This window comes from Alosa pseudoharengus, unplaced genomic scaffold (genome assembly GCF_046254945.1).
Source record: "Alosa pseudoharengus isolate Yale_2024_CS ecotype anadromous, Long Island Sound unplaced genomic scaffold, YU_APseudo_1.1 YU_APseudo_1.1_scf_1, whole genome shotgun sequence".
Taxonomy (NCBI): Eukaryota; Metazoa; Chordata; class Actinopteri; order Clupeiformes; family Clupeidae; genus Alosa; species Alosa pseudoharengus.
Genome location: NW_027468564.1, coordinates 44,667,015 through 44,739,103, shown reverse-complemented (window position 1 = coordinate 44,739,103; position 72,089 = coordinate 44,667,015). Strand labels below are relative to the sequence as shown.

The 72,089-nt window shown below is 42.8% G+C and overlaps 1 protein-coding gene and 1 long non-coding RNA gene across 4 annotated transcripts; both read right to left on the bottom strand.

The window, feature by feature from the left end:
• Positions 1-3,241: 3,241 nt before the first annotated feature.
• On the bottom strand, positions 3,242-15,922 carry LOC143104230 (uncharacterized). Of its 3 annotated transcripts, none has more exons than XR_012983053.1 (5): positions 15,752-15,922; positions 8,929-9,061; positions 8,744-8,824; positions 7,942-8,081; positions 3,242-3,564 (listed from the first exon to the last, which is right to left on the bottom strand). It is a non-coding gene; the product is annotated as an uncharacterized LOC143104230 (long non-coding RNA). The 3 variants fall into 3 exon arrangements; XR_012983032.1 differs by lacking the exon at positions 3,242-3,564 and adding an exon at positions 7,381-7,582; XR_012983037.1 differs by lacking the exon at positions 3,242-3,564 and adding an exon at positions 7,593-7,679.
• Positions 15,923-59,562: 43,640 nt separating this feature from the next.
• On the bottom strand, positions 59,563-62,264 carry cxcl18b (chemokine (C-X-C motif) ligand 18b). Its single transcript, XM_076289956.1, has 4 exons — positions 62,113-62,264; positions 61,591-61,711; positions 61,304-61,387; positions 59,563-60,716 (listed from the first exon to the last, which is right to left on the bottom strand). The coding sequence occupies exons 1-4, from the start codon at positions 62,180-62,182 to the stop codon at positions 60,641-60,643; spliced, it is 351 nt and encodes a 116-aa protein (XP_076146071.1). The 5' UTR covers positions 62,183-62,264; the 3' UTR covers positions 59,563-60,640.
• Between the last annotated feature and the right edge of the window lie 9,825 nt (positions 62,265-72,089).

Here is a 72,089-nt window from a genome sequence, read left to right as displayed (position 1 = left end):
GCTTTTCTTCCTCCTCCTCCTCCTCCTCTCTCTCTCTCTCTGTCTCTCTATCTGTGTTTTCCCCTTGTTACAAATGATACAAAAGATGTTTCTGTAAAAAAAAAAGCTACTTCTTTCCAAGCTTCTGACGACCAGCGTGGTTTCATTTGACTGTGCAGGAGGCAGTGGCAGTACTCAAACAACTTTGATTCTACCCACAAGCCTGTGCGGGAGAACATTATTCTGAGGAAGACAGCTCTTCTGTCTCTCTTTTCCATCGTCTATATATAAACTTCAAAGCACAGCCAACCACCCATAAACTCCAGGAAAATAAAATGGAAAAAGAACAGTCCCCTCTCTATCTATCTATCCCTCGTCCTCTCTCGCTCCGCCTCTTTCTCCATGGGTTGTTCGGTTCGCTGACAGTTAAATGGGTCTTGAAAAACTGGAAAACGAACTCATTAATGCCTTCAGGCGTACCTAAAATGGACATGAACTTCTTGTTGTTTATCGGATAATAAAGGGTGACTTATACTCTGTGTGTCTTGTGGCTACTGCGCCAAACAAGCCCAAGCATGATCTACTAACTGCTTTGTACAGCTGAAGTGCCTCTGAAGGTAGAAGACTAGGAGTTTTTTTTTTTTTTCGATGAGAGGGGAATACAGGTGTTACAGAGTGCTTGGCTGTATCTTACACAATAAATCGCATGGCAAAATAGACATTGTGTTATTAATGACTAAAGGGACCAACTGTCCCAGTTAAGGCTTTTTTTCCACTCAGACCTGTTTGTTCTGTTGAAGGGGACTGAAGTGCTTCAGCTCAATGGTCCATTGTGTAATGGTCCACAATCAATCAACAGCTGGACTGTTTAACAAAGTACATGACAACTAGACCTAACAGTCTGTCTCTGGAGATCTGGAAACTGCTTCAGATTGTAACTTGATCCTACTGTAACTCCAAATCCTAATTTAAACCCAAAGCCTAATTTGAATTCCTCACTTAGATCTGATGGACAATCAGCTGTGCTTGACAGTCCTTTTCTCTTATGACTGCATGTCTTTAGGTTTGAGCTAATATTAAAATGTCACTTGCTGATTAAGAAAGAACGACATGGCTTTGCAATTCATTATATGGTCTTAGCTTGCAATGCATTCTTGTGTGTGTGTATATGTGTGCATGTTCTTGAATTTCCCCTTGGGGATCAATAAAGTATCTATCTATCTATCTATCTATCTATCTATCTATCTATCTATCTATCTATCTATCTATCTATCTGTCTGTGTGTGTGTGTGTGTGTGTGTGTGTGTGTGTGTGTGTGTGTGTGTGTGTGGTGCGTGCATTTACGCAGGTTCAAACGTGCATGTGTGTGTTTATAAATGTATGACACAGAGGGAAAAGGAGAGACAGAAAAAGTGTGCGACCATACTGGCTATGACTTGTCGCACAGCAAAACAGCACTCCAGCTTGACTTCAAACACGACTAGCAGGCTTTTGATCAATAACATCACAGTAAGCTTTTGTACATGGCGCCACAGGGTGCTCTTCCCATACACATGTGGATTGCCCACACTAGCTACACACACACACACACACACACAGACACACACACACACACACCAACTCAGGAACAGAAGTGTCAAAAAGAGGAAAACGCGTCAACTCTCATTCTCATTCACTCTTTTTCTTTATTTTCATCTTTATCACTCACTATCCCCCTTGTTTTCAATTTGTCTGTCTTGTCTGTTTTCCCCCAACTTTTTCCCCACTCCCTTCATTCATCTTCATCCCTGGCTGTCCACCTCTCACCTATCTTATTCCCCCTGCTCTCTCCATCTCTCTCTCTCTCTCTCTCTCTCTCTCTCTCTCTCTATATATATATATATATATATATATATATATATATATATAATTCTCCATGTTCTCTCTCTATATCTCTTATTCTGCCTGTTCTCTCTTCTTCCATCTGACATCTCTCTTTTCTCTTTACCGTCTGCTCTCTCTCTCTCTTATTCCACCTGTTCTCTTTCCTCTTCTCCTTATTCCTCTGGCCACTCTTTCCTCACCTCTACCTTCCCTCTATTTCCCATCCCACCCTCCCTCTTTTCCAAACTGCTTCACTTTCTATTACCTTGTCCCATGCTTCTCCTCCTCATCCCTTATCCTCCCTTTATCCTCTCTCTTGCCCTCCCTCTGTCCTCCCCATCCCCCCTCCACTCTTTCATTCCTCATCTTCCTACTCTCATCTCTTTTCTCTCCTTTTCTTCATCTCATGTGAAGCATGAGATGGAATCCACTGACAGCGGCCGATCTACTTCCTCCTTGCCTGTCAGATCAATCACATCACCCGGGTTTCTCTGAGCATCAGCTGCCTCAAATCAAAGTCACAAGGCTCCTTCAGATGGAATGAGATTATCCTGGAGGAATTTGTACAAAATAAATAAAGAAATAAAGAAAAAAAAGAAAAGAAAGGAGAAGACAAAATACTAGTAGCCAATCCAATGTTATCGTTTTGTCAAGGGACAGTGGATATGTAATTGCGTGTGATTACCAATCAAACTGTTTGTGTGAGCATGCGTGTGTGTGTGCATGTGAAGAGTGTGTGTACAGTTGTGTGTGAAGAGTGTGTACAGTCAGTCATTTGGTTTTCCAACAATCAAAAAATGCTTCTTTACATTAATAGTCAATGACATTTGTACTCCTAGTGGGTAAGTGGTAGGCTATTTGCTCCATGTTGATGGTGACATTACTGTTGAACACCAGCAGGTGGAGCTGTAGCCTAATGATACATTCCAGGCTTACACTTGAACATATTTCTTTCCCTCATTCCTTCCCCATTGCTATCACCAGATATTATGCATAATGTGTATACACAATTGAAAATAAAATGTAGACAACAGACATCCTATCACATGTGTTTCATATTCTACGTGTGTTCGATGCCTGTACTCTGTCACATGTTATTGACACATCTTGACACATCACACATCTTTAACCTGAGATTATGAATGAACAATCAGTTTAAAACACCTGTATAGGATGTTCAACTTGTATAATTATAATTACTAAACTCAGTAACTGCAAGTCTCTGACTATGCTATTGCAAGTTATGAAGTCCTGAAAATATATAATAATAATAATAATAATAACTTGGACTTATATAGCGACTTTCATGGTACCCAAGGTCGCTTTACAATGGGGGGGGGGGGGGGGGGTTAGGGGTCAAAGTACTTGGTGAAAAGAAATGTTTTGAGGTGCTTTTTGAACATGGGCAGGGACGGGGCAGAGCGGACATGGAGTGGTAGACTGTTCCAGAGTGTGGGAGGAGCGTTGACAGAGAAAGCCCTGTCCCCAAAAGTCCGCAACCTGGTGCGGGGGGTGGCCAGCAGGTCCTTGTCAGAGGACCGCAGGGAGCGTGACAGAGTGTAGGGGTGGAGGAGATCTGTGAGGTATTGTGGTGAGAGTCCATGGAGAGATTTGTAGGTGAGCAGGAGGATCTTGTAGGCGATGCGTGACTTAACTGGCAACCAGTGGAGCTGTTGTAGAATGGGAGTGATATGTATATGACTGTTTTGTTTTGTTTTTTTTCTGTGAATAAGAAAACAGCATCAGTAGTGTAAAACACCTGTATAGGATATTCAACTTGTATAATTACAATTACTAATGAATACTAGTTTAGTTGAATACTTGGGTTTAGTGACAAAAATGAATAAGTCAGACAGGAGCACTAAGGAGCCTATATATAATGGCCACAGGAGCACTATAGCCTATAAATAATGGCCACAGGGGCCATTAAGGGGCTGTACTGTAACTTCTCTGGGTTAGCCATTGCATGGAATTCTGCCTTGGTGCAGAATGTGGCGTCATACCCAACTTGTGCCAGAAATGAGTTCTGACACATCTAACAGCTGCTATAGCTTATCGCATAACTTAGCGTGAGGAGCATTCCGCTGGTCACACAGAGCACGAGAGAGAGAGAGAGAGGCAGAGGGAGAGAGAGAGAGAGAGACAGAGGGAGAGAGAGAGAGAGAGAGAGAGAGAAAGAAAGAGAGAGAGGATTGAAGGTGGGGTTAGATGAGCTACCAGGGCTGGGGTAAGTTGAAACAGCTAACAAGTACTTGTATTGCATCTGAAAGATTTGTAAGTTTGCCTTGATTCTGTGACCTCATTCTCTATTCTCTAAGTTAAACAGTTGACAAAACAGCCCCGGCCGTGGTGAAACTGGCTGGGGCACCTGCACCGTATACGCTGGTGACCCGGGGTTCAATTTCTGCCCCGTGGTCTTTTCCGGATCCCACCCCCACTCGCTCTCCCCTAAGTGCTACTGCATCAGGAGGGGAGAATTACTGGTAGAGATTGATCCTGAGCTAGGAGTAGAGAACTGTGAACTCATGGATGGACAACTTCCAAAAGTCTTAACGTAAAAGGAAGAGTTTGTACTTGCAGACTGTTTATTTTGCAGATGTTGATCATGGAACAATTTCCAAGACTGTTTGCGCAAGGAAGTGCAATGAATTTTTATTTAGCAGAGGATGTTTATGCTAGTATAGTATGCTACCCAAAACTATGGCAATTGTTTATTCTTTCACTGATTTATAATGGATATGGATTTGTTTTGGAAAGGCCCACTGTCTACGATCAGGTTGCTAATTGAACACATGGCCTCTTGCCTGTTCCAAAGAGCTGTGGTCCACTCTAGCACCCTTCCTGTGAGACGACTGTTGATAAAAGCCACTTTGGCCTGTTCTGAAGCAAATTTGGAGGGTTGAAATTGAAAGACCAAATAACATTGTGTAACAAATCCTCTGCAAGTATGTCAAATAAAGTGTAAACAAAGACAGTTTTACTCTGAAAGCTCATTAGAAATCAGGAGAAGGAGAGTGTGGAGTCCATGGAGCTAACCGAAACTATCACGAAACCATCATCAATGACATCAGCATTTGAAACTTACACCCATATCAATGTTGTGTTTTGCAACATAAATAGCAAGAAATGTGAAGGTAAATAAATGTGTATTCACCGGGGGGCGCATTTCCCAAAACCATAGTTGCTAACTAAGTTAGCCTGGTAGGCTGTTGAGTAGGCTATGGCCTTGATGACATTAACATGCATTGATAGGTAGCCTATTTGGTAGGCTAACTTCTGTGGGCCTCAGTGGCGGTCTTAAAATAGTGGGATAGGTAGGCGGCTGCTTGGGGCCCCTACCGTCAGTCGTAGTAGGAGGAGCCCCCAACCAACCGCAACAAAAAAAAAAGAAAAGAAAAACCCCTTATCATCATGAACGCTTCAAAAGCATGGTCAATTTTATTAATATTGTTAAGAAATACGTTGAAACGTTGAAGTAGTAGTTAAAAAGTCCAGTTCATGGTTATCTGTCTCTACACATATACCCTGTACTTTCACAACGAAAGGGACTAGTCTGTAACGGTGCGCGGCACGAAAGATAAACACAGTGACAGGAGGCAGTACACAAACAGAGACGAAGCAGGACAAGTCTTAACACGAAAAAATGTACCCAAGTTTTTACCCAAAAACTTACCCAAGCGGCTCAAATAAAAGAAAAAAGTGAAAAGATGCCGATTTGGCAACGTTGCCAAAGATGACAAACTTTGTTACGGCTACAGTTGGGGATAAAGACAGGAACAACAATGTCCAAAACTTTGAACATGCCACTGCAGCAGCAGCAGCTATAGTGGCGCTAGGTGAGGATAAAGTTAACCAAGACACATACACACACACCATCTATCATGTAGGTTTGTTTGTGGAATGTATAAAATGTTCAATTTCAAATGTAATGCCAATTCACTTACAATATCCTGTATCACATGGGTTTGTTTGTAGAATGTTTGAAATGTCAATCTCAAGTGCAATGCCAATTGCAACCTCACTCACTCACTCACACATACGTCAATTATTCATCTTGGCAATATTTGCTATATGGTTGTCTGTAAAGTTTTGCTGTATGACTGTTTGTGGGGGTTTACCCTAACTACCTGTCTTGCTGGTTATACTGATATTGATTTGATGTTAAAAAAGAATAAACAGTGCTGGTTTTCCTGGCATCACAGTTATCTGAAACCTTATTCTCTGTTGGGTTCCATTGTGACTATTAGTTTGTGTAGTGCTACACTTTGTGTGTTCTCTGCTTTCCATCTTCATTTTGGAGTAAAGTTTTTTTTCCCCTCTCCAACCTTTACTTCCCCTTAGATTAGCTTTACCTGCCTATCCACCATTCAGTCGGTACTTTTTTTCCCGTTGTCTTTATATCGGATAATATCGGATGGGGGAGCCATACATTAACCTGACCCTAGCCAGATGAATTTCGCTCCGCCTAGCTCCACTCATCCATCTGGAACCGATCCATTGAAGTGTTGCTTCAGAAGGCTGGGCCAAATCAAAAAATGCTTGCATATGATTGAATAAGCCACTTGTTCGTCATCTATTGACGTGCTACTTCAACAACTCACATCGAAGCCAACCCGTGACGCTAATAACAGTCTCACAGTCGCTTCTACGCTATGTCACATCTATGAAACTCCCACCCTGCGTCCTGATTGGCTGTACCATAAAATCGGTTGCAGAAATCACTCTCAATGGAAGAGGTCCCAGATGGATGTGAGTGAAGCTAGGCGGAGCTTAGCGGAACGAAATTCATCTGGCTAGGGTCAGGTTAGCCATACATACCTTGGGCCCCCAATTTACCAAATCCGCCACTGGGTGTGCGGGTCTGTGGGACCTGTTATTCAATGTATGCTAACAGATAACAAAATATGCTATTTATTATTTCTTCTAAGTCAGACACAATGGCCATGGCTCATTTTCTGTAAAGAACATAAAAAAATAACTTATTTTCAATGACTGCACACGGTACACCCTCCCTACATGTTGTCTTTTTGCACCTGCTATTCCCACACAAAGTTACAAAATTGTTACATTTCAATCACTTTGGATGAAATTAACATTGTAATAGTAATACTGCACTAAATAGGTACAATATCATGACAGACAACAATAAATTATGTTTCATATAAGCATTTAGCCCCCCCCCGACACTTCTTTGAATTACAAAAATAATTTAATATGATAATAGTTGCTAAATTGTCGAGCTTGTGCAACAGTAGGTGTAACAAACTGTCAGAGGTGGGCGAAGTACTCAATTTCAGTACTTAAGTCAAAGTACAGATACTACTGGTCAAATGTTACTCCGATACAAGTAAAAGTTGCATATTCAAAATTGTACTTAAGTGAAAGTACTGAAGTACTTGATTTTAAAAATACTTAGGTATTAAAGTACAATTTGAAATTACATGTGTAAGGTTTAACACTTAAATGCATGCCCCTGACTAGCTTGTATAAGCTGCAGAATAAGGGATTATAGAATGTTACAGAATGAAGAAACCCAACTGACAGAAAGAAAATATTTATTTTATTTTAATTTTTGTATGCAGTGATGTGGTTTACTTTCGGCAAACAAAGCACGCATTTAAAACGATAGGAATCGTTCATCCGTTCAGTAAACTTATACATTTTGTCGAGATATGGCCATGGGTGCGAGTACTCGACAGGGCATCCGCCTTCATCTCCGTCTCCGTCTACCTCCATCTTGCTATCGATTTAGGAATAGAGAACGGTTAGACGTTGAACTTGGTTTTATAGCCTAGCACACAGATGTGACGCAACCCTGATTAGTGATAGGCTGTCACCTGCGAACAAACCATCACATTTTAGAAGAGAGGGGAGAGGGGGACAGAGTTTCGATATAGGCTAGACCTAGTTTATTGAAAGTTAAAAGTAACGAGAGCCTTAACAGAAATGTAGTGAAGTTAAAAGTACGATTTTTGTCATTCAGATGTAGTGAAGTGAAAGTGAAAGTATTTTTTAAAAAATGAACTCAAGTGAAGTACAAATACTCAAAATCTGTACTTAAGTACAGTACTTAAGTAAATGTACTTCGTTACTGCCCACCTCTGCAAACTGTTAAATATCATTTCTTGTGTGATGTTTTTTTCTTCTTCTGTAGTTTCTTCCCAACTTTCCCATTCTTCAGATCTTTCCTTGTGTGGTTGAAAAGACACCTGGGTTTCAAACTCTCCACTCGTCTGATCCTGGAGGAGGAAAATTAAACATTAAACACTTGATGTTCATTTTGAGTTTCTACTGTTTATAAGACAATACCAGTAGTTTTTACGGTAACACTTTACTTGACAGTGTCGACATAACAGTGACATGACACTGTCATGAACACATGAAACCTAACCCTAAGGCGGGGATCACATTAGCCAGCGGCAAGTGTAACGCAACGCTCAGACATAATAAGTTCTACCTCGTTCCTTTGGTAACACAAACGGTTTGCCTTACTGACAATTGAATACGCTCGCGTTGCGCTTCGAAAGTTGAACCAAGTTCAACGCTCAGCTTGCTCAACATAACGTTGTGCCAGTGTTGCCACCGCTCCGCTGCCGAACCATAGAAAACAATAGGAAACCTGCCGCTTGCCACTGGCTAAAGTTATCCCCGCCTAACCCTAATCCTAACCCTAACTCTAAACCTAACCCTAAACCTCACCCTAATCCTAACCCTAACTTGTTATGACAAAAACCGAATGTCACTTAATAACAGAAGTTTTTGATTTATGATTTATGTCTTGCTTATGACACGTTCATGACAATGTCATGTCACTTATGTCAACACTGTCAAGTAAAGTGTAACCATTTTTACTTCACTGTGTCTAAATAATATGAAGTTCAGGTCAATAAACACCACTTACTTTTTCCAGCAGGTTTGAAAGTGTTTACCCAAGGGTTGATCAGGATCAACACAAAGTATATCTCCAGATGCCATTCGAACTCTGAAATGGTTGATCATTAAGTAATGACCGTAGTAATGTAATAGGCATGGTCAATGCACACCTGATCATGTAAGCTTTGTGAGTCTGCAGTGAATAAAACTTACGTAATCTCAGTATTGCATACATCATTCTTGTCGGTAAGGTTGAATTCTCTTATATTCGCCCGGGGTAAGTTTGGGGCACTCTTCACACAGCTGCAATAGCTGTGTCCAACTCCGGAGGCCGAAAAGCCCAATACTTGAGAGAGAGAGAGAGAGAGAGAGAGAGAGAGAGAGAGAGAGGAGAAAAGGTCAGCGGAGCTATGAACTTAGGAATTTGGAGAGTGATGGCCAAATGGAGAGGGAGTCTTCTGAGTTATTACCAGAAGGGCTATTTGATATTGTGAGATGTGATCCAAAAATATTTTTATATATAATACGGGGAGTGTTTTATTAAATGGCACACACACTGGACATGCTGGTCTCCGCCTGAGTTCCTTCATAGTAATAACACATGGTGTCAGAAGTTAAGAAGAGTTTGTGTAATCTTAAAAGACAAAGATTTTAACTCCGGAGCCTTGCGACAGGATAGAGGAAGATAAATCAGTAACAGGACTTACCTTCACGAACGTGAACGTCATTCAGGCTGGCGTGTTCATAACTACCCGAACCAAGGCTGGCTAGCATCCTGTGAACATCAGTTAGGAAGGAGAAAGATTGGACTCATTTCTCGAAGCTGCGCAGAGCGTGAGTAGAGGAGAGAGATCAAATAATCCATCAGAGGGAGCACCAGTAAAAGGAATGGACATTCCGTAAACAGTAGTAGGCATCTACAGTAGTAGCGATCTAGCTCCAGTCCAGGGCATGCTAAATAGACGTGAAAGAGACACGGAAAGTGAAAGTTTATCGGAGGATTCGCTCACGCTAGAAGATAACCAGCAATAGGAAAGTGTAAGCCTACCAGAACGAGTAGAAAAACACACAATGGCCACCACAGCAGTACAAATATCTCCACCAGATAGTTTTGATTTTTCAAACTCAGCTAACTGGCCTAAATGGATAAGGAGATTTGAACACTTTCGTATGGCATCAGGCCTCATTGATAAACCTGAGGAGTACCAAGTGAACTCTCTGCTGTATACTTTAGGAGATACAGCTGATGATATTTTGAGCGTTTTGCCATTGTCAGAAGAAGATAAAAAGAAATATGACAAGGTGAGGAAGGCCTTCGAAGCCCGTTGCGTAGGAAAACATAATGTAATTTATGAAAGAGCAAAATTTAACATGAGGCACCAGGAACAGGGAGAAAGTGTAGAATCCTTTATAACATCAGTACACACTCCAGTTTGGTGCACTCCGAGAAGAACTAAGAGACAGGATAGTATCCTGGACAGAAAGCTATCTGAACGCTTGCAGCTAGATCCAAATTTAGATCTGGCCAAAGCAATCACATGCGCACGTCAAAATGAGACTGTGAAAAAACAGCAGTCGGTGCTGCATGGCGAAAACACAGAACACAATGTGGACAGTATCAGGTACAAAGGAAAGGGGCCGAGACCTCAAGGAGGCAAGGGAAAATGTTCAAAAGGAGAGAAGCCACCTCAGTACAAGTGGGACAGCCCCTGTGTTAAGGGTAAGTGTGTCGAGGCGGACTGAGCAAAAGGTGGAACACTCTCAGGAAGGACTCAAGGTGGTTTTTGTGGAAGATGGAAATTTTATTTTTCCCAAAATAAAGCCCGTAGGCAATTAATTCATCATTAAATAATAACAAAGCAAAAAAATAAAAAAATATGGAAAACAAAAACTTTTTCAATAAAGAAAATAAACTGACATGATAGTCAAAAAAATGTCTAGACAATAATCAACACAGACTTTGCATCAGTCAACAATACCTTAGATAGGAGAGCTACAAGACTCACGTCTGTCCATGACCTGCCCTCCCTACCAACTCACTGGGGAGGCTTAAATTAGGCCCAAGTGCCCCTCGAAATTGGATCATACCAACACTGTCAAAAATACAGGGGGTAACGCCAGTGAGCTAACAATAAATGTGCTAAAACTACTAGAAAACACTCTCCAAATATCTGGACAATTGTAATAACATATTTGTAAACATCTTACTCCAAGTCGGCATAGCCAACATTCTTTTAACAGCCTATACAAATTAATTTATTAAAACACGGGTTCACTTCCGGTGAACCCGGAAGTCACTGCGTTAATAAAACCCGGAACTAGGCACAAGGAAAATCTTACCAAAACAAACAGAAGACGAGACGCTGAACGCTGGTGAGACAAACATTTTGCAATATGACTTTTCTGCTGTATGGTTTTAACTTAAAATAAACACAACATTGGTGTGACAAGACAAGTTTGACGAGTGCTTATTTTAACGTAAATGACAATGAGTGGAAATGTATGATTTTAAACTGTACAGAGTTGTAATGGATAAAAGTAGCCCAGGCAAATTCACCGTTGTGTTGAATGTTATAAGACGTCTAATTAACAGCAACGGGAATTACTGAAATTGTATGATGAATGACGTGGTTAACAGATATGAAACACATAAGCAGATGAATGGCATGGAAGACAGACATAACAAACACGTAAGCTGACGTTCGCGCTCAGTCTCAGTTAATGTAAGCAGCGTGTCGCTGCGGTGGCGGTAGCTATGCGCCCCGTCACACCCTGTGAGAGAGAGTGCAAGTGGTGTGGCGGAACACAGCACCACCAATGGAAGGACTGTCCAGCAAAGGACGCAAACTGCAGGAAATGTGAAAAAAAGGGCCACTATGCTGCGGTTTGCCGGTCCGCGAGAGCAGTCCACACCGTCACACAGCAGAGATGGCAGGAAGAAAACGAGGAGGAGTATGAGTTCCTTGGGTCAGTGACAGTCAGCACACGCTCATTGACAGAGTGGACAGAACACTGATCTTTAATGGAGAACCTGTCACATTCAAACAGGACACTGGCGCGGCAGTGACCGCCATTCCAACAGAGGTGTTCAAGGTGGAGCGCGACGGACCTCTCACAAAACCCAGCAAAGTCCTATATGGTCCGGGAAACAACATTCTGGAGGCATCCAAGGCTGCTTTAAGAGCAAGCTGTCAGCGAAAGGTCACAGTGCAACACAGGAGGTGTTTGTGATGACAGGAATTTCAAAACCTTTACTTGGCTTACCTGCTATCGAAGCCCTGCACCTGATACAAAGAATCGAGGAGGTGAGAGACGCCCAAGAGAACTTTAAGGCTGCATACCCGACAGTGTTCAGCGGATTGGGACGTCTCAAGGAGAACTACACAATCAAGTTTGGAGAGAGACGCCACTCCATATGCCCCTCTGTACGCCTCGACGAGTTCCAATCCCCCTACGAGGTGAGGTCCGCGAGGAGCTTGACCGCATGGAAGCGATGGGAGTCATCTCAAAAGTCACACAGCCTACAGACTGGTGTGCGGGAATGGTCGTCGTTCCGAAAAGCAAACGGGAAAATTTGTGGATCTGTGTTGATCTCACCCACCTCAACAAACGGGTGAAACGAGAGCGACACATTCTACCGTCCGTCGATCTGACTCTGGCACAACTGTCTGGAGCAAAGGTCTTTTCAAAGCTTGACGCACGATCCGGGTTCTGGCAGATACCTCTGGCCAGGGAGTCAGCGCTATTGACAACCTTCATAACTCCCTACGGCAGGTACTGTTTTAACAGGCTCCCTTTCGGAATCTCGTCGGCTCCCGAGCATTTCCAGCGCCGGATGTCTCAGATGTTGGAGTCACAGGACGGCGTGCTCTGCCATGCTGACGACATCCTGGTTTTTGGAAGAAACAAAGAAGAACACAACACACGCTTACATCAGGTACTACAAAAACTACAAGAGGAAGGGCTGACACTCAACGAGAAGTGCGAGTTTGGCCGGGACAGCATGATCTTCGTCGGCCACACGGTCACAGCTACAGGGATCGAGCCGGACCCTGGAAAAGTAAAAGCCATTATGGAAATGCCCGAGCCCCAGAACGTAGCTGATGTGCGCAGGCTGCTTGGGATGGCTAACTACTTGACGAAATTCATTCCCCAACTCGCAACAATCACCACACCACTAAAAGAACTTCTCAGCGACAGAAACGAGTGGCATTGGGGAACAAGTCAAGTTGAGGCATTCAAAAATTTGAAGCTGGCTTTGAGCTCTCCACAAGTCTTGGCACAGTACTCGCCAACAGCAGAGACGAGAGTTGCAGCCGATGCATCTGCTTACGGCATCGGAGCCGTTGTCACACAGAAACAAGCAGATGGTAAATGGAGACCCATAACATACATCTCCAGGAGCTTAACTGAAACCAAAAAACGTAAAAAAAATAGAAAAGGAGGCCTTAGCCGCCACATGGGCTTGTGAGCGCCTCTACTCTTACCTCCTTGGGTTACGGTTCATACTCATAACTGACCACAAACCCTTACTACCGCTGCTTGGTTCCCGAGGCCTTGATGACCTTCCACCGCGGATACTACGGTTCCGCCTGAGGCTGCTGCGATTCACCTACGAGATCCTGCATGTCCCTGGGAAGTCCCTTATTACGGCCGACACACTTTCACGAGCACCCATCAACGACACACCTACAGCCACAGAACGTCAGCTTGAGAAGGATGTTCAGGTCTTTGTGGACACCGTGCGCGCTGCGCTGTCGGCATCAGAGCCACGCCTACAGCAGATCAGCGAAGCCCAGTCTGGTAACATGAATAACGTGAACATGAAACGTGTGCCTCCAAACACAGACGTCACACTTTAAATGCTACCTGTTGCTTTTCACCATCCACTTATTTAACTACTGTCGCATCCCTTGACATGCCATCTCATTTTCCCTTTCTTTTTCTATTTTTAGCCCCCGACAGCTTTTTTGCTTTATCCATCTTTTTCCATAGACGAAAACTCACTACTCGTACCTGCTCACTCAGCGCTCACGGCGCCCCCACTCCCTCTTCTATGTCAAAATTATATGATAGAATCTTATGAGATAGGGCGCCTACTAGCCTGTTAGTACTCTAAAATGTTATTTAACATTGAGGAAATGTAGAAATGATTTAGAAACGTACAACAGTAGCTACATATAGAATATACCAAATATATTATTATTATTATTATTATTTTACCATCACTTTGGCGCCCCCATGGTGCTGCGCCCCTATGCGCCGCATATAGCGCATACCCACTTTTTGCACCACTGTCACTGTGTGCTGAGTGTTTCACTAATTCACGGATTGGGATATATATACTCACTACTTATATACAGAGCTAATTAGTTAAGAAAAATTAAACAATTTCTTTTAAACGCATGGACTCATGGGTTGTAGCGCTAATATTGCGTACAGAGGAAATTGGAAAGGCAACCGTTTATCCTGCCCCTCGGATTGAGCACTGCCAATAGTGTGTTCCCAGACCCTACATCTTGATGTGGGTCCGGATCATCCTCATCAGGCTAGGTGAGGAGGGTATTGCAATTGTCAAGGTGTGAGATAACCTTGGTCTGTATCAGGAGTTGAGAGGCGTGTTGGGTTAGGTATGGTCTGATTGTCCTTATATCAAATAGAGCATCATTCATTGGACGGTGCTTGAGGGGAGACCTGAATAAGTCCCCCCCCCCCCCCCCTGCTCCGCGCCTCTTTTACTGCACTTAGACACTAGAAGGCACACATAACACAGGGATAGTGGGGTGTGTGGATGAGCTGGCCCGGCAGTAGGAGAACAACTGGTATCAGTGACAGGGGATGGCGGGAGTGGGGTGGTTCTAGCATCAGGTACCCCTGACACCCCCCCCCCCCCCCAGCTTGCTCCTCGGCCGCGGTAAAGGCTGGAGCAGTCAGAGGAAAGATCGGATGAGCCTGACCCAACCTAACATACTCATAACCTCATACCCACTCCCTCTTATAACTAGGATACAGTACTACGACCTACAACATTTCTTACTATGCCAATCCTGCTGATTTTAACATTTCAACACAAAAGCATTCATCATACACACACCTACACGCTCGGACATGTCTATTCATGCACACACACACACACACTTAAGCTCCTCCTCCACCCCCATTGTAATCTGTCCCCTGTAGCATATTGTCTTGTCAAATACTGTCTCTTTGTTTCATGTTGTTTGTGTTCACATGCTCTGTCTATAATTTCAATAATCTCAAATAGTCTTCCCAGACTATTCCCAGACCCCACCTTTGGAAAAACTTAATAAAAAATATTTCATTGCTTCATTGCTTTAAATGTTAAAGCAGCTTGTCATGGATGCACACACAATGGTCGACCTACTCTGCTTTCAAGTTTATCCAGTGTAGGTGGTTTGCCATAAGGTAGCCTATGTTAAAACTGCTTGCCATGGAACTGCCAGGTCATGGACAACGGCATTTGCAGATAGATAGATAGATAGAAGGAGCCATACCACTTTTATGACAAGACACTATGGCATATGAATGTGATTCTGTTGACCTTCAGTTAGCAAAATTCAGCACATTTTAATCGTATCGCAATAATGCCGATAACCATGATCATTTTGGTTCGGTTTGGTTTGGCTATAATCATGATATCACATTTTCATACCGTTTCTCTACTGGCTATTAAAAAAGTTGAGTGGTATATTTTGGAATCCACCAGCCACAGTCGCAGGTGGACAAAACATTTAATTTCATTCCCTACTACTTAGGTTCTACAGAACAATGATATTCTGTTATAATAGTTAAAGCAAGCAGACACAGATGTTTTTGGCAATTTGGGTCCACCTCCAGAGACTGATACGCCCAGTAATTATAGCAGAGAGAGATAAAGATTTTGTCTAGAAAAGTAAATAGATCATGTGTCAAGGTCCCAGCAAACTCAGAGGTCCTTGCTATGCTATTTGCAGTGCATATTCTGCACAACTGATGAATGCTGCAAGAATCAATCATGTAAAGAGCAATTCCTTACCTTTGTCTCCATGGATGACAACCAGCAACAGAATCGGGAGACAAAGAGTTTTGACTGTAAATGCCATTGCAATGCAGACACAATGAAGTGATGTTGCTGTTTCGAAGACACTGCCGTTCCTAGGGCAGCTGTGTGATGTTGTTGCTGTTTAGAAGACACTGCCGTTCCTAGGGTAGCTGCCTGGAACACTACTAGAAGGAGGGTTGTTCTTAAGTTATGGGTCAACCTCTTTTTTTTAAATTAGACTTGGAATATCCCACAGATTCTGTTTAACTCTATGTTCACCCAGACATTTTTAAAACAGAGGAACAGCAGTAGCAACCAACTTTCCTCGATAAAGATACATAGTAACATGTCACACTGGCAGAGGGAATCATGATTTTCAACATGAAGATACTGTAATTGTTATTGGATCAGATGCCTGGGCAGTGGTTCAGACTCAGAGGTTCAGAGAGAGATTCAGAGATTTCTTTGTCACATACACAGTTATAACAGTTAACAACTTGTAAACTCCATGACTGCAAAATCCAAAAATAGAAAGGAATATAAATAGAAAAGATGAAAGATTGATAGTAGTTAATGATGATTAAACACATTGTGCCTAACATGACCCTTAGCTGCTGTATAACCTACGGCCTCTCGAGACTTATTACTTAACCATGACCTGCCAATATTCCATGAGTGGGGCCAAAAATGCTAGCAAATTCTACTTATGGACTTCAATGTTTGGATTTGTTAAAATGGGTGGATTACCTGAGTTAGTACTAATGTCTGGTGAACATTTCATGCATATAACCTCAATGTGCCAAAAACTAAAGGCCCCTGATCAAAATTGTTCCGTGTAACGCTTTGCAGTGCTATGTTCTATTTGCAGAATTCACATGAAAAAATATAAAAATAGGCTTAAAAATCCGTTATCCATTCTTTAGGACGGCACAGTAAATGGGTTATTGTTGCTTATTTTGATTTTCAATTGAGCACAGTTACGGTTTTCTATTCAGAGGTTTTTTGCCCTTGTGGTTGGACTGAACCACGAGCACCGGGGGGAGAACACCATCTAGCTGGGCCAGGCTAGATGGTGGAAGGGAGCACCGCCTGAAGTTGTTTGTGATTTTGATCATTACTTTAGATTAATGACTAAAACTTTTTGGGAGAAGGCACGTTAAACATAACTTTCAGCCTATGTTGAACATATCTACAGTAGCCTATATTTGAATACCATGGCCATGCCATAGCAAATAATTCCCCAAAGCAGAATGCTTTGCCATCGACGTCAGTCTTGGCTATACAGGCTACCCCGAGCACTGTTTGACATGGTATTTTTGCTTATTTAACGCTTTACGCTAGACTAGGTTTCATTAGGCTAAACGAAGACACAACAGTGAGCCTAATTTATCCGTTTATCCATTTATTAATTTCAACAGCAAATAGCCTACATTGGCCTGTAGGCTACTAGGGCTCAAGTCCATCGGTAATTCTCATGTAGGTCTTCAAAGCCTCCCAGAACATGAGTAGGCTAGAACACGTAGGCCTACTCATAAGTGTCAGGACGCAGCAATGTCTCCCTCTGCATCTGAAGTTCTGATCTCGAGCTGACATTATCAATCGCTTGGCACCTTGATGCAAGCTGAACTGTGTTTGATAGCCCTCCATCTCTACATCTATTTTTTACAGTCTATGCTCTACATCCGCTGATAAAATGTGATCACCAACACTGCGCGCCAATATGTATCAGGTCACCCACCCCTACGCGTGGTTCAGCCCAACAAAAACAGTAAAAAAAAGGGGCAAAAATCCAATATTAACTGAATTTTACTTTTTTTTCCAATCCAGTTTCTGTTTTCTTTATCTTGCGTGCCTAATGACACATTTAGAAAATAGCAGCAATTATCTATTTGCTGACCAGTTAAAAAAAAATGAAAATTGGATTATTGAACACATTTTTTATTTGGATCAGATGGATGGAACAAATAGAACAAAGCACTGCAAAGCGTTACACGGACCAAAATTAATGCACAACTGTAGAAAATGCTGTCTTTGAATGAGTTTTTTGGATTTTGTTTTTTTGGATATTGGTTAGGTGTGCCAGATGAAATGGTTAGATGTACAGTTCCATCAAAACTAGGGTTGCACCAATTATTTGATTAATAAAGAAAATAATTGATAGATAAATTATTGTGGTGTATTTATTAATTTTAACTCACCGGACAGCTACACTAGCTGCAAGTTTCACTCTTCCACTCAGGCAGGCGCAGACACACAGCATTCTCTTTCAATACTAACATAACTATGGCACAATCAAGTATCTAGTTCCCAAAATACCAAAAACTCATTTGTTTATACATTGCAGCCCTCAATTGTTATTCCAGTTGAACCGCTGTGCCATGGACAAGTTCTTTCTGTTCTGACAAACTGTGTTAAAATGGGGGGATTAGCAGCCAGAATTTCCCCAAGGGAGGAATGTCCCCAAGAGAGACAGCCAGACATGTGGACTCGAGTCACATGACTTGGACTCAAGTCAGACTCGAGACATGATTTTAATGACTTCAGATTCGACTTGATAAAATTCGGCATGGCTTGCGACTCGACTTGGACTTGAATACTATTCAGTCGAGACTTGACTCAGACTTTGCCTCTTTGACTTGTAATGACTTGACATGTCTCGAGTCAAAAAATGAATTTCCTGATCGTGGACCAGTCACCCCAGAGATGCTTTCACCTCGTGATGAAAAAAACAAAACACATAGTGGACACAAACAGGCAGAGCACAGTGATCAGTGCTGCTGTTACCACATCACGCACTGTGTGTAAGGCACCAAGAGACAGAGGAAGGACCAATATTAAACTAGATGTACCGCAGAGCGGTACAAAATATGACCGCCGCCCAGTCCAGCACATTTTTTCCAGAGAAATAAGTCATGCTTGTCAAATTGTATTCATTTCCTACTTTTTTCCTTTTTTGCGTGTTTGTAATTGAGTGTCTGCAGAGTGTGTGGTTGTTTTTGTGTATATGTGTTTTGTGTGTGTTTTTTTGTGTGTGAGTGTGTGTGTTTGTGTATGTAGGTGTGTTTGTATGTGTGGGTGCATGTGTGTGTGTTTGTGTGTGTGTGTGTGCGCGCATGTGTGTGTGTCTTTATGTGTGTGTACATAAATAAAGAAAATCAGGGAACCACCTACTCTTTGCGTTAAGTGCCATGGGATCTTTAACAACCATGGTGAATCAGGACCTCAATTTAACATTCATGTAAAGGAAAACATCTCCTGCAGTACAGTGTCCCTGTCACTAGTTCATAGATTTCACATGTAAAATACATTTTATACATTTGTACGTGTTTATGTTTATGTGTGTGTGTGTGTGTCAGGTCAAAGATAGCTGCAATTAAAACATCTAATTTTTGCTTTTTCATTTTTAAGTAGGTGGCGCTATACATGAAATGAGTGGTTATGGGATGGGTTGACATGGCCCCTTAAGACCAACATACAAAAAAAAGGTGGACCTCCTAGGCCCTACAGTTCTCGAGATATTCACAGAAAACTGTGTCCGGCGACGGATCAAAATGAAAAACAGTGGTTCCATGCTTTCCTTGTGGGGCTACATGCCCACCAAGTTTCGGGCACCCGGTCTTTCAGTGTCCCGGGAATCTTTGACGGAAAATTACACATGCGAGAAAAAAGAAACGTAAGAAAAAATCTGACTAAACCTATATGACCGCCACTCCGCTGCGCAGCGGTCATAATAGTATAAGTATAAGTATAGTATAAGTATATGTACTCTTTTGATCCCGTGAGGGAAATTTGGTCTCTGCATTTATCCCAATCCGTGAATTAGTGAAACACATTCAGCACACAGTGAAGTGAAGTGAAGCACACACTAATCCCGGCGCACCCTGCAACAATAGCGGCGCTCGGGAAGCAGTGAGGGGTTAGGTACCTTGCTCAAGGGCACTTCAGCCATGCCTACTGGTCGAGGGTTCGAACCGGCAACCCTCTGGTTACAAGTCCGAAGCGCTAACCAGTAAGCCACGGCTGCCCCAGTAGAGCAATTCATTTGTGGACTCGATGCTGTATGGTGGTGGGGTTAGTCAGCAGGGGTACCCCCTTCACGCATGAGTGTGTTCATTTTAATTGCACCTGAATCACATATAGCACCTTGTTCGCAGTATCAGATTTGCTGTGAGAGAGCACCGGGTGATAACTGCACTTTTGGGAGCCCATAAGGTGAGTATACCCCTCCCATCAGCGTCGTCATCCACCTTAACATTTTAATTTTAACAACTCCAATCAATAAGTTACTTGTACCATCTACATAGAAAATAAATTATTTTTTATAAACTGTAGAATCTTAATGGTTGCTTGCTTTTCAGCTTCAGTTTTCACTACATTTAAATAAAATATATTTATTTAAATTGCAGACCACGTCTCTGTTAGTGCTGCCACTAACGACTAATTTTCTAACGACTAATCTTTCGACTGAATGTACGTTTTATTTTGAACTCAACTAAAGGGAAAACGTAAAATATATATCACCCTACTTTTGTTAGAAGCTGTATTACTGTAGGTAAACTGTTCAAAAACATTATGTATTAAAAAAAACACACACATTTAAAATGCTACCTTCAGATAATGTCAGACCTTTGATAGACTTTATTTGTATGCCAGTGTTGCCATCGACATAGACAACTTCTTTGACCTGAGGCCCAGTCATGGCATACTTTGGGGTCATAGGGCCCACCTACATGAACCCACCCCCCATCAAATTATCATTATATCACATCACAATTATTATTGTTATGCTATATTGTTATACATGCACTTCAAAGCAGCCAGTGTTTAAAGTGCTAACATTGTTCACAAAAGTTTGAAAACATGCACATCAGGACTGCTTTACTAATGTAAAATATAATTAGAATAGTTCCATTGCTTTTGCATGGTTGCATGATAAATACTTCTCAAAACAACAGCAATTATATGGGTGTCATCGTTTTGGGATGTTTCCCTCATGCAAGCATCATATACTGGTAGGCAAATGGAAAGAATATTTACATATTTAATTATGCCACAAGCTTTTGGCCACGTTATTCAAATTTGACTATACAATACTCTAGATCAGGGGTATTCAATTAATCTTCAGCGAGGTCCAGTTACGGAAAATTTCCTCAAGCAAAGGTCCGGAGCATCATAATGTTTAGGCTATGTATATATGTTTGTATGTATGTATAATATATATACAGGGGCGGAGCCAGAGGGGTGGCACAGGCCACCCTTGAGATTCGATTGGCCACCCCAGGTGCCACCCCAAATCCTAGTCTACGATTGGCCATTAACATGGTGTAAGGTAGGACCTTTCTTGATGCACTTGCAGCAGTGTGAAGTGTCAGATGTCAGAAATGTAAGTGGCAAACACACTTGCCTTTATTGGCCTGCGGCACAATTGTACTGCGGAACGAAAGGTTTCCCCGATCAGGAAATACTCCTTAATACGCAACTTTGTGTAGGCTTAACCCTCTAGGCGCCACAGTCGACTATAGTCGACAAGATGCGGTACTGAATAAAACGGCCGATTTAGTCAAATAGGGTGTCATATTTCGTTCGACATCCACTCCACTAGATGGCAGACATGTCATACGTCATCCCCGAGTCGAAAAAAGGGCACTCTTTAAACAAAACTTTCACGCTACAGCTGCAGTGAATCAGTGCGTGAAATACCGGAGCTAGTGTGCGTGTGAGCCACTTTGTCAGATCGATATTGTCAACGTCAGCAAGTATTTGCATTAGATTATCGTCTAATGGCATCAAAAAAGTTTAGGCCTACCTAAAATGTAGTGTTGGGTCTTCTATTCGCGGACCCTGATTCTGAAGGGTAATATCTGCCTTCAGAAAATGACGGTGATTCGTTTAGTGAGGCTTCAGATGCGTCCCTGCCTTGCAATGATTCAGCTGGACAAAGTGAGAGTTTACTCCATAGTTTAGCTTACACCAAGCACAAACGTTGAATCGTTTGCCCAATGTCACTGGTGGGAATAATGTTTCACGAGTTCGGAGTGTTCATCGGGAAGTTAGCAGGGTGTTAGTGGTGTGGCGAACGAGGCTGGAGGTAGCCTAATTTCCATAGCGCTAGCTTCTGTCTTCTGAACGTGTGCCTCTCCATAATCGCGGCGACAGTAACTTGGTGGAGCCTTTGTCTAATGCCACTGGGTATGTTAGACGAGGTCGAAGTGCTCATAGGACAGTTAGGGGGGAACGTAGTGGCGGTGTGGGGAGTCGCAATGAGAATGACAGTAGGCCTAGTCCGAGCTGCGCAAATTCTCTCCACTCGGCGCGCGCGAGTCAGATCTGGCCATGCTGCTCGCATGGTGGAGGTGGTGACACGCTCTCTCCCTCTCCCACACACACACATTAGGTCATGCATAGTCTATCACAAGATGATGGGAATGCCGGCCCTGTATGGATAGGGATAGGGAGACATTATCTCTACAGCAAAAGGCCTGCTACATAAAAAAAAAAGTCAGCCATTTATTAGTAATGATTTACACTGTTGATTTGCTATCTATTTCCCTGATCATTTAGGACATACACTATGTGTTCCTTTTTGTGTGTTCATGTCCTTGTAATGTGTGATGTTTTTGTCAGCTAAGAAAAAAAACAAAAAAACATCAACAAAAACAACAAAAAGAAAAAAAATACTAACATTGTCTCTTGTCTTGTCTCGTCATCTAACTTCTGATCTGTGCCTTGCCGTGGCAAATGAGCTTTTGAACTAAACAGGTCTTGTCTACTTGTGTTTGTGTGTCATCTGAATAATATATATGTGCCCCATACATGGAATCAGAGTGCCTACTGTATGTAGTAAATGGAAAATCTCTACAGCAAAAGGCCAGTCTACCGCTACATGCATTTGGTTTGTTTCTGCCATTTATTAGTAATGATTTACACAGTTTGCTCACTACTTACTATTTACCTGAGCATTCAGTATTGTGCAATATAGCATACAGAAGGTGAGGGACATTTTGGGGGGAAAGAAGTGGTGCATTTTATCATTCAAACATGCAACTTTTCATGAAAATTCTATAATCCAAGATGGCCGCCACCATATGACATCATAATATGCAAATTAGATATAAACATTTATTCCTTACATAAACTTTGGGTCATTCTTAATATTTCTCTAATTTACAGAAAGTCTCTATCTCATCACTTTTAAGATATAGCCTTTTGAAATGAAGATGTCAAAATCGAACGTTTCGAAAAAAAAACCTCTGGCGCCTAAAGGGTTAACAGAGGTAGCCTAAATATCATGCCTATGACGATGACAGCTTCAACATTTATTTCACTTGTCTCGCTGGATTGAAGGCAGAATGTGGGCTGTTGCGCAAATAGATGAATGAGGGTCGGGAGATTCCGTTAACAAAAACCTAAAGTTTTGCTAACATTTTCTCCATTATTATCGTAAAATATGTCTCCATGCAGGGCAGGGCTGGTTCTAACCTAGGCTAGCTAGGCTACTATATTTGGGTGGGCTGGTAGACATTTTGGGTGGGCAACATAGCAAAGCTGTCAAATTGGATCAAAACTAACATAAACACAAAACAAACACAAAACAATCAGTACTACCTAGCTTGAGTTGCTGCAGCCAACAGCCAGGGATAGGCAGTATGTCTGATACATGTATGTAAAATACAAAATAGTATGTTGTCATTTTTATTTTATTTAGTTGGAAAAAAATGGCATCATATTTTGTATCCAAATACTTTATACGTTTGTAGTTTAAAAATAGTGCCAAATTATTTTGGTAAAACCAATAACCTACTTTTGGTGATGTGATTATAAAAGTGCAAAACAATGAATGCAGCACTGGTGCTGAGGGAGATAAGTTTCTTGAGAACTTTAGTCATCCAATTCAAACACATGGAAGTCATCTAATTCAAACACATGGAACCGGTTATGTGGTTGCCCTGCAAGAAGTTGCACCATGTGCAACGTGCACAATGTTTGCACACATCCAAAATACACTCCTTCATACCAACCTCAAGTTTCTTGAGAACTTTAAAGTTCTTTAAAGTTAGTGTATTATAGTCTGTGCTCTGTTTTTATGGAAGTTGCATAAATTCACATTGTTCTATTAAATGTAGTTTCATAATTAAAAAACTTTCCAATAGGTTGAATTGGAGATTTGCTACCAACGTTATCAAGTGGTTTCAGTTTCTCTCGCGCATTGAATGAATGCTCATACCACCAAATTATCAGACGAAGCCCCGGGAATAATTTCACTCCGCGGCTCCGGACCAGCAATGTCCACGTTACGGCCGGTGCTGGTCCGCGCGGCCCATAGTTTGAGAAACGCTGGACTTTGAAAGGTGACAGGAGTTGAGGACTTTGCAAATGAGCCTAACATCAGCATGTTCAAAACAAGTAGGCTACAGGCACTTTGCGCGTTTTACCACATAGGTTACTTCACTTTATCAGTTGGCTTGAACGCTAAAAAAATATGCGTCGTGACTTATTGACCATGGGAAATGACGCGCACCTTGATTGTTGATATCACTAATTCTATCATTAAGAATTAACTATGATATCATTAATTTTGTCGGACATTTCATTTTTTTTTTCGGCCAATGTCCGGTAATTACCGGACAACGGAAACCCTGGTTTAAGGTGTGCTTCTCGGTGAGCATGTTGGGACTTGGCAGTATACAATGTACCCCAGTCAGCTAGGCTATTGCATAGTATTATAATCTGTATAATTGGGTTGATTGCGAATTTCATGTGACCGCGCTGTCAGACGTTATTGCTCCCACTCCGTCATAGGTGGTTGTTTGCATGTCAACAGCCATGGTTTCCAGCAGGCTACATGAGTTTTTTCAGTCATTGTATAAAGAACAACAAAATCAACTTAGCCATTTAGATAGGCTACGTTTTTCGCTACTTCTTTACATGGGTATTGGTCGCTCGCTATTGCAGTGAAATGGGCATAGTTTACACAGAATGCCAGATAGAATTCTCGACTAACGACAAACAAATAAAATAGCCTACCTTGTGAGATGGACATTATAGAACATAGCCTACACAGTGCTTCTAATGATCAAGAGGGATTTATTTTTGTCACATAGCCTACACAGTTAGGCTATATAATAGCCTAGCGTCTTTAAATTGCATATAATCCGTTGCCATTCACTGTAAGGCTGTCAAATGAATAAATGTATGATGGCCTCTGAGTTAAACTATTAGATGGTTTGATGCTCATTGAACTCAATGCCAATCAAACCAGCTAATAGGCTAACTTAACACCATGTCAATCTCTAGGTATGGTGAAGGGTGATGATATGCGGCCAGTATCCGCGACCCTCTATCGGCTATAATCACACTATGCAAGTTTGCCAGATCGGGTAGAGGATCTGTAGTTCGATGGAATGAGACATAAGAAACTACACATTTGACTTGGTTCTGATGTCATAATATATCATACTTTAATAAAATCATGCATCATAGCCTACTCTACCTTGTCTGTGTGGACATTGTTATTTCCAAACCCGGTGCTGTATAAACAAATAGCATGCGTGCGACAGAGGAAAAGGGCTTTGGTGTTGCTTTAAACAGAAACTATGCAGTATTGGCAATTTCTTCGCTGTTTTCTCGGTTTTTGCTTCTTTTTTACTGGCTCTGTCGTGACGAATGTCTGAGAAACTCCATCGCTACCTTGTTCTAGCCGGTGCCTGGCGTGTATGCAGTAAAGCCATTTGTTACACTCGTTATACTTCCTGGCACTGAGGGCCCAAAGTTGCAAGGGTGGTTTTTCCGCTCACAGGTGCTATTCCAATGACTCCAAAGCTGTTAAATTAAGGTAAATTAAGCTAAAAAAAACCTGCATATTAAGCTAAAAAAAACTGCATAGTTGAATCGTCATGGTCATAAAAGTGGCCAAACTCCCTCAGAATGTCATCACAGCTTTGTTATTCAATGAGGTCAGATTCCATTAAGAGTCAGATTCCATGAGGAGTTTTTGGACGCTTCTCTCTTTGCTTTGGAGGAGCACCCTTGGATCAAGGACACACAGGCCTCTAACAAGCAAATATTTAAGTGATGCCTTTTCAAACAGTTTGGACACCATCTTCAGTAAAAACAGCTTGCAGTTCTGTCTGAACACCAGCCTCAGCTTCCCAGAGAAGTTTTGTTTCATGTGTGTGACAAATCCGACTCTCAGTTTGGTGACATCTATGTGGTTGACTGAGTTAGTATAGTCAACTTGAAGAAGGTTTACAGTGGTAGTTACATCCCGTCATTCATGACACTGGGCTTGACAAATTTCTCCATTAGACTCCTCAGCATATTTGTGAGATCACCGCACATAAACGGCAGCATGGGTGTGATTTCCCTAGCTACCATTAGAAAGAAGTTCAGCTTTGCTGGGAAGATGGCTTTGCACAATCATCTCAGCCATCTTGAAAGACTTTGTAAGTGGCTCTGTTACACTTTTCATTTTAGCAGCACTGATGTACATTTTCAGAGAGGGCCATACTGTATCTGAAGGGGCACGCTCAGCCACGTCCACATTTTCCAGCCGCCGATGACTACAGAAGTCAAGAGGGAAGTATGTGCAACCAGTGACTTCTGCGTATTCCTCCCTACGAGCTGGAACATCCTTGAATAGCCATTTAAGGCTTGACAAAGCATTTCCCAGCTCCCAGTCTGTGCCCACCCTGCTCAGAAGGAGTTGTGTAGTATACTGTATATGTAATCCAAAACTTCCGGCATTTAACATTTTCTTGCCTGTTTGTTTGTCAATGTTCTGCTGGGCCAGTGAGAAGAGATTCAGATTCACATTTGGGCCATCCATCGACAGCTGAATCAGGTTCTGGAAGCCTACATCCGAACACACTTTTTCATCCTTCTCATGCATTTGTTCTAGCCTGGATACCAGACTCTCTGACTTCGCAGAGAGTCTGGCCTAGATCCATTGGCAAACGTTTATTTCCTGGTTGGTGGACCCTTGTCTGAAGTTTGAAATCATTGGAGTTCAATCACTAACATTTGGTAATGACTATGTTACCCACAGGGGGACACAACGATAACGATAGGCTTGCAACTTAAACTTAATCACTCTCAGGAACACCCTCTGTTCGCTGGTTGGTTCGGAGACGACTTGCCGAAGTGAACGAGAGCTATAGAGCTGGTAAGTCATGCCCATCCGCTAAACCCCCAGTGGACCTCTAGATTGAAAAATCGTCAATGCAAGTGAATGTGAGAAAATAATTATTTTCTGGTCCCGTTTGAATTGTGCCATGAATGTGAACATATGTTGTCTGTGAATTTTTAATATAATCTTTCATGTTACGAGTTTGACAGTATATTATATGATTCTTAGGCTATCCGTTGTGGAAAAGACATAACGAGAAAGACTACATGTCGCCTGTGACGTGAGCTAGCTCTAATCGCTAACATTAGCGAGATGCTAGTTTTTGTAACGGCAAGAATAAACACACATGGTAACAAAAATATTCTAAACATGTCTAGCTTTACTCAACACATTAACACTATGATACAGTGTGATTGTAAAGTTGTATGGTTCACTGTGTTCAAAGTCGATCTTAATAACCCTCTACTGTACATCTCGACCAACTGATGGTTGTTATGGAAAACTAGTTAGCTGTCGTCTAGCGGAAAGTTGTTGTCCACAAAGTACTCTCACACAAAGTTTAACCGCATCAAACTTCTACCCGCTCAATTGTAGCATTCTTTACACGAAAATTTATGTTAAAAATTCACAGACAACATATGTTCACATTCATGGCAAAATTCAAACGGGACCAGAAAATAATTATTTTCTCACATTCACTTGCATTAACGATTTTTCAATCTAGAGGTCCAGCGGGGATAGTGGAAAGGGCGGGACTTACCAGCTCTATTCCAGACGGAGTACTGTAGGGAAAAGAAATCGAGCGGAAGTACGTAGGCAGGCGGAGGCCATGATATATTTGCTCTGCAGTGTGATGATGACCCATGATTAAAATTATGTTAGGTACCTTGAGTTTACTTGGTTATCATTCCAAAATCGTATGTTGTGCATGTCAAGCTGTCCTTCCTTGATTTCCCTATTTAGACTTTCGTCAAACAGTACATATTCAGACTCTTTCTTGGCTTTGGCCTTCATTGGGGAAAAGGACTGAGGAGCCATCCCAAAATGTGATGAGGTATGCTGCTTTTCTCTCCCCACAAGTAAACTGCTTTGCAATGTCACTGTCAGGAAACATGGTTCTGAAAATGTCTGCTGTGTTCTCACATGACTTGTGGCTGGTTACAACTTATGTTGCCCTGCATATTTCTGCTTGAAGTGTCAGTTAGAGCTGACAAATGATGTTATGGTGCTTGTGGTATTGCTGGTTGCCTGATGTGGATTAGAAGACTGGACTGGAGATGTGGATGGTAGAGGGGCTACTCCACTGACTGCTTTCACTGCACTGTCACTGCTGGTTGTATGGATGGATGTAGCTGTGGTGCTTTTCTGTCCAAAAAAAAATCACAACTGGAACTGGATTCAGATGACTTCACATCAGGTCTTGATACTTTTTTCCTAAACTAGATGTACCGCTGAGCGGTACAAAATATGACCGCCGCCCAGTCCAGCACATTTTTTCCACAAAAAGAAATCACGCTGAAAGGCCTATATGATTCTAACTGTCTCACTAAATTGCATTATCCACACTCAATTCTCACTGGTATCTGCTAGACAACAAGTACCAAAACATGATTAGTTCATAGATTTCACATGTAAAATTCATTTTATACAACCCCACCTCCATCTTGCCTGTTCATAATTCTGAGAAATTCTTGATTGTTTGTGTTATGTTTATGTTATGTCTGTGTGTGTGTGTGAGTGTGTGTGTGCGTGCTTGTGTGTGTGCCTGCGTATGTGCCTGTGCATGCAAGCGTACATATGTCTACTGTGTGAGTATCTGTCATACGTATGATTACTGTGAATGTATGTGTGTGTGTGTGTATCTGTTTGTGCACATGTGTGCACATGAAATGGGTTAACATGACCCCTGGAGGCAAACATACGGAAAAAAATGGTCATCCTAGGCCCTACAGTTCTCAAGATATTCACAGAGAACTGTGTCTGCCCTACCCTCCTTTCGGGGTGTCCAGTCCAGCGGGGGGGGCTACAGATCAAAACGAAAAATGACGGTTCCATGCTATCCATGTGGGGGTACATGCCCACCAAGTTTTGTGTACCCCGGTCTTTCAGTGTCCCGGGAATCCTTGTTGGTGTACGTCATTAAATGTACACATAAATTATTTTATTGTAAGGCCCCCCATGAACGAAAGTACACAAAACTTGGCATGCATTCGGAGGGTGTCATAATGATCCTACACTTTTAATTTTGTGCAGTTTTGACCTTGTCAGCCAGAGATATTGTGATGAAAACACCTAATTTTTTGCTTTTTAATTTTTAACTAGGTGGCGCTATACATGAAATAAGTGGTAATGGGATGGGTTGACATGCCCCCTTAAGACCAACATACATAAAAAAGGTGGACCTCCTAGGCCCTACGGTTCTCGAGATATTCACAGAAAACTGTCTCCGGCCACCTACAGGCCAGTTGGTGTATAGTAACATAAATTAATTTATTGTGTGGCCCCCCATGAACGGAATTCCACAAAATTTGGCGTGCATACAGAGGGTGTCATAATGATCCTACACTTCCAATTTCGTGCAGTTTTGACTATGTTAGGTCACAGATACCTTCAATTACAACACCTCATTTTTACTTTTTTGTGTTTAACTAGGTGGCGCTATACATGAAATGAGTGGTTATGGAATGGTTTGACATGGCCCCTTGAGATCAACATACAAAAAAAAAATGGTCCTCCTAAACCCTACGGTTTTCGAGATATTCACAGAAAACTGTGTCTGCCCTACCCTCCTTTCGGGGGGTCCAGTCAAGCGGGGGGGCTACAGATCAAAACGAAAAACGATGGTTCCATGCTATCCATGTGGGGTTACATGCCCACCAAGTTTCGTGTACCCCGGTCTTTCAGTGTCCCGGGACTCATTGACGGAAATTTGGGCATGCGAAAAAGAAAAAAAAAAAAAAAAATTCTGACTAAACCTATATGACCGCCGCTTCGCTGCGCGGTGGTCATAATAACAACACAAATAGGATTAATTATGTTGATTCTCAATACAATTATCAGTAAGATGCTGAAAATGATAGTTTTGTTTTTATTTTATACATTTCTTAAGAAATACTACCGATTTCATGCTGTTTAACTCATTTACAAATGGTGCACTGTTACTTTAAGAGCATTGTCTACATCAGTGGTCGCCAACCCGTCGATCGCGTAGCCTACATTTCAGCGTGGGATAGGATACCAATGATTTATTCAAGACCTAGCCATCATAATGCGAGAAATTCCTGCATACATTTACAGTGCTGTCTGATAACTTTAATCTAACTAGATGTACCGCAGAGCGGTACAAAATATGACCGCCGCCCAGTCCAGCACATTTTTTCCACAAAAATAAATCACGCTGAAAGGCCTATATGATTCTAACTGTCTCACTAAATTGCATTATCCACACGTACTCAATTCTCACTGATATCTGCTAGGCAACAAGTACCAAAACATGATTAGTTCATAGATTTCACATGTAAAATTAATTTTATACAACCCCACCTCCATCTTGCCTGTTCATAATTCTGAGAAATTCTTGAATTGTGTGCATGTGTGCATGTTCATGTTGTGTGTGTGTGCGTGTGCGTGCGCTTGTGTGTGTGCCTGCGTATGTGCCTGTGCAAGCGTACATATGTCTACTGTGTGAGTATGTGTCATACGTATGATTACTGTGAATGTATGTGTGTGTGTGTGTATCTGTTTGTGCACATGTGTGTACATGAAATGGGTTAACATGACCCCTGGAGGCAAACATACGGAAAAAAATGGTCATCCTAGTCCCTACAGTTCTCAAGATATTCACAGAGAACTGTGTCTGCCCTACCCTCCTTTCGGGGGTCCAGTCCAGCGGGGGGGCTACAGATCAAAACGAAAAACGACGGTTCCATGCTATCCATGTGGGGTTACATGCCCACCAAGTTTTGTGTACCCCGGTCTTTCAGTGTCCCGGGAATCATTGTTGGTGTACGTCACTAAATGTACACATAAATTATTTTATTGTAAGGCCCCCCATGAACGAAAGTACACAAAACTTGGCATGCATTCGGAGGGTGTCATAATGATCCTACACTTTTAATTTCGTGCAGTTTTGACCTTGTCAGCCAGAGATATTGTGATGAAAACACCTAATTTTTTGCTTTTTAATTTTTAACTAGGTGGCGCTATACATGAAATGAGTGGTTATGGAATGGGTTGACATGGCCCCTTGAGATCAACATACAAAAAAAAATGGTCCTCCTAAACCCTACGGTTCTCGAGATATTCACAGAAAACTGTGTCTGCCCTACCCTCCTTTCGGGGGGTCCAGTCCAGCGGGGGGGCTACAGATCAAAACGAAAAACGATGGTTCCATGCTATCCATGTGGGGTTACATGCCCACCAAGTTTCGTGTACCCAAGGATTAAAGTTCTCCGTCATAGGACGGATTTCCGTCAATTTGATTTTAGAAATGTCATATTTGAGATCGATGCAGATCCGATGAGAAAAAAAATAGGAGGGGGGGGGGGACTGTCACCTTTGCTTTTCCTTTTTTAAGGCAACTACAAATATTAGGTAAATGTTTAAAGACCTAATGTTCTTGAGAACTTTCTGTGTCTCAATCCGTGACCGCTCAAGAAGATACGTCCTATACGGCCTACGTCAGCCATGAGTTTCGCTTTGTATGTTGTAGCTACACACTTGTCTCGGGCGTTTGCTTAAAAAAAAGAACACGTATGGAGGACTATAACAGTCTAAAAGTTGGATTATAGTGACACAATCGAGACAGCTGATGAGGTTGGCCAATCCGTTTAACTTTTTTGGATATGATATTGTGAGCTCTATGTGCGAATTCGGAGGCTGTGTTCTTTCCGTGCATCAATGTAGACACTTACTATCGCGAACTCTTGTCAGGGGAGGTCATTCATTTTGGGTGTCACCTATGACTTGAACAGATAGCCTGCTATGCCACCCGATGTAGGCTACTATTATTGTTACAGTTTTTAATCAATGCAACTAACATTATGTGTAAAGCGACGCAATATAAACCGTAGCCTATGCAATTTATTATCCCGTCTGCTATGACATACAACAATGTTTTTCACAATTTGCGACGGAAGGTTTTGACTGAGCGTGTCGAGTAAGGGGGTCAGTCGTGTTTGTGACGCACAGACAGCCTTGTAGCCTATTTTGCTTAGGCCTCACTTTTAACGACAATAGGTTGTGAGTGTATGTTGACAAAAAACCATACAATTAAAATAGTCAACTTAAAACTTTGCTATAAAATATTATTAATTTATAGCACAAAACCATAACCAGTGGGCCTACCAGAACCTCGCATATTAGCGTCATGATTTGTGTGCGTCTATTTGGCAAGGCCACTAGCTGTCATGGACGCGTTGTTGCTAAAGGAAGGCAGGTGTCAAAAGTTAAAAAATAAATGCAGATGGGCAGCTGTTGGAAACGGGGGAGAACTAACAAGCCATGGTGTAAAGAAATTAAAGTGCCAGGAGTTTGCTTTTGCGCGGTTCGCTGCAAGAAAATTGTTTATGGATACAATAGGAAAACGTTTTAGCACGCCACCAATCAGAAGACCGCCATAAGGTTAACGTTCGTGCACTTCAGGACATCTTACCTGGTGCAACTAGCCACCACGACAGAGGTAGGCTACGTTTATCTATGGCTGACCGTTTTTACGTTTAGAAAGTAGGCTACGCATGTTCTTTCATAGCGCAACACGACCTGTCCTTAACCATATCGCAACCTCTTGTCAACCTTATACAATCTGTTGCTGAAGACAAAAGCGCCGACTCCAGATTGTCGTTACAAATGCGCAGACCTCCTGCATGAGCACACACAGTATTGCTGCTCATTGGAAAACTGAGTTGTCTGTAAAACTCAAAATTACCATGTTATCATTAAATGCGGATGAGGCAACAAATGGAAATATGAACAATATCTAGAATGTTCTGATTTCTTACTTTGATGAGGAAATGGGAAGTCTTGCAAACTTGATTTTATAGATTTTACTTGGTGTTGAATTGCATATTAACAAGAAAAAAATCTCCCCTTTAAACACTTTTGGCCTGAAGTAATTAAATAAGAGTGTGTTAAAGCCTTTCTACAATATTGCTGCAGTAGAAAAGAACAGCAATGGCTAATCAGCAATGGTCAGGGATGGTACTAAAATATATTTTTGTTCATCAGGAAAACTCAATCTCAATCAAGAACACTCTCAATTCGCCTTATTCACATGGCGGCCATTGGCGGCTAAAACGAGGCTACAGGGTACACAAACCATAGGATTGTTATGTTCTATGCATTCACCTGTAGGTGGCATTAATTATATAGTAAGTGTACCCTGTAGCCTCGTTTTGGTTTAAACAATGGCCGCTGTCTGAATAAGGCGAATACTCCCTTTACTTTGCTGTTTGCATCTTTTTGTACATTAAAAACCAATAGGTCGCGACCGCAAAAGGGGTGCTATCTCTATAGGTAGATATGAACAACGTATGACTTATGGCCTGAAAAAAGTTCAGTCAAACGATTTTTTTTCACTTTAATCCCTGAGTTTCGTGTACCCCGGTCTTTCAGACGAAGCTGAAGTTGGCCGCACATTCAGAATGCGGTGTAGTTAAGTTTCGATTCCACCTTAAATATTACAATTTTCTACCGACAGGGGGCAGCGCTGACTGCAAATACGCGATGACACTGGCATTTGCCTAGTAGCAGACGAACATAGGCTACTCCTCACAGACGAATAAAAGCCTTTTTTCTGGTGACTCCATTGTCGACCAATCTTTAAGTAAATGATACAACATGCTTTCTGTCAAATAAATCGGTTCATATTGCACTTGTTTTGGGGGGGCTTTTCTGTTCTTTCTTTACATGAGCTATATTTCATATTTTACAATTTATGCACTAGATTTGATACCCATTGCTCACACATGATTTGCCGTGAGATATTACACCACATCCCGATACTACCGTCTCACAGCGTTCATATGACACCCAGCATGCCAAATTTCGTCGTGGAAAATGCCCATTTTTTTACATTTAAATGACTATATTTCATATTCCACAGTATATGCACTAGATATGATACCTATGGTCCATACATCATTTGCCGTGAAATATTACACCACATCCCGAAACTACAGTCTCTGTGCTTTCATTTGACACCATGCATGGCCAATTTCGTCGTGGAAAATGGCCATATTTCATAGATTTAATTTACATGAGCTATATTTCATATTCCACAATTGATGCACTAGATTTGATACCTATAGCCCATACATCATTTGCCGTGAAATATTACACCACATCTCGATACTGCAGTCTCTGAGCTTTCATATGACACCCTGCATGCCAAATTTCGTTGTGGAAAATGGCCATATTTTATAGATTTACTTTACATGAGCTATATTTCATATATTACCATTTGTGCACTTGATTTGATGCCTATTGCCCACACATCATTTGCCGTGAAATATTACACCACATCCCGAAACTACAGTCTCTGAGCTTTCATTTGACACAATGCATGGCCAATTTCGTCGTGGAAATTCACCCTTTTATTACAATTGAAATTACATGAGCTGTTTTTCATATTCCACAATGTATGCACTGGACTTGATACCTATTGCCCACACAACATTTGCCGTAAAATATTACACCACATCCCGATACTACCGTCTCACAGCGTTCATATGACACCCTGCATGCCAAACTTCGTCGTGGAAAATGGCCATTTTTCTTACATTTTAATTACATGAACTATATTTCATATTCCACAGTATATGCACTAGATTTGATACCTATGGCCCATACATCATTTGCCGTGGGCAACCGGCGTCCAAGGCAACCTGGACAGAGAGCTGGGTAACCAGCGTCTAGGGCAACCTAGACCAAGTGATGGCCGGGCAACCGGCATCAAGGGCAACCTGGACCAAACTGGGCAACCAGCGTCTAGGGCAACCTAGACGAGCATCACGAGCCGGGCAACCGGCGAGTATTGACCTGAACCATAAGCGTCGAACGAGCTGGGCAATCAGTGAAAAGGGCAAACAGGCCCATGGCTGAGACTAAATCACCACGAGCTACCGGGGTGCTGGGCCCCGGTACGTTACAGCGATTAGTGCAGGTGAATGCCAGAATTAACCGCCACCACCAGAATTTGAGAAGGTAAAGAGGTACCTGAGTTAGCGTGAGAGCAATTTCTGAGCGTCGAAAACATCATGAGGCGTTAGTCTGATGTATGATGTGTAGGCGTCGGATGACCACCTTCCTAGCGTTTTGATGGATGATGTGGACAGCCCTTTTTGGGCGGCAGTCGTGGCTGCGCCAATGCGGAAAGAGTGTGAAGTGAACCTCTTTGGAGAGAGGTTGCATTTGAGCAGCACGTTAGCTAGCTGGCTGCTGAACCAGTGATGTGTCATGGCCTGACCGTCTGGTGTGATAATAGGGGAAAAACCGGCGAAGTGTGAGGCCGTACTTTAAGGTAATGAACCATGGAAACGAACGGGCATAATGCATTGTTTATTTTTGCAATTGATATAGTAGTGCCACAACCAGAAGGATCGGTTTTAGAATATTTCAGACAAATGGTGAAATAGGTGGGAAAAAAAGAAAGATCAGAGAGAGAGAGATTACGCATGGGGTCGTACAGAGTATTTGTAGTGAATTCTCCGCACCGCATGAAGCCATAGAAAGCCGAGAGGAAGACGGCCTCCAGCAGGCTATCAACGTACTCTGAGTGGTAGCCGCGTTTAAGCGCTGCCACCATGATGTTTAGAATATCAGCCGTAATGGGGAGGCGAGTGTCAATGGAGCGCGGGGAAGAATTTTGGATGCCTTTGAGGAGAAGGCGTATTTGTGGGTTGGAGAACAGACTAGGGAAACCGGGGTCGTGGAGCCTAGCGTGAAATTGTAAACCGGCGACTGTCTTGCGAATTGACGCAAGTTTGAGGCCGCGGTGATCAAAGCAGTAGACCAGAAAAGCGCAGACGGTAGAAACGAGAACTGGGAGGACGGGCGTGTGATGGCGCTGACAAAATAATGAGAACCAGGACCAGGCTGAATTATAGGCTTTGATTGTGGACTTAGCAACGCCTTTTAGCATGTAAGTTTTGGATTTCTCTAATAGTGAACTGAGGCAAGGATGATTTAATCCAGGATCAGCTCGGCGAAATGAGGGCACGGTGTAGACACTTTGTGGGCTGAAGGGCAGAGCCGGTGGAATTCCTGCAAACGGAGACGAGAGAGGGCGTCAGCTTGAACGTTAAAATGTCCGGGGACATGAGTGGCATTTACGATAAACGTATATAACGGACTGCCAGGTGAGCCTCCTTAAAAGGGACATTATTTTAGGGCAGCGGGAACGACCTTTGTTTATGATGGCCACTACTGCCTCGTTGTCACAGAAGAAAGTGATGCGCTTTCTTGACCAGTGGGTACCCCAGAGTACGCAGGCTACCACGATGGGATACAGCTCGAAGAGGGCGGATGAGGCAGCATCGGAGGCGAATGCCATAAATTCGTCCGACCATCTCTCTGCGAACCATGCGTCTTTATACAACCCCCCAAAACCGAGAGACGGAGCGGCATCCGTGAACAGCTCGAGAGAGACAGACGAATCGGAGTGATCATTATAGAAAAACGAGATGCCATTCCATTCAGTAAGCAGCTTTAGACCAGAACCCAAGATCCGACTGGCAACCCAGGTCGAGCGTGACTGGGTCGGATAAATTAAAAAACGGAGTGGGCCAGAATTAACAGGCGAGAAATAAAGGAGCGACCCTGCGGAATGATGCGCATGGCGAAATTGAGATGACCCACGAGAGAGAGGAGGTCTCGCTTGGTCACCGTGCCCACGGAGAGAAATGAGGCGGATACTTCGCGAATCCTGGCTAATTTTTCCCCCGGGAGAGAGGCCCGCATTGCAACAGAGTCGAGGACGATGCCCAGAAATTCGAGAGAGTGCACAGGGCCCAGGGTCTTTTCCGCCGACAGAGGGACAACGAGCTCCGAGAACACAGCGCGAAGGACGTCCAGACCTGAACTAGACCCCTCGGGGAAATCAATTAGCAGGAAATCGTCCAGGAGGTGGAGGACGAACGGGAGACGGCAGACGTTGAGCAAAATCCAGCACAGCGCTTCCGACAGACAATTGAAAATGTGGGGACTACTCCTGCAGCCGCACGGCGAAATAAAAGTTGGACTGCCACTTAACGCAGAACAACGGCCAATCAGCGGGATGAATCGGCATCACCTTGAACGCGTCTGTGATGTCGGCCTTAGCCAGGAGAGCGCCCCTGCCGGCGATTTTAATAAGGCAAATGGCATTGTTGACGGAAGCGTAGTGGAGCGAAAACGGTTCGAGGGGAATCATTTCATTAACACTGGACCAGACGTCGGAGTGAGGCGAGGACATGTCAAAAATCAGCCTTTTCTTACCGGAGTATTTCCGAGTGGCCACGCCGAGGGAATTAACGCGGAGGGGGCAGAAAGGAGGGACAGAGAAAGGGCCGATAACATAGCCTTTATTAAGTTCCTTGGACAGGAGTTCAGACACAACAGAAGGCTCGGCCAGGGCAGACTGCAGGTTCCTAGCCACGTACGAGTCAGAGAGGGATGACAGGACACCAACCCTAAACCCCTGAGAGAGACCAGTGAGCAAAAAATCAACAAACACAGAGTCAGGATGGCCAGAGAGATAACACGACAAAACGGACACATTAATAGGCGTGGACGGGTGAGACGCTAGAATTTCTTCGCAGAAACCACCTTTTCTCCCCGCGGCGGCCTTACGCGACGGGGGCAGACGGACTTTGGATGAGGGTCCTTGCACTGGCTACAGACATGGGAGAAAAGACAGTTAGTATGGGAGCAGACGCCCTCGTTAAAATTGTTGCAGATAGCGAGCCCGTTAAAGTAGGAAACAGGCCGCCCCTGCCTATTGAGAGGAGCCCTTACGCCGTCACCCTGGGCAGTGGCCGGAGCGGAGACTGTCCGAGGACACAGACTGGCCGAGTGGCCGTGGGAGCCACAAATATTGCAGCTGAGCGATCGCTGACCGCTGAAGTGCCTGACCAGCAGCTCCGTATCGACGACGGACCAGTCTAGACAGGAATTGTAGAGGGAAATGTAGGAGGCAGACTTTGCGGAGAACGAATTATGATATTGGTAGAACAGGGTACCCCCATAACGCTGATTAAAATCAGCCATCATGGCGAGATACGTGTCCAGTTCCAGGCGGCGATCGGGGAAGGCACTGCAGAGGACATCGCGGTACATGCCGAAGGCAATCACAAAGTCACAGAATGACAGGCTCTTTGGAAGCCTCGGATCAGAATTTTTAAGAATGACAGAAACGTCGCCGCAGTCGACGAGCTGACGGTCGACAGCGGGAGACGGCAACAACAAGGAAGCGATATTAACGTCTTTACCTTGAATGATGTTTCGCCTGAGTTGCGGAGAGACGGAGACCGCAGAGGGAGCAACGAAGCTCCTACCCAGCGGAGGAGCAGGGAGAGCCGATGCCAGGTTGTAGACAGGCATAGCCGGAACGCCGAGGGAAACAGCGGCAGACGCAGCAGGAGGCACAGCTGTGCTGCAGCTCGGGGCCAGGAGGGAGGCCGGCCACTGGAGAGAGGCGAGGAAGCAGGAGCCGGGCGCCGGGACTCCAGCTACTGAATCCTGGAATCGATGGCCCTCACCGAAGCGGCGAGGGAGAGAACAGCATCCAGGATGGGCTGAGGCGTGGCCGGAGCGACCAGGGCGGGGGTAGCCGGGGCAGGAGAGGCCGGGGGCCGAGCGGCAGGTGGCCCCCCACGCGGCGCCGTGCCTGGCCTTGGCACGGCGTTTCCTCGAAGGCCGCACAGGCTCCTCCGGGTCGGCCGCGGGTTCAGCGGCGGGAGCAGGAGCGGGACCCGACGGACCAGCCACGACGGGGACGGCGGGACTGCCGATGGTGTTGTGTGCGAGAAGCACGAGGTCACCCATCCGCAGGCCGGCGTCGTAGGGAATCCCTGCCGCTGTCAACGCCGCCGCAATATCGACAGCTGAGAAACGGGCCCAGTCGGACTTGGCCTGGATCGACCTGACGCTCCTCCTGGGCTGGGTTGGAGGAACGACGTCCTCGTCCGATTCGGACGACTCGATTTGGAGCAGAGGAGAACCGACAGACATGGTCCGCGAATTCAGCCCCGAGAATGGAAGGTAAGGTTGAAACTTTCGTAATTCGTTCAGAGCAACAAAGACGACTGCAATGGGACGTCAAAGTCGGCGTACTGAGAAGCAGAAGCAGTGTTAGGTGGTACATATTTAAAGAGCCCACTGAATTCCTATAGGCTAGCGCTGATTGAATGAGTGAATGATCAGATGCAGGCTTTCCCGAAGTAGGCAGCTAAGATTGGCTCCGTGTAAGCATGGGAGGAGTAAGGCTACACTACGAGTCTTCCTAGTAGAACTTTCGCTGAAGCTATCATGGACTGATGGACACTGAACTCTGGGGGTTATTTGAACGTTCGTTGTGAAGTGGTTTACTGTAAAAGGAGCGTCGGATATCCCGCCTGTCTTTGCACAATTATAGGGCATGATAATGCATGCGCTAGCCCAGAGTCGAGAGAAAGAAGACTAAATAAATATGCAGACATGTTATGTGCAATTCAACAACTGCACGCATGACATATAAAATATATATTCCTACATTATTGTGTAGTAAATTGAGTTTATCCAACCTGCTGGCAAGCCAAAATGCGTTGCACATGGCTTTATCATTGTCCTCTAAAATGCAATATAAGCAACTTGAATATATCGCACATCCAGTTTGAACACTCTGATGGACACTGAACTCTGGGGGTTATTTGAACGTTCACTGAAGTGGTTTAGGCTACTGGAGCGTAAGAATTCTAACCTGACTCTTGCTAGGCGAAACGAAATTCATCTGGCGAGAGTCAGGTTATAAGAATTGCGCCCGTCTTTGCGCAATTGGCCATTGATTGACGGCCATTAATCAATTAATATAGGTGGCCTGCACGCACAGAGTTTGTTTGATGCATGGAGTTTCCGACCGTTTCCCCTGAGAGCTTAGAGAATAAAATGAGGAGAGCAACCTGTGTTTTACATAATGTGTAACATTAATTCACATGGCCAGTTCAAAATCACCTAAGGTTTTGACTGAAATGTGTGCCGATATCAATTATTGGGAAAAACATTGTTTGGAGTGGATGGCGGGTGGATTGTTGATGTAGCTGCAGGTGCAGATGACATGACTACAGCTCATCCATGCATCTAGGATGTTGGAATTTGATAGGATACAGGAACTGCAGAGATAAATTGAAAATGAGGATTGGTAATGTCGGAATAGCGGTACTAAAAAAAATCGGAGTAGGGGCATGTCTAAATAGAGGCATGTCGTAATAACGGTATGTCGTAATAACGGGATGTCGTAATAAAGAGTGAACCCCCTAGTGGGGGTTTAGCGTAGCAGTAGTCACTTGCTACCGAAGCTGCAGGGGGAGCTATGTCGTGAAAAATGCGAGCCAAAATCAGGCGAAAACCCAGAAACAGCGAAGGAATAACCAGACTTGCATAGGGCTTCTTTAATGCCAGTCTTTTCACACTTTTTCCAAATTCAGGGCATGCCGTACAAACTTGTAATGGTTCATATTGACATGTTTGTCTTCCACCCTACAATGTTTGGGCAGTCTATGAATAATACTTTTCATTAAAGGAAAATTCCAGTATTTAGCACTTTGAGTCCCTTTTCTGGTTTGTTTTGGATGAACTAGAGTGGTGGACACCGAAATTTTGATGACTGGTCCTGTTTCGACTTTTCTGACTAGTTTTGAATCGCCTTTGACTACTCAGAGTGGCTGCCAACAGGCATGCTCAAACATGTCCTAAAACAACCCTTAAAGTTTGTTTTCAAAACTGTGCAACTCACCGAGTGGTTAGTGGTGTCCCCCACTCTAGTTCATCCAAAACAAACCAGAAAAGGGACTCAAAGTGCTAAATACCGAAATTTTCCTTTAACTATTGCTTCCCAGATAATGTGATTTTCAGGCCGTAAAAACTTAAGTAATTTCAAGGGCTGACAATATGAAGACAGGATTTGAACAGAAATATTTTACAGGCCTTGGTTTTGGGACACATTCTTGATATAGACAAGGTTTGAACAAAATCTGAGACAGTGCAACAACAAACTGTATGCATTTCAGTGTTTCCTCTATGTTGATTTGGTAGTGGCGGCCCGCCACGGTTTAATTTCCTTCCCCCACGGTATCAGAAATGGGGCAGACGCACAATAGTCGCAGTTGCCTTTTAAATGCTCCTGCCGACATTATGCACCCCCCGTTGGCGGCCGCTAACATTGCAATTTAACAACAAGCAGAACTATTCAGAGGTTTGGGGCTGTTCAGTTTAACTCCACAAAGTGTGTTGATGTGCTTGTGGTCCAAACGTTTGCTTTCTTCTGAGTCACTATTAAACAACACCTCCACCAAAAACGTCACCGCGGTGGGTCCGTTTTAATAAGACAACGTTCAACTTGACAGTTCTGACAGCTCACGTCCTGGTATCAAACATCTGGAAACATTAAAACGGTAAGAGTGAGTCACTAATATAATACAAATTGGAAATAGTCTATAGATGCAGTAATAGATGTAATGATGTTAAAGTAAATAGTGACACGGAAAAGTTTATTTTTTAATGAATTGGGCTACACAGACGCACAAAGGCCGCACGACCTAAACGTTTGTTACCCCTGTTGCTAAATGTGAAAATAAATTAGCAAAAAGAAGTGCAACCATTTTTTTAAAATTTCTAACGAATTAGGCTACAGAATGCTATGTCAAGATCAAATTAGGCAGACAGCGTAGCCTACACATGCTTTAGAGTGGCCTACCCTAATCGATAGGCAAGGATAGCCTACTGACAATTTACAGCAAGTTGTTACGTCAATTATTTGGCAGTATTTATGCCATTAAGAATATATTTTATGAGTGGGAGGTGTCTCTTTAAGTAGCCTAACCTTGTTTCTTTAGGGGGAAAAGGGCGAAAATATGTGCAATATTACATTAGCTATTAGACAGTAGACCATTAAATTATCCTGCTGCATAATATTGTGAACTCCGTTTCCGAATCATAATGCTATTATTCATTACTTTATTTTCAGATTAGTTTGTTAAAATATTTCTCTAAGAAAAGGAAGACGGCTGAAGATGAAGATAACCAGGTAAGTTCACATTACCTAGGTGTTTAAGGGAGCTTAGGCTATCTTACCCATTTAGACTATGGCCTACGTGTGCACTGGAGGGTAGCGTTGCACTTCAAGCGCTAGTTGGGAAAAGTAAAAAAAAATAAAAAAAACTGTGCAGGGACGTCACAGTAGATAGGTCTACATCTAATTTGCATTGAGTCTTTTTTCACTCAGATTACAAAATTGCTTTATTTATTTCTGGAGGAAACACTAGTGGTGGCTTCTATAATATTTTACAATGTCATTACTGGTTGCCTGATGAAATATTAAAGGTAGTAGTATTAAAGATAGTAGTTTTGGTCAAGAATGGTCATCTTTTAAGCAGCATATGCTGACTGGAGCATTCAAGGTAAATTAGATACAATATAAGTTCTTCAGAAACATGACTGAGGAACCCAGCTAAATCGCCTACTGTCTGTGTTGTACTGTTTCAGGATATGGACCAGTTTACCATACTGAGCAAACTGGCATCCCAACATGATAAGTGGTGTCAGATCTACCCCTCCCTCAGTAAGCTGGCAGCCATTGCCTTTACAGTGCCAATCTCAAGTGTCAACTGTGAGAGATTTCTCCACCATGAACAGGGTAAGATATTTCATTGTTATATGAAATGAGAGATTGTTCAGCTATCAATATCCCTCATATCACTCTTTTTATTATTTTATAGGTGAAAACAGACTTAAGGAACAGGCTGCAGGGGGACCATAGCAGCATGTATGCTACTCAGCATCAATGGACCACCTCTTTCTGAATTCCCCTATAACCGAGCCTTGGAGTTATTTTTCCAAAAGCCAAGAAAAATTAAATGTGCACAGCAAGGCTGCCAACTTTGCCACTTAGGCAAAGATGATATTTGTTTCATTATGAAGTTTCATTCTATTCTTTGAATTTTGGTTTCCCCACGAAGAATTTCTTGTAAAATTCATTTTGCAGACCTGTTGTAGATTCTCAAAAAATACAGTTCAATCACAACTGAAAATAATGTCTCATTGTGTGTGAATAGAGGTGAATAAATATAATTGTTTGTGTTGCAGCAAAGTGTCAGTTGTCAGTTCTGTGGTGCTGGGACGGAGGGGGTTGGTGTTCGGACAGGCCTGCCCCCACTGCTTAAAAAAATCCTAGAGGAAACACTGCATTTACAGTAACCCAGAAGACTCTGACAGTGCACTAACGCCTGATAAATAGCCTATACACACTTAACTCAAAACAGTTGTTAGGCTTATGTCATTCTGATCTGTAGAAATGTCACATGCAGCCATGCCTAAATTTATTACACATGTATTAGAGGCCACATTAATTATAGGCTAATATATTATAATATTCAGTATTCATTATTGAATGCTTAGCTGTAATGTTGTTTCCCTATCATCCTATTTTTAAAGCAGGTATACCTGTGAGCATGTAATTGAGCTACAGGTTTTCTTCAGGAATGGCATGTTTGAACGGGCACTACACTATTTAATTGAAAAAACAATTTCCAAGACATATACATTTATCTACTGGAATAAATATTGCATAAGGTCATCCTCAACCTTACAACAGACTACTTGTATGACACTCCATCCAATCCAACGATTCTTGTTATGCACTGGGCTAATGTTTGCAGGTTTTAATTTGCGGGTAGTTAACGTTACAATTACTGTGCTGTAACTGTGGCTATGTTCACTGCATATTCCACAAATGAAAGTGCCATAATGGACATTTGCAATACTAACATTACATTACCACACCTGCGAATTCCTAGCTAGTATTTTATCCAAAATGTAAGCACTTTTCAAACCTTGAAAACACTGGAAGAAGTGTGCACACTTAGCCTGGCCTTAATTGCCTTACTACGTACTTCCGCTCGATTTTCATCTCCCTCCACGACTCCGTCTGGGATTCCGGCCATTGGCCTCGCTCACAGCGGTAGATTCAACTCCGCGCCAATCAGCAAGCAGGAGGCGGGAGTTGTGAGAGACGACGTCGAGATTCTGCACTGTGTTTGAATTGTAGTCCTCGAGGAGTTGGCAATGGCATAAGTTAATGAAGCAATTCAGTCCGTGCTGGCTACGCTTCCAAATATTCAGGAACTGAACTCTGAACAAAAGGAGTGTTTAACACATTTTATTTCGGGCAAAGATGTCGTGGCCCTACTCCCTATGGGATTTGGGAAACGTTTGATTTGTATCGCGCAGTAGCCTCGATATTAAATTACAGCATGTGCGGCAGACCCTGTATGAATGAAGCGGCATGTTTTCAATGATGATCACATCTAGCTTTGACAATTGTGATGATATTGTATCGCCGAGGCTATTTGCCCCCGTGTTGGGCTTTCCCCTGTGTTCCCGGCATGTGCGTGTGTGTGTGTGCGCGAGTGTTTGTGTCTCCCTCTCCCTCCTGTGTCATGGAATGTGTCAATGAGTTCTGATGTGTTTTGATTGGGGGGAGGTGTCCGGGAGGGAATATTTAGGGGTTCAGATAGGTTAGCGATTGATAAGGGGAGGGAATAGAATAGGGGGTTCTAAGACGTCTAGTAAGTTTAGTCAGAGTAGAAGTGGATTACGTGCGAGTGGGTTGTGTTGTGTTGCGTTGTGTTGTTGGCCGATGAGTGTGAATGACGAGTGATTGAGACTGTGATTTATCAGCGATCAGTTTTTTTGTAGTGGACACCTAACCTGACTCCGCCAGATGGATTTGCTCCGCATATCTATCTGGGAACTTTTCATTGAAGAACTTTTGGGAAGGGGCGGACATACTGGTTAGCTGATTGGATAAACCATCTGTCTATCACCACCTTTGTTGGTTATCGACGGGCCAAATCAACCAATTAGATGAACAAAGTATTCTTCTAATGCCGTTTAACATACAATTAAGTTAGGTAACGTGACAAACGTTAAGATGTTTTAACTTACCATTTATGAACCTAATCAACGACAATTCCCATCAAGTTTTCACGGTAGGCCCTACACTTCTGAAGATAGTATATTCCTCCATTATGAACTGAATCAGCCGTGGAGGATGTCTGTGTCGTTCATTCCTCCCAGCTGCATGGCTGAGACTCATAGCTTCACAGTTTACCCAGGAATACTTTCTAATTTGAATAAAACTTGCGCGATAGCTATGCTCATCTCTGTGGATGCCATCATGTTGTTCGTTGCGTCACACCTCAACCCGCCTCAAAGCCAACGCTGATTGGACGTTCGTTTGGTGAACTGCTCCAAATTTTCTTTAACGGAAAGTATCCAGACTGATCTGCGAGTGAAACCCTGAAGCTCGCGAGATCAGGATGGTCTCACGAGGCTAGTGGACACCTCCTGTTGCCCAGGCACTAGCCTGTACATCTATAGGAAATAAACTACTGGAGTTTTGGAACGATATATCAGCCTCCCCGTCTCCTAACTTCTCATTGGCGTTACAATATGTTATCTTCAACCTTACTGTTGAATAGTTGGGTATTTCCCAGAATTGGGGCCTATTTCTGTCCACAGGGTGTAATTCTATTAAAAACACATTAAATCTAATAATGTTTAGCATCACTAATTAGTATAAAGAAAAACAAGCCTAGACTTTTTTAATGGTTGCTCCTACTCATGATTTAGACACATTTTATTGGTGTTTTATGGTACAATATCAGTGTTTTGGTGTTGTCCGCAACCAGAGTTTTCACATATTGTGCCATATCTCAAACATTATTTATCAAAAATTAATTAAAAAAATCATGCATATGAATTAAATGTTATCTGAACTAATGAACTGCATGCACACATTATGCATATATATGCATTTCCTGCTTTATTTTGCTTAATGTATACCTGTCCCATGGTTTAGCCGTCATTACCAGCACACTCTACATAAAAGCACTTTGCTACTGTTTTTTAATCAAAAAAATATTTGGTAACCATGGTCACCTAATATCACAGTGGAATACATGGGTGTCAAGCAGAAAGATTGATGCCTTGATGTCCAGAAACATAAGAAAATCTACTCTTTATCCCTCGTTTTGGGCATGTACACTTATTATGTGTCATTACCATACGCATTGTATTTCTGTATTTTTGAATATTCCTGAAATTTTAACATTATTTTAATAGTTTAAATGATGTACATTACATGTAGAAAGCTAGCTACACTTGCATGGTGATAATTTTTGCTTCTCAGGGTAGTTTTTCGGTATAAATGTCATCACCAGCACAGTCATTACCAGCACATTATAGCTTCAAATGTAGTGGTAATGACGACTGTGTTGGTGATGACATTTTTGCAGATACATTTAAAGTACTCCTTTTAAAAGAAATAAGTTTTTTTTTTCACAAAGTCAGTTCAACTTGGGTTTCTAAATTATAAACATTTAATTGCAATAGATTACGATCAGTGATTTGTCATCACCGCAACAAATGTCATTACCAGAACTGCAATGTCATCACCATCACCATGCATATTTTTGCCAATAGATTATGTATAAATTACAATAAATTACATTAATTAGATATTTTTGACAATGTTGGACAGTCTAAATTGCCACTGGATGAAAACAGATATGATATATGGCATTTATTTCAAATAAATGAAATTCCAAGCCAGGGTCGAGTGAAAAAATCAAAAAATAAGATACTTAAACGACTATAATTCATGTTGTAAGTAAAATTCAACAATTCTAATAAGTTCAAGATAAAATAGACTTCATGTGAAACCATAATTGATCATTGATTGATCATTGATTGACCATTTCATCTTTAAAATGTACATATTAGATGATGTGATGGTAATGACATTTACCTGAAAAATGACAACAAATCATAAATTCCCTTATATTGTGGTCTCAACCAAGCTCACAAGGTTACTCCTATCAAAATGACTGATAACTTGATGCATACCAATTAGTAAAATTTAGAATTTTATTTTTCAAAATTTCAGTTACCCAAATAGGCCCGAAATCTGAGAAATGCCCAGTTATTTGCTATTCTTCCACTAACTCTTACATTTGTATCGCAAAGCTGGCATGGTCATTTACATCCATCTTGTTCGCTTTGGTGGGGAATGATTGTTGTGGGCAATTTCTGAGCGTTGTAGTGTAGCTTACTTCACGATCGAGCTGGTGCATAACATACGTCACGGCCAAACGTTAGCGATTGGGTGAAATCAGATCCAATCGTTTCAAACTTCTACAGAGTCCACACATCCAGCTTGCAAACGTTCGTCAATAGCCGAGATCCCAGACCCTTGTAGAAGCGAAGCATACCAAGGGGATGGCAAATGGCCAGGCTAGTGCACACTGCAATTGAAATTTTTTTTTTTTCAATTTTCATAAACTTTATTACTTTAAAAACATAGCAATGTATCGATCACCCTGGATCTTCGTGATGCCTGACGAATCCTTGAAAACACAACATCAAAATTCAAGCATTTTCAAGGATTTCAAGCACCCATACAAAACCTGTGTATGATTGTGCATATCATTGTAAGTCACTTTGGGCTAAGAACCAGAACATTAACATAGCAGTTGGATGCAATTCCAATTTTCAAGTTTGTGTAACCTCTGGAATGCTAAAAATATTGGTATTCTTAGAAAGGTATTATTAAATCGTTAGATGACCACAAATTTCCATCCATAGTGTTGCAACCAACATCCATAGTAAGATTGTGTGACATCAAAATAGCACATGCCCAGATTACTTTACATATTGTAGGATCATATTCAGTAGCACTGCGGAGTCCTTGAGCTGTGCACTGCCAAATACTACAGATTAGTGGGAAGGCGGTGAAACTAGTATACGGGAAGCAGACCTCTGGGAGTAATGTGGTCTTAACTGAGAACATTTCTGGCAGCTTGCTTAAAGGATTTTTTTTTCAGGGGATCCTTGGCAACTGTTGAATTCAGACTGGTCTGTAGTTGCAGTGGTCTGAGCCCAGGCATTGTGGTCTGAACTGTATAGGTTCACTGAATAGGTGGACCTGAATAGATGGAAACTGTTTATTTATTTGGGATGCTTGTGTATGAGTCCGAGCAGTAGCTCTTGCCTTGTCAAATGTCGACCTTTGCTCTTGAGAGGGAGCATGCTGACAAAACTGATTCTTCTAGAAGCAACATACAGGGCCTCTTTGCGCTGTCAAGTAAGACACAATTAGCAATGAATGCACTTAATGCAGAATCAGCAGAAAGCTCTTTTTTTCCTTTTATTTTTTTGCTTCCATAATATTGGACATATGTTACTTCCAACACATCGGCTTCCAGAGAACTGAACTGAACAACTCTTTCATACAATGTAATGCTCTGGGGTGTTTGTGTTTGAAAACTGTGGGAGTTCATACCAGAACTCTCTTAATAACATTGACTGGCACCAGAACCTGGCTCCATGAGTCTAGGAACTTTTTTAGTACATTTCCCTCATGAGGGACAATAACGTTCTTATTTTGTCTTATCTTAAAACAAAGGGATAGTCATTTTCAGGATAAAGGGTTTTCAAGTTCGGGGACAGAGGATCACCGCCTCCTGCCAGCAAACAAGACCCCCCTTGTGTCAGAACTCAGAGTAACTCCTCCACTTTTCAAACAGGATGCGTCATTCATCAGAAAAGGAAACAAGTGGGGAGCAATAGCTTGCAGAGAGAGAGAGAGAGAGAAGGAAAGAGAGCGGAGACCCAGGGCCATGTCAGTCATGAAGTCAGCTCACATATGTATACAGGCACTGTGTCTGCTGGAATTTAGGAAGCAGAAGGTGGGAACCGTGCAATCGATAGGCCTACTCGCCAGTGTTACTTCTTTGAAAGAAGGCCAGGGTTCTTCCAGTGTAGCTTAAACACAGTCCAGAGATTTACCACTCTGTTTTCTACAGTGAGTGCTCTGCTGATACAGTTTTCTATCGTCGTAGCTTGTGAAAACACATTTCCTGAGGGACAAGAAAAACACTATCTTCTCACATCTTAATACATCCCGGACCAGGTCACTCAAAAGCTTAGCAGACCCTCTGGTGGTGGCACCACAAGGCCCAGGACTGGCGCCAGCCACTTATTTGCCTGAGTAATGAGCTTGGCAGAGGCAGGCGTCTTGGCTGTTGGCTGCTTATTTCAGCTCTGAGGAGGGCGGCTGCTAAGAGAGCTGTTTTAAAAGGCCCCTGGTATGGTCCTCATAACAGGAGCAGTTTAAAGCATAGAGAAAAATGAATCACAAAACAGGGAAGTAAATGTTTATTTAAACTTTGCCCTGTTATCACAACGCAACACAACATAACACACAGCACCTCCTAAAGTCACACAACCACAGATCTGCTACTGTCTGGCACAGTGGCTTCATCTTAAAGGGAAACTGGTGATTTTTCACATAGATCTCCATTTCTCGAGGTCACCGAGTTAGGGTGACCACCGCCATGACACTGAAAATGAGAACACTTGTGCCCAAAAGTTAGGACAAAGGTCCAAAAGTGAGGACACATACAGAATCGGAGTAACATGGGGAATAATATTAGAAAATAAACCATTTCTATAGAAGGCACCTATTTATTATAACATAATTTATTATAGTAACATTTGTTGTCGTTTTTTTTAGTCAACAAACCCACCATTTTAACCCAATAACTTTTTAGTGACTTAATAACACAGCTCAGCAGCTGTGGTTGCTGGAGCAAAAATTATGCCACAGAAGATTTCCCGGCAGATCTGGCTTTCTCTTTGTGCCTGCCTGTGAGAATGTGCCGCTCTATGGCACTCTTACCCCTGGAGCTGACATCAATATCTGTTTCACAGTTTACAAAATGCATGGTATGCATCTGTCCTGCTTTTGGTTGCAAAGTGGTGTTCAGGATACGCCTACCACACAGAGTTCAAAGACGTGTTTTGTTTCACCATTTGCAACTTAAGGCTCAGCAACGGTGTTCATTCATTCAATCACGAGGGAGGTTGTCGCATTGACTGCTTTGCAAAAAGGAAGTCGGTGGAGTTTGGTGATGTCCCGTGCTATGGTGGTGGCGGATGGTCAGAAATGATGACACGTAACAGAGATGAGTAGTTTACAGAGGCCTTGAAATGAGGCGTAGCCTATGTGCTCATGACAAAAATCCAGACAAATGTCCAAAAAGAAGGTCACACTCTCTCTGTCCGGACAGAGAGTTCAAAAACCGGACTGTCCAGACGAAATCCGGACGGATGGCCACCCTACACCGAGTACTGACAAAAAAACAAAACAAAAACAATCGGTTTTACCTAGCTCGAGTTGCTGCAGCCAACTGCTAAAGCAGCCAGGCAGCTATAGCGCTACACTCTGGAGGCATTTTCATGAGCCATGTTCCATCCAGTAGGACAGTGGTTCTTAAACTGGCGGTCGGGACCCACATTAGACATTTTTATAAGGTTAACGTTTTTAATCAAAGGCTGCAATTGACAATTGACATAATGCCTTTGGTGATGACATAGCCTAGCCTACCTATGAGAGAAGACATTTTCTGCCTCTACTTCCAATGCCCATCTCGCAACATTTCGAAACCAATTTCTACCATTAGAAGGAAAGGAGTCGCGAGACTTGACCCATGTTTTTTGGGGGGGTCGCCAGACAAAAAGTTTAAGAACCACCGCAGTAGGAGGTGGGATCTGGACACAAGGCAGACTAATACTCACTCACTCACAGCCATAACAGCCTCTTTCAGCCAGACCTCTCACAACATTAGGTTATTTCCTAAAATATTGTATTGGAAGAATCGTCTCAAATTTTCAATCATTGCTTTGTTTTGCTAGAATATGATCTCAATGAATTATGACAATATGAATATATCCCTGTTACAAAAACTTTTACCTCGGGACTTTTGTACTTTTCTACTAAATAAAAATAGAATTTAAAAAGAGAAAAAAAAGCCCCTTTAGTTTAACCAGCAGCAACTTGATCTGAACATGATAAGCTCGGATTAGTGTTAACTGACTCTGGACTCAGCATCATGAGTCAGGAGGGGAAGCTGAATAAAGCCCGAGCAATCAGAGCCAACCTGGTCCTTCAATGAGCTGTAGCTGAATAAAAAGGTAACGAATCGAGAACACGCCTCCAAGATTTAAAAAAAAAAGTCTGTTTTTCTATCCGATAAGAAGAGTATGGGGGGGGGTGCGGGGCAGAGAGCGGGGACCACGTTCTGTCTGAAAAGCACCTAAAAAGGGAGCATGGAGCAGCAGAGCAGCAGCAGAGAGACTTGGTCTGACCACTGATCAGTGAGGCATCACAGGCCTCCAGTCCTCCATTTCCTACTCAACATTTCCCTACAAAACAGGGAAAGCAAAAGTATCTCAACTGGGTTAAAACAAATCCTTTTTCCCCTTTTTTTTTTATTGGAACCTCACTTTTATTGGAACTACTTTTATTGCATTAACAAAATAGTGAGGTCCTGTATTTTTCCACTGGTCCAGGAAGAGTGCATGGCACAAGAGGAGAACGCATTCCTCTCGTTTGTTTGTTAGGTGCCAACAGACGCTCACGTGGTGATTCCATGATCAGCCTTAACGCATGTCAATAAAGGGATTTGAATCAGTAGGCATGCTAGAATTACCCTGGGCTGGTTGACGCTTAATAAAGCATGTTGCCCTGGATTAGGTGACGAGATATGGAGAGATCCAGAGAGATGGAGAGAAGGAGGGAGAGAGGGAGGGATGATGACAGACACTGTTGAACCAGTGGAGTGATGTGTTTAGGAGAAAGATTAAAGGCAGTTTTGAATGTATCCAGTGTTTGTTCAACAGCAAAGTCTATTCAAATTATGTCATTCGTACTTTACATTAATACACAGGATTAGATGTTAAAATCCCTTGTGCCAAAATCCAAGGTAAAAACACATTCAGAAGCCCCTGCTCAAGTTTAACTTTACAAAGCACACTACCCACAAATCCGCCAACAAATGGTCACAAGCACAATGCAAATGGCCTATCCAACAGCAGTAGCCTATATAGTATGCGGCATGTCATTGGGGTTATCAAGTGGGCACCCTCATTCACCGATGTTTCGTTAAGTTAGGCCCACGACACCTCATGAAGGCTTAACAGTGAAACCAGCGTCCTGGAGACACTCCCCTCCATGCTACCACCATATTACCACATTGAAATATCCAATACTCAAAATACTCTTAACCAGCCCAGGCATGGTCTAAGTTGGCTAGGTCGGTCCGTCCCATTGATGTGGACTGAACCATAAACCATAAAGAACCTTAGCCAAGTACCATCACCCTAGGCACAGCCCATCACAAACACAAAACAAATTAGCCAGTTAGCTTAGCCCATTATCTTAGGCCCCATCCCAAACACAAAACAAATTAGCCAGCAGTTAGCAGTTACCTTACGCCCCATGCTGCCCCATATTACCACAACAAGCATCCAAATACCCTTAACCAACCTAGGCATGGTTTAAGTTGGCTAGGTCGGTCCGTCCCGTTGATGTGGACTGAACCATAAACCATAAAGAACCTTAGCCAAGTACCATCAACCTAGGCACAGTCCATCACAAACACAAAACAAATGAGCCAGTTAGCTTACCTTAGCTTGCGCCCCAGGAAGGGTAACTTCTCCTTACCCACCACCAAAACAAATGAGCCAGTTAGCTTACCTTAGCTTGCGCCCCAGGAAGGGTAACTTCTCCTTACCCACGACCAAAACAAATGAGCCAGTTAGCTTACCTTAGCTTGCGCCCCAGGAAGGGTAACTTCTCCTTACCCACAACCATTCGCTTGCCCGTTCTGCTGCTAAGGACATGTTACTAACCACCTGCCTTAGACTTCGACCACAAATGCCCAATTCAGACAGCAAGCCAATAGCAGATCTGGCCACAAACCCACGTGCACCGATTTCAATAGGCCTTAATCGTGCACTCCAACCTCGCTTAGCTGCCTCCTCTGCTATTTCAGTATATTTAGCTCTCTTCAGCTCATTGGCCACCTCCACTCTGTCTTCCCAAGGAACAGTGAGTTCAATGAAGTAAACTATCTTCTCTGAATCCGACCATAGAATTACGTCAGGACGTAGCTTAGTACTCACTATATGTGGAGGTACCGCCATCTGCTGGCCAAGATCAACCTTCATTTCCCAGCCCGCCCCATTTTTCAACTGGCCGGTTTTACACCTGGCCTTCGCGGAACAAGGTTTATCCCCCTGACGTACAAAGTTAATTTGCCTTACCCCTTTACTAGCTGCTAATGAATTGACTTCTCTTCTTTTATCCTCTATTGCCGCTGCCACACATTTCAATACCTGGTTATGACGCCACGTATACCGCCCCTGGGTGAGACTTACCTTGCATCCTGATAGGATATGGTGGAGACTGCCCACACACGAGCAAAGTATGCATTTATCATCCTCACCAAACCATTGACTTAAATTCTTGGGAGATGGGAGCACATCATATGTAGCACCTAACATAAATCTGATCTTACTAGCTTCCATGCCCCATAGATCTTTCCATTTAATCTGTCTTTTTTCCACCCCTTCCCAGTTCACCCACTGCCCTTGTTTTGCCTGCGACACTGCCTTAGTACATCTTACAGCCTCCTCCTGTCTATGCATTTCCTCCACTACCATTTTCCTCTTTTCTCCTGCAGAAGCCTTACTCCACAAGGATTTACTTGCACCCACCCCTAGACCCCCCCGTCCGTGCTGCACATGGCCCATTATATCTCTATGCTTCAATGCTGATTGAGCTTGCTTAACTGCCTGCTCTGGGTTCCACTTCCTCCCTGCATTAACTGAGGGTGCAACTTTCCTCACCACTGGGTCCTTGGACTGAGTAAGAGTCAATTCCAATCTAGCCTTAGCACACTTAAATTCCTCTGTCAGACTAGATATTGGCAACTCTACAATACCCTTCCCATACAAGGCTACACTGCTTAAGCAGCGTGGGACTCCGAGCCATTTTCTGACAAAGGAGTTGATAATTTTTTCCAACCTCTCTACCTTTGACAGAGGAACTTCATAAACTGTCAATGGCCACATTAGCCGAGGCAACAAACCAAACTGCAAACACCACAGCTTGAGCTTACCTGGCAGCCCCGACTTGTCAATTTTTGCAATACCTTGCCTAGTGACCTGTCTCAAGTCTTCAACCTGTGATTTATCACTAAGGCTTGCATCGTACCACCTTCCCAGGCTCTTCACTGGTTTCTCCAGAACTGTGGGAATCACCTCCTTATTTATAGCAAACTTCTTATCTGTTACCTTCCCTTTAATAATTGAGAGACTCCTAGACTTACTTGGTTTCACCTTCATTCTGGCCCATTGCAGATTACTATTTAACTTACCCAGCAACCTGTTGGTGCATGGAACGGTTGTCGTCAAGGTTGTCATGTCGTCCATGAAAGCCCGAATCGGGGGGAGGCGTGGCCCTCCCTGCAACTTCTCCCCGCCCACTACCCATTTTGAGGCCCTAATAATGACCTCCATTGCCATTGTAAAAGCAAGTGGGGAGATGGTACATCCGGCCATGATTCCTATCTCAAGTTGTTGCCAACCTGTGGTGTAATCAGCTGTAGTAAAACATAATTGAATATCCAGAAAGTATGCTTTTACTAGGCTTTTAATGCTACCTGGGATTCTGAAATAATCAAAGGCCTCCCACAACAGACTATGCGGCACAGACCCAAAAGCATTAGCCAAATCCAAGAACACAACGTGCAGGTCTCTCTTCTCACGCTTTGCTAATTGAATTTGGTGCCAAATCATGCTGGTATGCTCTAAGCACCCGGAGAAGCCAGGAATTCCAGCTTTTTGCACCGTGGTATCAATTAGTTTATTCCTTTCAAGGTAATTTGTCAGTCTCCGTGCCACCACACCAGGGCCTGAAGTTAACTTTTTTGGCCACCAGCCACTGTGGCAGGTGAATTTTGAAATCCACCTGCCACAGTGGTTTTTTACCAGCCAAAATTATTTTGTGCCCAAAATAAAGGTGAACGGCTCAGAAAATGCATAAGAATGGTTCTTGAACTTGTACAGAATACACATTACAGTATTCAAGTAAAAGTAAAAAAGTACTTTGTTAATAAATTACTCAAGTAGGCCTAACAAGTTACTTTTTTGTAGGCCTACATTTTTATATTTTTGATGGACCTTTAAAGGGATACAAAAGTATCCTTTATGCCTATTTGCTTTTCTCCTCCTCTGTAGACTAATCATATAGTCAAACATATATTTTAAAAGCCCAATTCAAATATATTTTATTTAATATACTTTGTCATAGCCAGAATAAACATTACGTGGCTATGGATTGAAAATCAGTCTTCCAATACATTGCAGCTGATTCTTCTGCTTTGCATTGCTAGAAGTCTGGTTATAACTTCACCATACAGACAATGTAACCTAAAAACAATGGCTATATTATGGGTAGACCTATATTTAGCCTATAATAGCCTAGGCATATCCACTCGGGTAGAGCGACAGAGCAGGCTATCTGTTTTCTCAGCCGACCGTCTCATGTCATGTCCTGCAACATTGAGGCTACATAAATGAATGCTAGGCTTTTTCTAACTTGTATGCTCGATTTCCAGTGCATTTGCTTTGCTTGTAAATTAAGTTGTAGGCCTACTTTCCTTGTCCAATGTGACTGAACGATGTTGGCCAGAAATGAATATATGTGGAAGTTTCCGTGTCATGCCATACCTCTAGTCTCGTTGGCACTCTGGCAGCCTCACCAGAAGATGCAGCAACTAGCAGGACGTCATTGCGTTAACTGAGTTGTTAGCTATATAGAACATCTACTTCTGTGTAGTAGGCTACATAGGCCAGCCATCACTTTTATAATCGCGGGGAAACGTAGCAATGCTTTCTGAAGCCCTGTTTCTTTTCTCCCACGCCGTTGTGTACCGGGGGAGAGGTGCTCTTTTCTCCCTTGAGAGAGCCTACTTTCTCCAATAATAAACTTGTTCTCGTAACGAAAGGCAATTGAAAATGTAGCGGAGTAAAGAGTACATTTCCTACGGCAATCCCGACAGTGCATCTCCTTGCTCAGTGTTGTCTTATTGGCTACCCGCCAACGTGGCAGGTAGATTGACAGTTTCACCCGCCAAACACAAAAGTTACCCGCATTTGGCGTGTGGGCGGGTGCCAATTTCATGCCCTGCACCACACTAAAGAAAACCTTCCCTTCAACATTCAGTAGACTAATTGGCCTAAATTGATTAATCTCCACTGCGTCCTTTTCTTTGGGAATAAATATTCCCCCAGCCCTCCGCCAAGCCTTGGGAATACTCTGCTTTTTCCAAACTATCTTCATTAATTGCCATAAAAATCTTAAAACATCTGGTGCACTCTTATACAACCGGTAGGGCACTCCATTAGGTCCCGGGGCTGAAGAGGCCCTTGCACGTTTTATTACTTCTTGCACCTCTTTCCACCTTGGTGGACTATCGTCGCATTGGCTATTTAATTCACCAATAGGTGGGATATCAGCAGGAAGTACCATCTCCCTGAACCTCTCCCTGTCTTTGTGCACTCCCTCTAAATACTCCTCAAGCTTCTGCTTAGGTTCCAAAAGACTACCACTCTTCTGCATTATGAATAAAGACTTAACAAACTTAAATGGGTCTTTATAGAATGCTAGTCGGGCTCATGATTTCTTCTTCCTATTTTTCCTAATATTTTCAGCTCTTCTTAACACTACTAACCGCTCCCTCACATCTGCCTGTAGACAGTCAATACCTTCCTTCTCATCATCTGTAGCTTTTCTCCACTGCTTCTTAAGCTGCCTCCTCTCCTTGATAAGTTTATCTATCTCCTGCTGGCGCCTAGATTTAACTACCTCATGTAGCCGTTTTGTCCTTCTCTCAATAGTCCCAAATCTTTCCTTACCATAGCTATAAATAATGTCTCCCATTTTCTCTAATTTGCTTTCAGCCGTCCCCTTGAGCTGACCCAGGATACTGACCAAATCACTATTAACATCTTCCCACATTCTACATTCTGCTGCGCCTGGCCATCTAACCCCAGGCCTATGACCATTAATCTTCTCCCTCCTTGGCTGACTGGCCTCTCTCTCTGCCTCAGTGCTAGAACTTACCTCAACAACAGGGGTACTGATGTCCTGCGAACTGTGGGTTTCTTCCTGTCGCTGGACTTCAACCGACTGACTTGATGCACTTCTTAAGAAATAGCTATCAATGCGGGGACCCTGTGTTCCCTCTACCAAGCACTTCTTTTTCCCTTGATGAATTTTCAGGCCCTTTAGACTTGTAACCTTCTGCCAACCACACACACACATCTGCAGCTTTTTCTCAGTTTTCTCTGAACTAGTGGCTTCCACAAACATGTTTTCCTTACTCGTAATCAAATTCGTTCCAGGGTCAGTAACCATGTCTATCACAAGTGAGTCATCTTCCGCCCCTGCTCTCGCTGACTCTAGGGGTATTTTTTCATTATGTCGTACTGTAGCTTAGTAGGGTGCAGCCCATAGCTTAGTGAAGCCTGGGCTACTGCCACAATGAGCTGCTAACCCATTGTAGCCCCGGCGGGGTCTATTCCCTCCTGTCAGCCGTCTTTCCGTGCTGTCACAAGGTCTTTCCCTAGTTGCCAGCTGCCCTATTCACAGCAGTCACTAGCCTACGCTAGCTTCAGCATTACATTAATACACAGGATTAGATGTTAAAATCCCTTGTGCCAAAATCCAAGGTAAAAACACATTCAGAAGCCCCTGCTCAAGTTTAACTTTACAAAGCACACTACCCACAAATCCGCCAACAAATGGTCACAAGCACAATGCAAATGGCCTATCCAACAGCAGTAGCCTATATAGTATGCGGCATGTCATTGGGGTTATCAAGTGGGCACCCTCATTCACCGATGTTTCGTTAAGTTAGGCCCACGACACCTCATGAAGGCTTAACAGTGAAACCAGCGTCCTGGAGACACTCCCCTCCATGCTACCACCATATTACCACATTGAAATATCCAATACTCAAAATACTCTTAACCAGCCCAGGCATGGTCTAAGTTGGCTAGGTCGGTCCGTCCCGTTGATGTGGACTGAACCATAAACCATAAAGAACCTTAGCCAAGTACCATCACCCTAGGCACAGCCCAGTACATTCACATCTGCCAACCAATCTCGATAGGAAGCATTTTAAAAGAAAGAAATAAACATGTTTTTTTTTTTTCTCAGAATGCAGAATCATCAAAGTTTCCTCATTGTTTTCAGTGTGAGGCTGAAGAGGAACTTTACCAAGGGTGCCAATGATTGTGTGTGTGTGTGTGTGTGTGTGTGGGGGGGGGGGTGATGTTTGTTTATCAAACAGCGGAAGCAGGTGCAGGCCACCCAGCTGACCCATTAGGATTCTGCAGGGCAAATTGTGATGTGTGCATGTTAACGCAAAAAAACTCATACAAACCTTGCCTTCCAGTATTATTCGAACCATAGATCCGTTCATTTCATAGTATTTTACTTAACATTTGATCCAGGTTCAACTCAAAGGATGATCTTTGGTCAAAATTGGATGCAAATAGAGCAGTCAGAGGGGATACACAGGAGAGTACATTACATTACATTACATTTGGCTGATACATTTTTAACCAAAGCGACTAACAACATGGTAAACAGTTTCAGCTTTGTAAAGCAATTCTCTCAACTATTCTAGGACAATTTAAAAAAAAAAGGTGTAGTACAATAAGAATAAGTGCATCAGCGAGTGCTGTTTTTAAACAACTGAGAGTCAGTTCTAGTCAGGTGGTAAGTGCTAGGATCAGCAAGACTAGTTGTAAGTAGTGCTACGAGAGGAGATGTTCCTAAAGAGCTGGGTCTTCAGGAGTTTTTTGAGAGGGATGTCCCTGCTCTAGTAAAAACTGGTAGTGCGTTCCACCAACGATGAACAACAGATGAAAAAAGTTTGGATTGGCCTGAGCGTACCGGTGGCAGGTACGTATGAGGGCATTAAAATAAGTGGGAGCAGAACCAGAGACTACTTTGTAGGCAAGCGTTAGAGCCTTGAATTTGATGCGAGCAGCCATAGGTAGCCAGTGTAGCTGGATAAACAGCGGGGTAACGTGCCCTTTTGGGTTGGTTGTAGACCAGGCGCGCTGCCGCGTTCTGGATCATCTGAAGGCGTTTCACTGTGCAGGCTGGGAGACCTGTCAGGAGGGTGTTACAGTAGTCAAGTCGTGAGATGACTATTGCCTGTACCAGGAGTTGGGTAGCATCTTGAGTCAGTTGTCTTGTTGAGTAATTGAATAGTTGTCTTGTTATTAGCACTTGTTTTTGACATTGTCCCAAGCCCACTATTTCATCTCAAGACAGTGAACTATTGTTTTCAGTCACTTGACTTGAGTACCTGCTTGACAAAGCACTGAAGACAGTCATGAGATGATGCTGACAGCAGTTCTACCCTTTAGCAGTGTTAAATGCATCTTGGATCAACCTCATGCATGCTTTGGTATTGCAATTAGAATCGATTTTAGTCATTACAATTTCCACGTACACATGTTCCTGTAAATTTAAAGACATTGTTTTGCTAAAATATAATTTATTTAAAAACAAACATAACAAGATAATACATTTGTCACAAAATGTAATACCCAATAGTAATAAACAATATTATATCAAACAATTAAATACAAATTAAAAACAAACAAACTTTAACAGAAACAATTAATCTTTTTTTAAATCATAAAATAGCTGGGCAATTCCACAACGCCAACTAAATACCATGGCAGGGTGTTGGCGTTATGGATGTGACAGTTTTGCGTGGAATTGTCCAGCTTCAAATACATTCTTTTCTGTCTGTCAGAATGGCCAGGCTCCACCTAGCTGGTGTAATGTATACTGCTCAATAAAAATTAAGGGAACACTTCAATCATACACTGGATCGGTACTCTGACACTGTTTGGTTCTGAGCACAAGTAAAACTTTTCAGGCGAGTGTTTTATTTTGCAAGAACTGTCAGACATTCTGTGAATGTAGTTTGAGAATGGAGAAAAGTTGGGTGGAAGGTTTCAAAAAATGTCTTTTAGCAACTGTAGAAAACTGTAAGTGTTCCCTTAATTTTTTTGAGCAGTATAATATCCTTTAGTTTATGTGCTCCTCCTGCTGCTCTGATGATGGGGAAGAGCTAAAAAACCCAACTTATGGGTTTGACAACCACAGAACCTTGTGTAGGCTATGTGCTGTAGACCTCACAGAACATTGTGTAGGCTATGTGCTGTAGTGATCATTGTTTTGAACAATGGTAAAATAAATGATAAATAAGACAGCAACTAAAATAAATAAACTAATGTAGTGCATGGTATTAAGCGATGGTATTAAGTCACAGAAGTGATGTATCTGCAGACTTGATTTGCAGATTTGTTTTTATGCTTAAAGCTGTCTTGGAGTGCTGAAGAAATTCTCTTGGCGGGCTGAAGAAATCTCCCAGGCTCTGTGAACAGCACAGGAACAGCTGCGAGTCTGGCATGTTGGAGAGGAATTGTGTCAGTTCTTAGGCAGGATTCCCAGTCTTCTTAGTCCAAGATGGACTTTGCGACTCCTTTCAGACTTCTCCTCTTTTTAGATCCCATCCCTCCGTCCAGTCTCATGGTCTGCGCTGAATACTTTTCCCTGGAAAACACGCCTTCCGTTCGCTCTCAGTCAATCCCTCGTTTCGCTGTCTAAGAAAGAGAAAGAGAGAGAGAGAAAAGTTGTAAACACCAGAGATGTTTCTGCAATCTGCACTAATACCATTGGTACAACATTGGCACAACATTGGCAGGTGTGCAGTGACAGTTCTATAACCTCAAAATAATGGCTTCAAACTCACACTAACATATAATACAGAGAATGACGTTTCTGACATAAATGACGTCTCTGTCAATGCATGCCCAGAATGATATTGCACTGTGTAAAGCTGTTGATCAGGTAGGATCATGACCCTTTTCATTGGCTTTTAAAATGGGGTTATATTGATACACAAGGCAACTTTTTGAGCAATGCTGCTGATGCAAGACAATTCTCAAGAGGTTGGTGTGAGAGGGAGTGTAGTGGGTGTGTGAGCAGCAACCTATATTACTTATCTTGCACTGGATCATCTTCCTGAATGTCAATATTCTGTTCGCAACAAGTCTGGGCAAATTGCTAAATCAGCACCAGCCACCTTAGTTTGGGGTTGGGTGATTTTTTCTCACAGATTGCTTAGACTATATTGAGTCATCAAGACATCAGGGCCCTATTACTAATCGAGGTGTTCAAGAAGACTTACTTCCAGAGGGATTGGAGTCTTTTCCCCTGGTCTCCATCCGGCTTCAGGCAAATGTCCAGAGATCCTGGTAGGGTAGTGGTCAGTCTGCAGGATGGAAAGTTAAGGGGAGGAAATTTAAAGGTAAGTTTGGATAATAAGCACAATATACAAAGTGGTGAATGGCAAACGTTTGTGTAATACACCTGAGAGACTATACAGTATTTGCATGCATTATGGAGCACTCCGTATGCTATTCAGGACACTATTGATTAAGCGCATGAAAGATCAGGGGAAGGCCATCGACTCACATGATCTCGATCCCACAGCCGTCGTGTCTCTCCTTGACACAGAACTGCTGAATTCTGCGCGGGTGAAGAGATTCCTTCGAATTTTCCTCCCAACATTTGCACATTCTTGGAATAACTGAACCTGTAGAGTGAGGGAGAAGTGCAGACTGTAAGTGTCAGCAATGCTGTAGAGCTAAAGTGCAAATGTGGAAGGCGATGTTATTCTCAACGAATACACTTCTCTGTGAGTACTACATATTGCATTATGAAAGTTAAAATATTATGTGACCTTGTATCTGGATTTAGCTCTTGCATGAAAACACCTTCCAATCTAGTTATATCACCTTAATGTGACAAATGCAATTATTATGTCAAATAGGTAGTTATTGCTTTAAAACCAAACTACTGTCCCACAAGACCACATTCAACGGCAGCATTTCTGCATGCTATTACAGTCTGACATTCTAATCTGCATATAATATATAATCAGTATATAAAGTCAGATTCTAATCTGTTTCCATTCATAAGAGGGGCTTGACTTACCGTCGCTCAACTGCAGGCAGATCACCAGCAGAGCTGCAAAGATGCACAGGGCTTTAGGCAGGAGGGCCATGGCAAGGAGAGGAGACAATTCGAGTGCGCGGGAGACGAGGAGAGGAGAGAAGGAGAGTGGAGTAGTCCTCAGGCACTGCACAGTGGAACAGGAGTGAAGAGCAGAGAGAGACCCCTCTCTCTTTTTAAATGGAGGCGGGGGGGGGGGGGGAGTGGGCCGGGCTTGGAAAAAAAGTCATGTGACTTGAATTCCCGTCAGCCAAGAGCGAGTGAGAGCAAGAGAGTGCAACAGTGGAAATTCCCAGACTGCGTCATCGCTACTGACACGGACCACCACGAAATCCACCTGAAGGAGGGAGAGTGTGGAAGAATGGTGCAGGTGTAAGTGCAAGTAGTGAGAGAGGGAAAGTGTGTGTGTGTGTGTGTGTTGTGGGCAGGGCTGCAGTGGAGGTTGAACGCAAATAGACACAAGTTTGATATTGTTATAAGCATTGGACAATGACCTCCACCAACATCAAACATGCTCTGAATGCCGTTTTCAAAAAAATCTGATACTGCATGGTGCAGTCCACTTTACTGTGATCACAGAATTCATAGTTTACCCACCTCTTGCTTTACCACTACACCCCTGGCTGGGAGGCAGACAGGCTGGCTGGACAGCTGTAAACTGAAGTCTCTCTCTCCCTCTCTCTCTCTCTCTCTCTCTCTCCCTCTCTCTGTCTCTCTCTCTCTGTCCATTTGTTTCTCCTGGTAATGCATCTGGAATGCCTTCCTAACACACACACACACACAGAGAAAAAAAAACCAAGAAAAAGTCCAGAGGATCTCACTCCCTTTTCACTCCCTTTTCACTCCCTTTTCACTCCCTTTTCACTCCCCGTTTTTACTCTCTTTCTCTCTCCCTCCCTCTGTCCCTCTCTTTCTCTCTGTCTGCCTCCTTTCTCCCTCCCTCTGTCCCTCTCTTTCTCTCTCTCTCCCTCCTCTCTCCCTCCCTCTGTCCCTCTCTTTCTCTCTCTCTCCCTCCTCTCTCCCTCCCTCTGTCCCTCTCTTTCTCTCTCTCCCTCCCTCTGTCCCTCTCTTTCTCTCTCTCCCTCCCTCTGTCCCTCTCTTTCTCTCTGTCTGCCTCCTTTCTCCCTCCCTCTGCCCCTCTCTTTCTCTCTCTCTCTCCCTCCTCTCTCCCTCCCTCTGTTTCTCTCTCTCTCTCCCTCCCTCTGCCCCTCTCTTTCTCTCTGTCTGCCCCCCCTCCTCTCTCTCTCTCTCTCTTTGTCTCCCTTTTGCAAGGTGCCACTGCCAAGCAATGCATCTGGAATGGCTTCCTAATCAAGAGAGACTTCTGGGAATCCCCCCCCCCTTTACATTCCATGACATATATGCCTGTCACGCTGCAAGATGCACCATGCTTGCAAATCAAGCTTGTTTTTTAGTGACTGGTGTGTCACCTTTGTAGTTAGGCAACCCATGCTATAGATGCATTGAAGGGCCTGTAAGCACAGTTAGTGAAGGCATGAGGTTGTGGCTGTGGGCCAGCGCATGCTGCTCGTAGCGTCACTCTTGGAATGTGCTTCCGCTCTGCCTCTCTTGGGCCAAAAGAAGAATCATGGGGAAGTGACGAGGAGACCACTGTTTCAGCTAACCCATGTCTGCTTTATGATTATGACACATTCGTTTTGCAGAATTATGATTCTAATCTATGTCATTTCACCATGAAACCTAAAAAACAGCTCACCCCACCACCCACACCCTATTTTCTTGGAATGTGGGAGGTCAGTCACAAATCACTGACCTGCATGGATGACCTGCAGCTGGACTGATTACACTTTAAATGAATTGGGCAACTTGTTTTTTCAGGAGAAATGACTTTATTTCCCATGATAGGATAGCTAGCTGTGACAAATTGAGAGCAAGCCAAGCCACATCTGTTTGCTCTTCCAACAGCTTGCCTGACTTAGAGGAAAGCGAAACTTAAGCAGAGCTCTGTTTTCTATCACCAGTCTTTATTCAAGTATCAGAGTAGATACAGTATATATATAAAAATATTCCAGTACATGTTAAAAAGTCAAGATTATATTAAATATTTTGTTGCAAGTCAAACAAATCTAGGACATGTTAGACAACATAGCCAAACATGACAACCATGCTCAACCATGCTCATACAGGTTATATTAGAGTTCCATAACATCCATGAACTTTGCAAAGGTTGCAATGAAACAGCAGATTCTGATGAAGATGTAATATCAAAGCGTTAGTCTTTTTGGCTTCACCGAAATAAAGATAACGAACATCCACATCTGAGTGCACCCTCTCTTCAAATGAAACAGCGGGCATTTGTGTCAGTCAATGGTTAGTGTTTCCCTCTTCTTCACTGTAAAGCGCTTTGGGTGCCATCATGAAGCACTATATAAAATGCAAGTTGTTGTTGTTGTTGTTGGTCTTGAATACTTCAAAAGCACTCTCCAGGCTTCTCCTGGTGGTAAGCACTGCGTGAACACACATCACTCATCCGTTTTCTAAGGGCTGAACTACACCAGGCGCGTAACTGAAGCGTTCCGTTCGCGTTTTGTCTGCTGCAACAATTAGCTTCCATTATAATCAATGGAAGTAGCTACACCAGACGTGACATTGGGGCGTACATTCGAAAAAAATAGACCATTCATCTCAAATGGATTTTACGCGTCGCGAACGGAACGCTTCAGTTACGCGCCTGGTGTAGCTCAGCCCTAAGGCAGACGTCCTTCAGACCAAACACACCGAGTCCTGCACATCGTCCACCAGCCGTAGCGCGGTGCCGGCGGTGACCGCAGTGCCGGCGCCCTGTGACTGGGTGAACAGCCAGCCCAGCGGGTCCTGGTGCGGCCACCACAGCGTCCGCCCGCCCGACGACTCGGACGGCGCCAGCGTCAGGGAGATGCTCTCCGGACCGAGCGCCACCAGGGCCAGCGTCATCTGCGGGTTAGTCGGCACCGGGGACGACGCCACCGACACTACCGCAGCCACTGACCCTGAGGACGGGAACTTGGCTTGGCGCGGCGTGGGCACCTTGGCAGGGCGCTGTGGGCAGGACTGCGGGGGGTGAGGGTGGTAGCAGGACGGCTGGGAGAGCCCCCGCATGGAGTCCTTGTAGTCGTCCAGGGACTGGTTGTGGTAGAAGTGGCCCACGCCCTCCTGCACCTCCGTGATGGTCGGTAACAGGGACACACAGGAGTGCTTCCTCCTAGGCCTCATCCTGACAAGGAAGTTGGAAAAGAAGAAACACACTTAGAATGTTTTGTAGCTTTACGGTGGCATTTCCTAGGCCTTATCCTGACAAGGAAGTTGGAAAAGAAGAAAAACACTTAGGATATTTTGTAGCTTTATGGTGGCATTTCATTTCCCAAATGTAGTCTGTATCGGGTATGAAATCAATTTGATTTAATTTCAACTCAGTACAACTAAGCATTTTTACAGCACCATTCAGCATGACAATATGCTATAGTCAAGACACTTTGCGGAGCCCAAGGGTGAAGCCCGCTGCTGTTTTTACTGGGTGTAAATTAGGCTAGGCTTCATATATTAGATTTGGCTTTTAATTTCCCAAATGTATTATATGTTCAAATTTAATTTGCAAATCTGACGCCTTTAATCAAAGTGTGTCAGAGAGTGGGTGGACTGTTTAGCATTACTGGTGATTCTGTAAACTGGGATTTCATTGTAAAATGTACAATGAGATTTGATCCTTGATTCTATGGTATGTATGAAAGGGGTCATAACTATTATAATACAAATTAACGAATATTAATGAATCTGTGTTGATATTCACCTCACCACTCTAACCTAATTATGGGTTTGATTAATCTGAGGTTTATAGGTATATATATTTTACGGTGTGCTCTAACAAGGAAGAGCATGATGTTCAAATGCATGATGAAAACTCTCATTGTTTACTTTAGACAATGAAATATGTTTAAGTTCAGAGTGTGCCTAATACTAAAGATTTGCAATTGAAAAAACATTAAGTAGTGTTTGGATGTTTGTTCTGTTTATTAATATATCTTTATTTATTTATTTGTTTACTTATCTCTCTATTTACAATTGTCTGTTGACCATCACAACAAAAGTACCTCCTTGTGTTACTATTTTGACGGTAAGTAGGCTGTGTGTTGGTAGGCTATGCTAGTTTGAGGTTGACCTGAGCTCCCCCCAGTTGTCCTGGCAGTTTAATGTGTGATTAATGCGATTACTGTGGTCAGGTCAACCTCAAACTCTAGCATAGATAACACAAAATTTAAAATACTGGTTACACGTTACTTGAAGGTATCTACATAAGAGTGATATGACACTGTCATGAACGTGTCATAAACATTATATACAAGTCATAAATGTTAACGCTTCTGTCACTTGCTTCTGTCACGTGTCATTCGTTTTTTGTCATAACAAGTTAAGGTTAGGGTTAGTGTCATTCGGATTTTGTCATGACAAGTTAGGGTTAGTGTTATGACAGTGTCATGTCACTCTTATGTGTTGTCTTAATGCCAATCTGCATCTTAATGGGGCTCCTTAATCATAGCTACAGCTTCCAGGCCTTCCTCAGTTACGCTTCAGTTATGTATTAGTGTAATGTCTAAATTGAGACTGAAGACACATGGTCTAACTGTACAGTAATTTTCCCAGTCAAAGCATTCACTTGGGTTGATTAATAGTCAGACAGATCTCAGTGTATTCTCCTGACTCCTGACTCAATCATCCCACTGCCTCAGTTAAGCTGACCTCACCTTTCGACGGTTTAAATTCAAAGGTGCGTACCTGAGTTTTGGGAGTTCTGCCGCATGCGGTCGACCTCGCTGCCCGGGTTGTACCGTCGGTTGTCCAGGTTCTGTGTCTTCAGCATTCCTTTAGCAGTGTGTGCTCGCTCACTACTCGCAAGCCTTTCCTCTTCGCCGCGAGCCCTTGTGCTTTGTGGGGGATTTAGCTGTCAGTAAAGGGATTTTAAGACAGGGGAGGTATTAAGAGTCGGCCCTGTGCTAACAAAGCTAAATAAAGCATGTGTGCAACCTGATTACTGTAGGGTCAGGCAAAGGAGGCAGGGAGAGAGAGAGAGAGAGAGGGAGGGAGGGAGAGATAGCAACAGGTATAGCAGCATCAGAGCAAGATAGCCCGGATGGTCTAAGTGGATTGACCACCTGGACCTGGAGCAATTATTGCAGGATAACAATGCCAAAGGGCACTGTCTACTGAGATGACTGGGATTAAAAGTGTGACCAAGAGCAGATTGTTCTTCTCGTGACAAGCAATGCACTGAGGCCATGCTTTTGAGGCCACCGGAGATGTTCCACTACCTCTTTACACAACGACATTGTTTACCTATTGGTGATTTTTGTTTTGTTTTATAAACCTAATTAGGATACGTCAAATCAACCCAAGGTCCACGCACAGCCTGGTTAGGTGCAGGTAGATTGCAGGAACACATTCAAATAGCAATGATAAGAACGCTCTATTGCGCACGGTAGAACGTTCTTATTATTGCTAATTAGGATACGTCTCCGCAATCCCACTCGGCTTCTTTACTGCAATACTACTGTTTGTTTTGGTGGTTCTTTGGTGATTCTTTTGATCAACCTAATGATGTATGTTATAGTAGACCTCCTAGAAGACTGAATAACTCAAATAAGGCCCTCTTGGTGTGGTCCACCGGGAGAGAATCATGGTCCACTCCATCCATCATCTCCACTCTGATGATGTCACTGGTTTTAGACATGCCCCGACATGTTCAAATTATGCCCGCATCCGGTGTCAGTTGTCATGATGAAAAGATTGAGATCCACAAGATGTTGGAGAAACAGATTGTAGATGACTGCGGAAAGTGAGTTTTCTTCACTCAAGCAATAGCAATTAAATGTTTTAGAGTTTCTCTCATGGAGATGCACTTACTGTAATGAAATTGGGGTCCACTAGATCTTGAGTTTCACCTTCTTACCACAGCACTGCAAATGTGTTAACACGTTTTCATTGGTGTATTAACACATTTTTCACATCCTTTTTCAAAACATTTAACACAGTTCTCATATGAACACTCCAAGCTCGATTGGATTCACTGTGTTGAACAAATCGAAACATGTATTCACCGCTAATCAATATTGCTAATGTCACTGTGTGAAACTCCTTTGCATAAATCTTCAATTGGAAATAATGTGTTATCTATAACAGATACCATCTGTTCTGTGTTGCTATTTGCAAGCATGGATCTAAGGCACATTTAGAGAAACTACTGTTTTGCCTTTTTGGTGAAGAAGACAGTACAAAAGTTGACAAGTCCAGGTGTTTACTGTAGGTCAATATCAATGAAAATGACAAGTTGTAGTTCAATGTATGAAATGTGTCTTGTAGGTGCTTACTGTGGGTCTGACATGTCAGTGACAGTTGCATCTTGGGAGGAATGGTATCACTTTCTGATACCATAAAGTAGAAATGGCGCAGACATAGCGGAATCCAGATGTGATCCAGATGTGGCCTCATCTTTGAGGTCAGCAGTGCTTCTGTGGAAAATAAAACATGAGGTAAATTGGAGGGACTGACTCCATTGGTGGCTTTTACTTGGTAAATATTGGCCAAATTGTATGTCTGCATGTGTGTGTGTGTGTGTGTGTGTGTGTGTGTGTGTGCGTGTGCGTCTGTTGTCTGTTTGTGTGAATGTGTGTGTCAGTGTTTTGTCTTCATATGTTTTACTGTTATGTTGTGGCTGTGTATGTTTTTTAGTGGAACTGTGTGTGTGCATATTCTTGGTCATGTGTGTGTGTGTGTGTTTGTCACATCACAGATTATTTTCTTGATTGATGTTTTATTTGACCATGTTTTGGTGGTCACCTTCTGAAGAAATCCTCTTAGAATTATAAACATCATCTTGCTGGGTATGTGTGTGTGTGTGTGTGGGGGGGGGGGGGGGTCAAAAGGATATCCATACTTGCTCACACTTTTCAGTGAAAAGTGCAATCTAGTCTGGTCAATGCCTGGACGTTTGGGTCATGTTCCTGAGTCACCACTGTGCTATCTGTGGAGGGAATTCAGTAACACTTTTGAGAAAACACAGCCTTAGACAGCTGCAGTCATGAGAGAGCATTGTGGGGAAAAGGAAAATGCCCATATTAAATCCTCTTAGAATTTTAAACATAATCTAATGTCAGTCCCTTTGCTGTGTGTGTGTGTGCGTGTGTGTGTGTCTGTGTCTGTGTGTGGTAATGTAGGTAAAAGGATATCCATACTTGTTCACACTTTTCAATGAAAAGTGTTTGTGCAATCTAGTCTGGTCAATGCCTGGACGTCTGGGCCATGTGCTATCTGTGGAGTGAATTCAGTAATGCAGACATGAAAGAGCATTTTGGGGAAAAGGAAAATGCCCATGTGACTAGAACTGGCAGGAACTGATAAGGAAGACCTGCAATCAGTGGAAGTCGACACACAGAGGAGGGGTCTTGCTTCGTCCTGAAGGGTCTTATCAAAATGAGTCAGGACTCATTAAAATGAGTCAGGAAAGTTCACACAAATGGGTCTGTTAAAATGGGTCTGTTAAAAGTTCCTTTTTTCCATGCATTTATCTCAAAGATGAAAAAAAGAAGAAACTTTCATATAATATAGATTCAATACACATGAAGTGAAATATGTTAAGCCGTTTTTTGTTTTGTTTTAAGATTATAACCTTGATGATTACAGTTTACAGCTTAAATAAAAAAATATATATAGAATATCAAAATATCAGAATAATATACCGGTATATATTTACACGGCTCTTCACAATGCAAGTAGAACGCTCCATTGACTTGAATGGGATTTCCCAAAGTTCTAGTGGTCATTATTTTCGACTAAAGGACCACTGAAAAAAATAATGACCGCTGTCAATGGCAAAGGAGTTTGTGCTTGTACATATCTTTCATATCACTCCGCAACTACTGGAACTTCATTCAAAAGTGTAATGTTACATCTGAGACTTTCTAATGAGGAAACACTGCACTCAAAAAATCCTCCATAGAAATGCATGGGGTTAGCCAACATGGCCGTTGTCTACACATATCCCAGCCCTTCCGTGGTAAAACATTGGCATGTGAATACATTGAGCCAATCATGTGGTGTGATGTGAATACATTGAGCCAATCATGTGGTGTGTTGTGAAGACATCATGCCAATCATGTGTTGTGATCTCGCCGCTGTAGCAAGATTGGTGTCGTGAAGCCTTAAGCATGCGCATTTCTGCCTAAATAGATGCCCGACAAGTGCTCAAAGCATTGCAATATGGCCGCCGAGTGGAGGGACTTGCCTAAAAGGACTTTGGTTACATCAATGCTCCGGCATGTATTGTTACTGATGATTTTACAGAGCTGAGCTTAGCCTCAGTCAGAGGGAGAGGGTGGAGGGTGGGGATGGCTGCATGGCTAACGGAAAGTGTGAGGCATTAACCGTACAGCAGAAACTGACCTGACCTGACCTCAGTGTGCAGCGTAGGCCTATGTTTGTAGCGGAGATTACTTAAGAGAGGACTGTGTCAGTGAGGTTGCTCTCTCTGGGATTGGATCTTAAAATGAACCTCAAGAGAGAATTTTATAGGCCTACATTAAATCCTGAGATGATACAGAAACAGTGATGTGTGTGATTGTTCTCCTGTTAGTCCATATGCTAGGTGGTTATCAGATTTGCAAGCACCAAACAGACACATTTTCCACTGAAAAAGATGAATGAGACAGTGGACAGTGTTCTAATGATTGTGCTTATTCATATTACTGACCAAATTAAATCTGAATTATAATGTGGATCATATGGATGGATTATTAATCTGATTATTGACACAGCACAGCTATGTTTATTGTTTTAGAGGGCAGACACAGCACAGCTAGTCATCATCTTAACCCAGACTGAACTTGATGGTATTAAAACCAAAGCAGTTGTCCTGTTTCTAATTCCGTCACATCGTGGCATAAGTATAGACTCACGCCTGTGTAGATTTAGCTTGTGTGTCCAAACATAGTAATACCTGCTGCCAAAAACAGCAGATTGGGGGCAGGAATAAGGATTACATTATCGCTTCAGAAAAAAATCAGGATTAGGCCTATACCTCAGGATTGCTTGAGATCTTAAAGAACTAGAATAGTTGAAGTGTTTTATTGAGAATGTTTACCTTCTTGCATCTTAATTAATCACCACCTGAAGAAGTTTTTATTTTATTTTTTTTATCAATATTAAACAGTCAATGTCTATTAAGATTATCCTATCTGCCAAAATTCTCAGTTCATCATTATGCCTTATTGACACGCTGCCATCTAGTGGCACAATGAATAATTACTTATTTGTGCCACAGGCCATGACTTCCATTTCCCAGCCAATAATCACAGACAATCCCCGTGAGACAGTTCCTGTTAGCCATCTGTTAAATTTGAATATAAAGTAATTTTACTAAGAACACACAAAGGCACAAGTGTGAGGCTGATGCAACATGCTTTTCGCCTCAGAATATTGTATGTCGACATGGGCCTACTCTTGTCACTAGATGGCAGCGTTGCACTCAATTCCATGTGTAAAATGGAGTTTCATGGGAACTAATTTCCCATCATCCTCTCTTATCAACCACTCTCCCTTAGACGTCCACAGGCCTTGGACTTTCCTCTGTCAATCAGCCTACTCTTGTCACTAGATGGCAGCGTTGCGCTCAATTCCATGTGTAAAAAGGAGTTTCATGGGAACTAATTTCCCATCATCCTCTCTTATTATGTCTCATTGGAAGAGATATGCACAATTACTATACAACTTCAGTTTTGCCATTTAACAGTGCACCGACAGACCACTAAATGGCTTATAATAGTCAAAGTCAGTGTCTGGGTTTTGCAGCCTTTCCAATATAATATGCTATTATGGTTGATTGTTCTGCGTTTGAATATAGGTAAGTAAAAGTCATAAGTAGCCTTTATTCTGTTATTTGCAGTTCTCTGAAATAGCTGGCCTTAATTTTTCAT

Excerpts from the sequence above, each read along its gene's own strand:
- cxcl18b (XM_076289956.1), bottom strand. The coding sequence starts at position 62,182 with ATGGCCCTCCTGCCTAAAGCCCTGTGCATCTTTGCAGCTCTGCTGGTG. Across the intron at positions 61,388-61,590 it reads GGCTGTGGGATCGAGATCAT|ACTGACCACTACCCTACCAG; the intron begins GTGAGTCGATGG and ends TCCATCCTGCAG. Across the intron at positions 60,717-61,303 it reads AGACTCCAATCCCTCTGGAA|ACAGCGAAACGAGGGATTGA; the intron begins GTAAGTCTTCTT and ends TCTCTTTCTTAG.